The sequence below is a fragment of the Theropithecus gelada genome, chromosome 14, assembly GCF_003255815.1.
Source record: "Theropithecus gelada isolate Dixy chromosome 14, Tgel_1.0, whole genome shotgun sequence".
NCBI classification, from domain to species: Eukaryota; Metazoa; Chordata; class Mammalia; order Primates; family Cercopithecidae; genus Theropithecus; species Theropithecus gelada.
The window spans coordinates 32,359,396-32,431,484 of record NC_037682.1 but is presented as its reverse complement, the minus strand read 5'-3'; the positions used below and the strand labels follow the sequence as shown (position 1 = coordinate 32,431,484).

Genomic DNA, 72,089 nt, shown 5'->3' with positions numbered 1-72,089 from the left:
GGGCTCAAGCGATCCTCCCACCTCAGCCTCCCAAGTAGCTAGGACTACAGGTGTGTGCCACCATGCCTGGCTAAATTCGGGTTTGTTTTTGTTTTTGTTCATTATAGAGATGGGGTCTTGCTATTTTCTCAGGGTAGTCTCAAACTTCTGGGCTTAAGTGACCCTCCTGCCCGACCCTTCCAAAGTGCTGGGATTATCAACATGAGCCACTGCACCTGGCCAACAACACTTTTATAGAAAATTTCAAACCAAACAAATTTAGAGAGAAAAGTATAATGAACCCCTGAGTATCCATTACCCACCTTCAACAATTTTAGCACATGGTGGGTCTTTCATGTATATCCCTACATACTTTCTCTCCCTACTCCCATGTATCATTTCAAAGCAAATTTCAGGCTATGTACCTCTTTCAACCGTAGTATGAAAGAGAACTCTGAAAGATAAATACTTAATTTTTTTTTTTTTTTTTTTTTGAGACGGAGTGTTGCTCTGTTGCCCAGGCTGGAGTGCAATGGCACGATCTCGGCTCACTATAAGCTCCATCTCCCGGGTTCATGCCATTCTCCTGCCTCAGCCTCCTGAGTAGCTGGGACTACAGGCGCGCACCACCACGCCCGGCTGATTTTTGTTGTATTTTTTAGTAGAGACAGGGTTTCACCACGTTAGCCAGGATGGTCTCGATCTCCTGACCTCATGATCCGCCCGCCTTGATCCCCCAAAGTGCTGGGATTACAGGTGTGAGCCACTGCGCTCAGCCAGACTTAAATTTTTTTTGACATAACTACAATAGGTAGGATATTTTAAGGCAATCTGTACATATTTTATTGGTTTTAGTACTTGAAGTCAATCTTCTAATATTATAGTACAATTGAAATAGTATAAGTAGTATAGTACAGTTACAACAGGATAAAATACTACCGGTTTTATTATTAAGTCTTTGGCTTACAAATTTGTGGAATTTTCTTAGGAAAACAGAAGCATCAAACTTTTTAAGCTTCTAGATGATTTCAGATTACTTTTCTAAAAGTTTGTAAGGAAAGAACAGCCTATTGAGTATAAAATGAATAATGCAATTTTGGATTTTGGTTCACCTGAAAATACTCTTTTCTACCCTAAAATGTTATTAAATTCTTGTATTAAACCAAAGATGTGTAAACGTTTGTCTGTAAATCTAGTTCATATCCAGATGTGAATTGTGATAAATACATTTTTAGACAGATTTCCTTTATCTAATGCCAGAAATCATAGACTATGTTAATAATAATACATAAAATTGTGATGTAGTGAAAAATTGGCTCTACAAGTTTCTCAAACAAGGGAGAAAATTTAATTTGGTAAATGAAAGACTAAGCCACAAACAAAAGGATACATTGAAAAAGCTGAAAAAAAAATTTCATAGCACCCATACATTTGAATCATGGAAATATGAACTGTGTTACGTGTTGAGAAATAACCAGCTATATGTTAGTTCATTTTTATTCATTCCTTTGTAGCCAAAATAAGAGAGAACCATCCAGGCAAGGCCCATATAACCACTTTTGTCTATCTCTTAAATAAACATGCCTGGTATTTACAGGTAGTTAGTACATGCAAACACAAAATAATTTGCTTTGATGGATGTATTTCTTTTAAAAGAAAAGCATAGGCTGGGCATGGTGGCTCACGTCTGTAGTCCCAGCACTTTGGGAGGCCAAGGCAGGCATGGATCTCTTGAGCCCAGGAGTTTGAGACTAGCTTGGGCAATATAGGGAGACCCTCGTCTCTACAAAAAATATATAATTAGCTGAGCATGGTGGCATGCACCTGGAGTCCCAGCTACTCAGGTAGCTGAGGCAGGAGAATCACTTGAGCCCAGGAAGTCAAGGCTCCAGTGAACCATGATCACCACTTTACTCCAGCCTGGGCAGCAAAATGAGACACTTTCTCAAAAGAAAAGAAAAGCATTACAAAAAAATATTGAAATATTGGAAATGGGGAAAACTTGGGACCTAAAAATCTTATCTTTGTTCAGAAGAAAGATTGATAATGCAAATGATGACAGAAATAGAAAAGGAAGATGATGAAATGGAATTTTGGAGTTGTCCAATCCAGGCCTTGGTGGCTGTTATCATGGATGTAGCCAAGCATATGCCATATCACCATCACATTTCATTATTTCCCTGTGAAACAGCAGACAGAAATTCTTAGCTGCCTTGACTTTGCCAGTATTTTTCTTGCGCATGTGTTACAAATGCCAACATCTGTCTCTTTTTGTTGTGAATACTGTTTGGAACTGATATATAAGTTTTTTAACATACTCTGCCACCCCACTAGATAGGAAATTCCATACTACTAATTTGACCTTGCTTAGTGAAAACAAACATCTTCTGCTTAACCAAGTTGAGTGTATCATTTGTACAAAATAAAATAGGATTTTTGGTAAAGATCATTAATGATGTATATGGCCGAATAATATTTCATTGCATAGACACAGCACATTTTGTTTATCTGAACTCTTTTGATGGACATTTGGGTTGTTTCTACTTTTTGCTTATTGCAAATAATGCTGCTGTGGATATTTGCATGTAAGACTTTGTATGAACATGTTTCCTAGGTAGATATCTGGGAGTGGAACTGTTGCAAATTTATGTTTAACATTTTAAGGAATTGCCAAATTTCTCTCTCCTAAATTGGCTGTACCATTTTATATTCCCATCAGAAATATATGGGCCAGGCGCAGTGTCTCACGCCTGTAATCCCAGCACTTTGGGAGTCTGAGATGGGTGGATCACGTGAGGTCAGAAGTTCAAGACCAACCTGGCCAACAGAGCGAAACCTCATCTCTACAAAAAATATAAGAATTAGCTGGGCGTGGTGGTACACGCCTGTAGTCCCAGCTACTTGGGAGGCTGAGGCAGGGGAATCACTTGAACCCAGGAAGTGGAGGTTGAAGTGAGCTGAGATCGTGCCACTGCACTCCAGCCTGGGCAGCAGAGCAAGACTCCATCTCAAAAAATGAAAAGAAATACGTGGATGTTCCAATTTCCCCATGTCTGTGCCACACTTGTGATTGTCTTTTTTATTATTGCTCATTCATTTCTTGAAAAGTTTAGCATGTTTGACTCATCTGTCTCTTCTACCTCTATTTTCTCTAAAATTGGGTTCAAGGAAGGGAAGTATCTTTTATCAACAGCTTTATCGATTTGATGTGTTCACTGATTTTTTTTTAAACTAAAAGACGATGTGAGATTATTCAGCAGTTGGTAGCCAAGTTCATTAAACTCTAGGTCCTTTTCTTTGAGTCAGAGTTTTGTTCTTGTGGCCCAGGCTGGAGGGCAGTGGCACAGTCTTGGCTCACTGCAACCTCCGCCTCCTGGGTTCAAGCAGGTCTCCTGCCTCAGCATCCCAAGTAGCTGGGACTACAGACACACACCACCATGCCTGGCCAGTTTTTTTGTATTTTTAGTAGAGATGAGGTTGGTCAGGCTGGTCTTGAACTCCTGACCTCAGGTGATCCACCCACCTCGGCCTCCCAAAGTTCTGGGATTACAGGTGTGAGCCACTGCATCTGTCCTAACCTCTAGATCCTTTAACATTTATTTTAAAAGCAATTTCTCTTGAAACTTGGAGCTCCTTGGGTAGTCATGTGTATATGGGGGGGTGTGGTCATGACATTATAAGGTGTATTTTGATTTTAGGATTCCCTTGGTATTGATTTTAGTTTGGAAACTAAGGTAAGTTGTGTAGCGGGTAGCTATGTTTAAAAAATGTAATTTAGACACTCCCATGCTTAAAAATCCTTTGGTTTTCCATTGCAGTTGGAATGAAATCCAGACTCGTTGTGCCTACAAGGCTTTCCATGTCTGACCCTTAACTACTACCTTTCCACGGATCTCCTACTGCTCACCCACTTCCCTTAGTAGACTCACAATATGCTGGTGTTCTTTCAGCTTCTCTGTGTTCCAGACTCTTCCCAATTCAGGCCTTTTCCTAACTGTTATTTCTCTTCCTTTGGTTTGGGGCAGGGCTTGCTTAAGATCCCTTCTTCAGGAGGCATTGCTGATCACTGTGTCCTCTTTCTCCCATAACATCTGTATTTAGACTTTTTTCTTCTTTATTCATTTGATAGAGTTTATAATTGTTTTATTAGTTGGTTTCCTTTTATTTACCACCCTGCCTCACAACTAAACTGTAAGCTCTTCAAAGACTTATCCTGTCTTTTATTATATCCCCAGTGCCTTGCTTATTGCCTGGTACATAACATCTAGTATCTGTTGAATAAATTAATTTACCCTGCTCTGCCATATATTTGTTTTATTCTATTTTGTAAAATTGGCTGGACACTTGTATACTGTTTAATCCCCCATAGTTAGCAACAGGTCATGATGGCAGGAACTTTGTCATTGTGTATACCTTTCACTCATGCCTTTTGCATGCATATACTCAGTAAAGACATTTAGACTTAAGGTGAAATTTTCCCTTGAAAATAACATTGAGCATGTTGAAATGGATATGGTAGAAATGTTCTGCAGCTACACTGCCAATATAATGAGAAATTTTAAACAAAAACTTTAAGATCAAAGGTAAATAGAGTAAAACTCAGAATGGACATTTTAGATCTAGGCCATAAATTAGGATTTACAGGCACTTTCTTCTTCCTGTTCCCTGCCTTTTCCTACCTCCCTTATGCCACTGTTATAACTGCTTTCTTGTTCCAGTTGGCTTTTTCTGTTTTGGTCCTACCCTTCTGGTCCACAGAACTTCGTAGTGCAAGGGGTTGTGGGAGGAGATAGTACAATGTAATAATTGTACAGGTAATGTATATGTAATATGTGTGTCATAGCTATGCTTGATTTATTATTACTGTCTCCTCAAACAGTTTCTCTAACTGTCTAACCTTATTGCAGCAGTTAGTCCTCCTTTCTTGAAACTTAAGTTCCTTTAATTTTTGGAGACATTCCTGGTTTTCCTCTCAAGTTTTTAGTTAAACTTTCTTATGGTTTCCTCTTCCTCTACCTGTCCCTTAAATCTGCATCTCAGGTAATTGAGTTTAAAAGTACCAAGTTATAACACGGACACAGGGAAGGGAACAACACACACCAGGGCCTGTTGTGGGGGGTGGGGAAAGAGGGGAGGGTCTTTAGGTGGATGGGTCACCTATCCAAAGAGGATGGGTCAGTAGGTGCAGCAAACCACTATGGCATATGTATACCTATGTAACAAGCCTGTACGTTCTGCACATGTATCCCATTATTTTTTAGAAGAAATAAAAAAATTAAAAAGTACCAAGTTATGAATGATTACTCGTTGTCTTTAAATAAGATAGAATTGATCCCTATGATATGGTTTGGCTCTGTGTCCCCACCCAAATCTCATCTCAAATTGTAATCCCCATGTGTCGAGGGAGGGACCTGGTAGGAGGTGACTGGCCTATGGGGGTGGGGTTCTCCCATACTGTTCTCATGGTAGTGAGAGAGTTCTCCTGGGATCTGATGGTTTAAAAGTGGCAGTTTCCACTGTACTTGCTCTTTCTCTGCTGCTGCCTTGTGAAGACATGCCTTGCTTCCCCTTCCCCTTCTGCCATGATTGTAAGTTTCCTGAGGCCTCTTCAGCTATGTTGAACTGTGAGTCAGTTAAACCTCTCCTTTACAAATTACCCAGTCTCAGGTCGTTCTTTATAGCAGTGTGAAAATGGACCAACACAGACAGTTGATACCGGGAGTAGGGGACTGCTATAAAGATAACCTGAAAATGTGGAAGTGACTTTGGAATTGGGTACCGGGTAGATGTTGGAACAGTTTGGAGGGCTCAGAAGAAGACAGGAAGATGTGGGAAAGTTTGGAACTTCCTAGAGACTTGTTGAATGGTTTTGACCAAAATGTTGATATGGACAATGAAGTCCAGGCTGAGGTGGTCTCAGAGGGAGATAAGAAACTTACTGGGAACTGGAGCCAAGGTCACTATTGCTATACTTTAGCAAAGAGACTGGCAGCATTTTGCCCTGACCTAGAGATCTCTAGAACTTTGAACTTGAGAGAGATGATTTAGGGTATCTGGCGGAAGAAATTTCTAAGTAGCGAAACATTCAAGATGTGACCTGGCTGATCCTGAAGGTGTTCAGTCATTGCATTCACAAAGAGATTATCTGAAACTGGAACTTTTATTTAAAGGGAAGCAGAGCATAAAAGTTTGGAAAATTTGCAGCCTGACTGTGGTAGAAAAGAAAAACCCACTTTCTAACGAGAAATTCAAGCAAGCTACACAAATTTGCATGAGTAGTGAGGAGCTGAATGTTAATAGCCGAGACAATGGAGGAAAATGTCTCCAGGCCTTTTCAGAGATCTTCACGGCAGCCCCTCCCATCACAAGCCTGGAGGCCTAGGAGGAAAAAATGGTTTTGTGGGACCAGTCTGCTGCCCTGTTCAGCCTCAGGACACAGCACCCTGTGTCCCAGTTGCTCTAGCGCCAACCATGGCTAAAAGAAACCAAGGTACGGCTCAGGCCATTGCTTCAGAGGGTGCAAGCCCAAGCACTGGCAGCTTCCATGTGTCGTTGGGCCTGCGAGTGTTCAGAAGACAAGAGTTGAGGTTTGGGAACCTCCAGCTAGATTTCAGAGGATGTATGGAAATGCCTGGATGTTCAGGCAGAAGTCTGCTGCAGGAGCAGAGCTCTCAGAGAGAGAACCTGTGCCAAGGTGGTGCAGAAGGGAAATGTAAGGTTGGAGCCGTGACACAGAGTCCCTACTGGGACACTGCCTAGTGGAGCTGTGAGAAGAGGGTAACCGTCCTCTAGACCCCAGAAAGGTAGATCTTCTGAAAGCTTGCACCACACACTTGGGGAAGCCACAGGCACTTGATGCCAACCTGTGAAAGCTGCAGTGGCTGTACGCCACAGAGCCACAGTGGTGAAGCTGCCCAAGGCTGTAGGAGCCCACCCCTTGCATCATTGTGCCCTGGATGTGAGACATGGAGTCAAAGGAGATTTTGGAGCTTCACTATTTAATGACTGCCCTATTGGGTTTTGAACCTGCATAGGGGCTCTGGCCCCTTTGTTTTGGCTCATTTCTCCCATTTGGAATGGAAGCATTTACCTAATGCCTGTACCCCCATTGTATCTTGGAAGTAACTAACTAGCTTTGATTTTACAGGCTCGTAGTCAGAAGGGACTTACCTTGTCTCAGATGAGACTTTAGTCTTGGACTTTTGCGTTAATGCTGCAATGAGTTAAAACTTTGGGGGACTGTTGGGAAGGCGTGATTAGTTTTGAAATGTGAAAAGGGCATGAGATTTGGGAGGGGCCAGGGGCAGAATGGTATGGTTTGGATCTGTGTCCCACTCCCCAATCTCATCTCAAATTGTAATCCCCATGTGTCAAGGGAGACCTCATGGAAGGTGACTGGCTCGTGGGGTTTCCACCATGCTGTTCTCACGATAGTAAAGGAGTTCTCATGACATCTGACAATTTAAAAGTGGCAGTTTCCCTTGCGCTCACTCTCTCTCCTGCCACCTTGTGAAGACATGCCTGGCTTCCCCTTCACCTTCTGCCATGATTGTAAGTTTCCTGAGGCCTCTCCAGTCATGCTGAACTGTAAGTCGATTAAACCTTTTTTCTTTATAAATTACCTAGTTTCAGGTCATTCTTTATAGCAGTGTGAAAATGGACCAATACACCCTATATTAGTATTATTACTCATTTATTTCTGTGATATCTTAAGTGGAAGAGGGAAGAGTGGTACTTCAGTTGAGTTGCAAGGAATTTTGAGTTGCAGATAAATAACATCCTTGAGAAGCAGGAAATTAATATTACTGGTCATATGTGTAAAGCAGTGTCCCTATAATTTCTGTCCTTAGCCCACTTCTGATGTGACTCACTTTTGGACATTTTCATTCACTTCCATGACTTCAAAAAACACTCAATTTGTAATGATCCCCAATTTTTTATTTCCAGCTCAGATTTCTCTTCTGAGTCCGAAGTAGGAATATTCATTACCTCTCTTTCAATTATTTCTCACAGTATGTCTCTTTTTAACACCCCAAACTCAGTGCTTTCAAAATTGAAACCGTCTGTGTTTGTTCAGCCTTATGGGTGGCTCACTGTCATTCATGATTCCTCTTTCTTCCGTGCAAGTCTTCTCAATTGTGTTTTTTAAGAATTCCTAAGTATCTAACTATTGCCACTGTTTTGCCCTCATAATTTCTGCAATAGGATCTTGGCCTTCTCTCTTTAAGGTTTGCTCTGTTCTGCACAGTATTTATCAGACTAAGATAGTGATTCTTTTGAACTTTTCAGAGTGAACTTATAGGGTCCTATGTCACATGTCAGAACTACTAATCAATAATTTCTGAAAGGGAGATCTGGATGTATATAGTTTGAAAAAACTAACCAGGTGATGCTGATGAGCATGCCTGGTTACAAACCATTCTTTAGGCCAGGCAAGGTTTCCCATGCCTGTAATCCCAGCACGTTAGGAAGTGGAGCTGGAAGAATTGCTTGAGCCCAGGAGTTCAAGACCAGCCTGGGCAACACAGGGAGACCTTGTCTCTATAAAAAGATGTTTAAAAAACTGGCAAGGCATGGTGTCACACGTCTTTGGTCCCAGCTACTCAGGAGGCTGATGTGGGAGAATTGCTTGAGCCTGGAAGGTGACACCTAGGATGAGTTATGATCACACCACTGCACTCCAGCACAACAGAGCAAGACCCTGTCTCAAAAAAGTATAAATTTAACTCTTACTAAAATTCTTGAGAGGCTCTTGATTCCCTTGAAGATAAAATGTGAGATCCTTATTTTGGTATATAATATTCCATTGTTTGATTCCCGTCTACCTCATATCCCTATTCTCCAATACAACCATGCTGAATTACTACAGTTCTAATGTGCCATGTTAGGAATATTTCTAGGTCTTCGTATATGTGATTTTGTCTCCTTGAAACCTTCTTTTTCTTTCCTTGGATAATTTCTCCTCTTCCTTTGTTTTGTTTTGTTTTGTTTTGTTTTGAGATGAAGTCTCGCTTTATCACCCAGGCTGGAGTGCAGTGGCTCCATCTCAGCTCACTGCAAGCTCCGCCTCCCGGGTTCACAGCATTCTCCTGCCTCAGCCTCCTGAGTAGCTGGGACTACAGGGGCCCGCCACCACGCCCAGCTAAGTTTTTGAATTTTTTTTAGTAGAGACAGGGTTTCACCATGTTAGCCAGGATGGTTTCAATCTCCTGACCTTGTGATCTGCCCACCTCAGCCTCCCAAAGCGCTGGGATTACAGGCATGAGCCACTGCGCCCGGCCTCTCCTCTTCCTTTTAATACTCAGTTGTCATGTCCTAGAGGAAGTCTTCCCAGATTGTGTTATGTTTATTTACTTATGCTGTTTTATTTCTCTAGTCCCTAGCATAACACTTGGCAGTCAATAAATGTCATTTGTATAAATGCAGACCTCACCTTTAGATGCAATAATAATAGCATTGATTCAGCATTCATTATGTGCCAGTTGCTGGACTGTGCTAGTTGCTGCTGACCATATATGCTTTATTGTTTATTCTCACAACAACCTGATGAAGGTAGGTGTTACTATTACCCATATTTTACTGTTGAGGAAACGGAGACTTGGTTAAATCTAACTAATTATCTGTGTGGCTAGCCTCTAAGTCACAGAATTTATATAGAACTGGATTTGAATCCTGTAGCTTTGTTTGCAGAGCTGTGCTTTTATACAGCTGTTACACAGTTGTTTCAAAGTTCCCTAGTTTATTTTTTAAAATTCATGATAAATAATTTCTTAATAAGAGCTGATTATTCTTAGGCTACATGTTTTTACTTTTAACTTATCAAACTGGATTAACTAAAACAAAATAAAGATTTAAAAATATTTGGCATTTAGGTATGAATGGGATAGGTATATGCTAGAGTTCCGTGCAGACTTAATTCAGTGGACTTAGTGTTTATTTCTGTTCAGATTTTATACCAAAGAATACTGTGTGCTAAATGAAGTAAAAATATTAATCTTAACTGAGAATATTAGAACTACAAAGAACATTAGGCTTTATAAGTAGGAAAACAAGTATTCTACAAGAGTATGTATTTTGCTCAAAGTCTTGTAGCATTTATTTGGAGAAGCAGGACTGGAATTTGGGGCTCCTAACTTCCAATCCAGAATATTTATCTTTCTCACCTGTGAAAAGCTGATATACCTAAAACTGTAACAATATTTTCAAAGCTTGAAGAGAATTCTATTTTTATTATATTCTAGGCATTAGTGACCAAATTATTTAACACAAAAAGGACAAAGTGATATGACTCCTTAAGGCAAAATCATTTATTCAGTGTTTAAGTAACTTATTACTTGTGTGCAAGTACTGGTTTGTTTTCTCAGATTTAACGTATTTTATGAAACATTTGCTAATTGATTTTTAAACCTGGAATGTGTTTTATTTCTTAAGCATCAAGGAGTAGGTTTATATGTTATTCATATCTGGATATAAACCATAAGAGCACATATTTAAAAGCGTTTTATCTTACAGTCATATACTGTCTTCACTGCATGAGTGGACATTTTAGATGAATTTTTTTGCCTTGGCTATATCTGCTTTAGAAATTAATTTTCTTTGTTGGCCGGGCGCGGTGGCTCAAGCCTGTAATCCCAGCACTTTGGGAGGCCGAGACGGGCGGATCACGAGGTCAGGAGATCGAAACCATCCTGGCTAACACGGTGAAACCCCGTCTATACTAAAAAATACAAAAAACTAGCCGGGTGCGGTGGCCGGCGCCTGTAGTCCCAGCTACTCGGGAGGCTGAGGCAGGAGAATGGCGTGAACCCGGGAGGCGGAGCTTGCAGTGAGCCGAGATCCGGCCATTGCACTCCAACCTGGGCGGCAGAGTGAGACTCCGTCTCAAAAAAAAAAAAAAAAAAAAAAAAATTAATTTTCTTTGTTATAGTGAAGTTGACTAAAAAATGTTCACACTTAAACAGTATAGAAAGTGATAACCAGATAACTAATCTTTGCTGGTTTGTTTTAGTTATTTGTTGTTGTTTTTGTTTTTGAGATAGTCTCACTCTGTTGCCCAAGCTGAAGTGCAGCGGCCCAATCACAGCTAACTGTAGCCTTGACCTGCTGAGCTCAAGCCATCCTCCCACCCTAGCCCCCTGAGTAGCTGGGACCACAGGTGCCACTATGCCCAGCTAATTATTTTTTGTAGAGATGGAGTCTCACTATGTTGCCCAGGCTGATCTTGAATTACTGGACTCAAACAGTCCTCCAGCCTTGGCCTCCCAAAGTGCTGGGATTATAGGTGTGAGCCACTGCACCTGGCCTGTTTTGGTTTTTTGAGGAAATTATAAATTTTTTAAAAATGTGACAGTGACTGAAAGAAGATGATACTTCCCTTTGCAAAATTCTAACCTTCCTTGTCCTCAATTTCATACCTTATTCATGAGTGTGTGGGGAGGAGATGGAAGATTTGTTTTATGCTAGGCTGGGAATATAAAGATTGAGACTTCGTTCATTTGGTTCATTCTTCTCTAGGATTTAGATGAGGTAATACTTGGAGTATGTAAGGTGATGGTAAAAGTTTACTATTCTCTCCCTACCATGACTACCCAGGGCTTGGGGATTAAGAAGGGCTATGCTGGGCCACTATAGGTCCTATCTTACATAAACGTACATATATTCAAAGAAGAGTCTGTACTGGTCCAAACGTGGGAATTAGAAATCGAGACCATGTTTTGAGGCATGCTTTTTCCTTTTAGGATTACAAAAAAGAAATTCTGGCTTTTGTTTAAAAAATAAGCAATCTCAACAGACCAGTGACTATCAGATTATTATTCCTGGGATTAATACCTTCTGAAATGGATTTTAAAACCATAAAGCATACAGATTTTTAAAAAACATTATTATGTGGGATATGGAGATGGGCCAACCGTAAGAGATTGAACACATGCATGACAGCAAGGCTTATCTAGAAACCACCTTCTTATTTGGTAGTGTTGCATAGTTCATGAAAAATTAAAAATGATCACTAAGGTTGGATGAATATAATTTTTTTTTTGAGATGGAGTTTCACTCTTGTTGCCTAGGCTGGAGTGCAGTGGCATGATCTCTACCTCCCAGGTTCAAGCAGTTCTCCTGTCTCAGCCTCCCGAGTAGCTGGGATTACAGGCATGCGCCACCACACCTGGCTAATTTTGTATTTTCAGTAGAGACAGGGTTTCTCTATGTTGGTCAGGCTGGTCTCCAACTCCCGACCTCAGATGATCCACCCACCTCGGCCTCCCACAATGCTGGGATTACAGGCATGAGCCACTGCACTCGGCCAGATGAATATAATTTTTATTGATATAATTTACATGGATAAGTGACCATTTTAAAGCATACAATGCCATAATTTTTAGAATATTCACAAGGTTGTACAGCCATCACCATTATCTAATTTCTAAAACATTTTCATTACCTAATAAAGAAACACATACCCAGTAGCAGTCTTTTCTAGTATCCCCTCTCACCAGTCCTTAGCAAATACAGTAATCTGTCTCCATGGATTTGCTTATTTGGGACATTTCATATATAGCCATGCATCACTTGACAAAAGGGATATGTTCAGAGAAATGTGTCGTTAGGCAGTTATATCACTGTGCAAACATCTTAGGGTATACTTACACAAACCTAGATGGTGTAGCCTACTACACACCTAGGCTATATGGTATAGTCTGTCAATCCTAGGCTACAAACCTGTACAGCATCTTACTGCACTGAATACTCTAGGCAGTTGTAATACAATGGTAAGTATTTGTGTATCTAAACACACCTAAACATAGAAAAGGTACAGTAAAAATAAGGTATTGTAAGTTGTACATATAGTCTATTGATTGAAACATTGTTATGTTGGGCATGACGCTTTTTTTTTTTTTTTTTTTGAGACAGAGTCTCAGAGTCTGGCTCTGTTGCCCAGGCTGGAGTACAGTGGCGTGATCTCTGCTCACTGCAACCTCCGCCTCCCGGGTTCAAGCAATTCTCCTGCCTCAGCCTCCTGAGGAGCTGGCACATGCCATCATGCCTGGCTAATTTTTGTATTTTTAGTAGAGACGGGGTTTTGCCATGCTGGCCAGGTTGGTCTCAAACTCTTGACCTCAGGTGATCTACCACCTTGGCCTCCCAAAGTGCTGGGATTACAGGTGTGAGCCACCATGCCTGGCCAGGCATAACTCTAAATGGAATTATATGTGGTCTTTTGTGTTTGGCTTCTTTCATTTAGCATAGTTCTTTCTGATTCCTCCAGGTTGTAGCCTGTATCAGTATTTCATGCCTCTTCGTGGGTGAAAAATATTCCAGTGTTTGACTACATCACATTTTGTTTATTCATTTATTAGTTTTTGCACATTTGGATTGTTTCCACCTTTTGACTATTATGAATAATGTTGCTATGAACATTTATGTACAAGTTTTTGTGTGAACATGTTTCCATTCTCATGGGTATATACCTAGGAGTAGAGTTGCTGGGCCATGTGGTAATGATATTTAGCTGTTTGAGGGAGGCATGAGATTTTATTAATATTTTCTTAATTCAGTTAACTACTATTGCTTTATTCACAGCTAATTTTATGTCAAATGTAATCTTTATCCCATTGCACATAAGATACCAAAAAACCCTATTTTATGGCCAGGCGTGGTGGCTCATGTCTGTAATCCCAGCACTTTGGGAGGCTGAGGCGGACGAATCACTTGAGGTCAGGAGTTCAAGACCAGCCTAGCCAACATGGTGAAACCCCATCTCCACTAAAAATACAAAAATTAACTGGATGTGGTGGCACAGGCCTATAGTCCCACCTACTTGGGAGACTGAGGCAGGAGAATCACTTGAACCCCAGAGGCGGAGGTTGCAGTGAGCTGAGATCGTGCCACTGCACTCCAGCCTGAGTGACAGTGTAAGACTCTGTCTCCAAAAAAAAAAAAAAAAACCCACCATTTCTCTGTATTGCTCTTTGTGACTTATGATGTAGAGCTCTCTTGATTTGTGCTTCAATAATTAACATCATTAGATGGTAGCTCAAGTAGGTTTTGGCCTTATATGAAATCCTGATATAATGCCTAAAATTAATAATATTAAGTCTCAGATAATTCAGTTTTTAATTAGCATGGACTGACCTACTGGCTTAATCTTTCATTTCTGAGTCCCTAGTCCTTAGCAGAATGCCTGCCCAGTCAAGTAGGCACTCAGTAAAAGTTGGAGAGATGATTGAGCTCTAACTTGAAGGTTACTTCTCTTCCAAAACTGTACATGGGTTGTAATTATTTATGAGTACCTACTGTGTACCACATACTATTCTGGGTGCTTGGGATGTACCAGTGAATAAAGCAAAGGCTCTGTCCTGAAGGAGTTTACCTTTCAGTGCATACTGGGCAAACTAGCACACTATATATAGTAAATATATATAGTATGTTGAGTATTAATGCATGGAGAAAAATAAAGAGGGTTAGGGCATGTGGAGAGAGAGGACAGAGTAAGGATGTTGTTTTATATGAAGTAGTCAGGGAAATCTTGAGTGAGGTGAAATTTAAGCAGAGACCTAAGGGGAAATGAGGAGTGAGTTTGAGGGATGAGGCAAGAGACCTGTGTGGCTGGAGTAAAAAAATAGGAGCTAAAATCAGAAGTGTAAGGGAGCAGCAACTAGATCATGTAGTGCCTTGAGAACTTTGTAAGAAGTTGTGGCTCTTACTTGTGAGGTGGGAAGCCGTTGGAAAGTTTTTCGTGATTTGATTTTACCTTTCTAAGAGAATGACTCAGGCTGAGGAGGAGGGGAAGGAGGGGCAAGAGCAGAGGCAAGGAAACCACTTAGGTGTAATAATTCCTTGCCTGTTCAAGAAGTGACTGGAGTTAGCAAAGATTTGTAAGGAACACCCTCTTCGTCCCAAAAACCCTGATATTTATAAATTAGATCAATAATTATTCTAACTCTTAGGAAGTTGTGTTTAGGTTTAGCATGGCTTACATTTTTTTAAATGTAGACTTCATTTTTGGAAACTGCTTTAGATTTACAGAAAAATCAGGAACATATTATAGAGTTCCCATACCCGCCCCCCCCCCCGCCCCCCAGTTTTCCCTGTTATTGCCATCTTATATTGGTAGGGACATTTCTTACAATTAATGAACCAATATTAATACATTATTATTAACTGACACCTATAGTTTATTCAGATTTCCATAGATTTACTTAATGTCTTTTTCTGTCTCCTCTTATCTATAACAGTTTCTCCAGCTTAGTTTGTTGTTTTTCTTGTTGCAGGTTTTTTTTTTTTTTTTTTTTGGAGACAGAGTCTTGCTCTTTCATCCAGGCTAGAGTTAAGTGGCATGATCACCTATGAACTCCTGAGCCAAAATGTGTAGCTGGGACTACAGGCAAGCACCACTATGCCTGGCAAATTTTTAAGTTTTTTAGAGACTAAGTATCGCTGTGTTGCTCATTCTGCTATCAAGTACTCCTCCGGCCTCAACTTCTTTTTACTTTGCTTTTGATAACCTTCACAGTTTTCAGAAGTACTGGGCAAGTATTTTGTAGGACACCCCTCTTTTGGAATTTGCCTAATGTTTTTTCTTTTCATGTTTAGACTGGTGTTACCGGTTTTGAGGAGGGAGACCACGGGGGCAAAGTGTCACTTTCATCACATCATGTCAGTGGTATATACTATCAATGTGATTTATCACTAATGATATAGGCCTTTATCACCTCGTCGATTCTCATCAGGTTTCTACATTGTAAAGTTACTCTTTTTTTCCACCTTTCAATACTATACTCTTTGGAAAGGCATCACTGTGTGCAGTCCACACCTGCGTGGGGAGTAATGGTCTCCCTCCTTTAGGATAGAGAATCTACATAAATTAATTGGGAATTCCTCAAGGGAAATTTGTCTCTTCCTCTCTATTTATTCAATCATTTAATTATCAGTATGGACCCATGGATATATATTTTATACTTTGGGTTACAATCCAGTACTATTTTGTTGCTCAAAATGTTCCTGCTTTGGTCATTGGGAACTCTTTCAATTAGCTTGTGTGTTCCTTTGACATAAATGTCTTTTTTTCTCTTTTTTTCTCCCTTCTTTTCTGCCCCCTTTCTTTTTAGCACTTTCTTACTTTCTGGTACTACAAGATGCTCCAAACTCATCTTCTATATTTCCTGCCCCAGTACTAGAATCAGCGATTTCTCCAAGGAGCCTCGGTTCCTTTTTCTTGGAGAATGGTGTGAGAAACCCATCTGGGTACTGGGTATGTTCTTTGCTGCTGGAGCGTCATTGCTTCTGGGCTCTGTCCGCCAGAGTAAGGAAATACACATGTAGCCTGTTTTAATATAGAGAATGATTGCTATGATCATTTTAAAAGCATATAAAATTGTAAGAGTATTTTGAAAATAACAGTTGGGCATTTGGGTTTTTGTATTAAGGGATTTCTACATTGCGCTTTGAGTAGCAAAAGAATGAAGCTGGACTCCTATCTCACACCATATAAAATAATTAATTTGAAATGGATCAGTCATCCTAAATGTAAAAGCTAAAACTAAAAAGAGAAAACATGGGCATAAATCTTCATGACCTTGGATAACAAGTTATTTCTTAGATATGCTATCAAAAGCATGAGTGACAAAGGAAAAAATAAATTGGACTTCAAAATAAAAAATGTTTTGTGCTGTACCTGATACCATCAGAAAGTGAAAAGATAACCAATGAATGGAAAACAATGTTTAAAATAATAGATTTTTCAGGGACTTGTATGCAGCATATTTAAAGAACTCTTGTACTTTAATAATAAAAAGATAACCCAGTTAAAATATGAGCAAAGCATGTGAATAGACCCTTGTCCAAAGAAGATGCAAGTGGTCAATAAGCACATGCAGAGATGCTCTACATTATTAGTCATCATGAGGTAAATGCAAATCAGAACCACTCCACACCTGTTAGGATGTCTATTATAGATAATGAGAAATATAGATAATAAATATTAGTGAGAATGTTGAGAAATTATAGCTTACACTTTGCTGGTGGGAATGTAAAATGGTACAGCCACTTTGGAAAACAGTTTGGCCATTTCTCAAAATGTTAAACATGAAGTTTTCATTTGACCCAGCAAATTCATTCCTGGATATATATACCCAAGAGAAATTAAAAACATCCATCTATGCAAAAACTTGTACATGAATATTCATAGCATTGTTATGATAGCCCCAAAGTAGAAACAACCCAAATGTCCATCAGCTGATGAATGGATAAACAAAATGTGGTATATTCATACAACAGAATATTCAGCCCTAAAAAGGAATGAGGTACTGATATATCCATGTTGTAACAAGGTGAACCTTGAAAACATATTTAGTGAAAGAAGCCAGTTATAAAAGGCCACATGTAGTATGATTCAGTTTTTATGAACTGTTTTGAATAGGCAAATCCATAGAGACAGAAGGTAGATCAGTGATTGCCAGAGGCTGAGAAGAGGAGGCAAATAGGACCAAGTGCTCATGGATACATGTTTATTTGGGGGGTGATTAAAATATTCTAAAATTACATTGTGGTGACAGTTGCACAAGTCTGAATATTCTAAAAACCACTGATGAGCATACTTCAAAAGGGTGACCTTTATGGTATGAAAATTGTATTCCAAGTTTGTTTTTTTACAAAAACATTTAGAACAGAATAGCAAAAGATACTTAGGGATAAATTTAACAAAGTACATGTAAGAATTATACACTAAACACTACAAAAGATTGTTGAGAGAAATTAAAGACCAGAAGCAGCTATACTGTATTCATGGCTGAAAAGATTCAGTACTTTTAAGATGGTATAGTTTTTCCCAAATTGGTGTTTAGATTCAATGCAGTTTTTTTGTTGTCATAGAAATTGACAAGCTAACTCAAATGTATGTGGAAATACCTAGCACAACAAAACAGTTTTGGAAAAAGAACAAATTTGGAAGATTTGTGTTATTGAATTGAAGACACTATAAATACAATTGTATAAAAATATAGTTATTTGTGGATTGATTTATATGAACAGACATTGGTCAGTGTAATACTATAGTCAAGAAATAGAAACCCAAATATATGGTTTATTGATTTTTGACAGAGGTGCCAAGACAATTCAATAGGTAAAGAATAATCTTTTCCATATATAGTGTTGGAACCATTGCACATTGAAATTTTTAAAATGAGTATCAACACTTTACACCACATATAAAAAATTAACTCCGAATGGATTATAGCCCTGAATGGAAAAGTTGATAGTATAAAACTTCCAGAAGAAAACACAACAGAAAATCTTTGAGGTCTTAAACTTAGACAAAGATTTCTTAGGTACAGCACCAAAAGTACAATAGGTAAATTAAAAACTGATCAAAATTAAGAGCTTTTGCCCTTCTAAAGATACTGTTACAAGAATGAAAGCCACTGGGTGGGAGAAAATATTTGCAAAACATAACTGGCCAAGAATTTGCTCCAGAATATATAAGCAACTCTCAAAACGCAATAATAGAAAACAACCCAATAAAAATGGGCAGAATATTTCAGTAGTACTTTTACTAAAGATTTCTACGTGGCAGATGGTGAGATATTTATTGCACATCAATTAGAATGGGCTTTTTTTTTTTTTTTTTTTTTTTCAGCCAGAGTCTCACTCTGTCGCCCAGGCTGGAGTGCAGTGGTATGATTTCGGCTCATTGCAACTTCTGGCTTCCCAGGTTCAATCGGTTTTCATGCCTCAGCCTCCTGAGTAGCTGGAATTACAGATCTATGCCACCATGCCTAGCTAATTTTTGGATTTTTAGTAGAGATGGGGTTTTGCAATGTTGGCCAGGCTGGTCCTGAACTCCTGACTTCAAGCAATCCACCCAACCTCAGCCTCCCAAAGTGCTGGGATTGTGAGCCACCACACCCAGCCTAATTTTTTTTTTTTTTTTAAAGTAACAACTTACAAACTAACAATACCTAGGGCCCACATGGATGCAGTTACTAGACATACATTAGTGGTGGGAATGTAATATGTTATAGCCACTCTGGAAAACATACAGTTTATCTGAGTTAAACATACATTACTGTATAACTCAGTCATCTCCCTACTCAAGTGAAATTAAAACTTACGTTCACACAAAAACTTATGCACATGGGTATAGCAGCTATATTCATGATTGCCCCAGATGTCTCTCAACTGGTGAGAAGGTTTTAAAAAACAAACCAACCGGCCAGGCGCAGTGGCTCACGCCTGTAATCCCACACTTTGGGAGGCTGAGGCGGGCGGATCATGAGGTCAGGAGATCAAGACCATCCTGGCTAACATGGTGAAACCCCGTCTCTACTAAAAATACAAAAAATTAGCCGGGCATGGTGGTGGGCGCCTGTAGTCCCAGCTACTCGGGAGGCTGAGGCAGGAGAATGGCAGGAACCTGGGAGGCGGAGCTTGCAGTGAGCCAAAATTGCATCACTGCACTCCAGCCTGGGTGACAGAGCGAGACTCTGTCTCAAAGAAAAAACAAAAACAAACAAACAAAACCAACCTTTGGTGCATCCATGCAATGGAATACTGTTCAGCAATAAAAAGGAATGAATCACTGATAGAAATAACACATAGATGAATCTCAGAGGTGTTACACTAAGTGAAAAGTGAGACACAAAGACTACATATTAAATGATTCCATTTATGTGACATTTTGGAAAAGGCAAAATCACAGAAGCAGAAAACAGATCTGGGGACTTGGTGGTAGGATGGGCTTACTGCAGAGAGACGGGGAATCTTTGTGGTGATGGAGGTGTTCTCTCCCTTGGTTTTTGTGGTTTGTTTATGCAGGTATCAGAACACACACTAGAGGGCCAGGCGCAGTGGCTCACTCCTATAATCCCAGCGCTTTGGGAGGCTGAGGTGGGCAGATCACCTGAGGTCGGGAGTTCAAGACCACCCTGGCCAACATGGCAAAACCCTGTCTCTACTAAAAATACAAAAAAATTAGCCTGGTGCAGTGGTGCATGCCTGTAATCCCAGCTCCTCAGGAGGCTGGGGCAGGAGAATTGCTTAAACCTAGGAGGTGGAGGTTGTGGTGAGCCGAGATCGCACCACTGCGCTCCAGCCTGGGCGACAGAGTGAGACTCTTGTCTCAATAAAAAAGACCAGGCACGGTGGCTCACGCCTGTAATCCCAGCACTTTGGGAGGCCGAGGCGGGCGGATTACGAGATCAGGAGATCAAGACCATCCTGGCCAACACGGTGAAACCCCGTCTCTACTAAAATACAAAAAATTAGCCGAGTGTGATGTGGGTGCCTGTAGTCTCAGCTACTTGGGAGGCTGAGGCGGGGGAATCGCTTGAACCCGGGAAGTGGAGGTTGCAGTGAACTGAGATCGCACCACTGCACTCCAGTCTGGTGACAGAGCAAGATTTCATCTCAAGAAAAAAAGCCCCAGAAAAGGTGAATTCTACCCATGCAAATTATACCTAATTTTTAAAAAGTGAAAATATGAAAAATTTGAACCTTGAGCTTTACCTCACACCATACACACAAAAAAATCTCAAAATGAGTCATAGACCTAAACATAAAAGCAAAAACATTAAAACTTATAAAACATAGGAGAATATATTAGTTGACTTTGGGTTGGTGAAGATTTCTTAGGACACCAAAAGCACAAACTATAAAACAAAACATCTTGATAATTCACATTGAACAAAAATTAAAACTTCATTATTTAAAGACACTGGAGGCCAGATGTGCTGGCTCATGCCTGTAATCCCAGCACTTTGGGAGTCCAAGGCTGGTAGATTGCTTGCTTTAGTCCAGGAGTTCCAGAACAGCCTGGGCAATGTGGACAAGCCTTGTCTCTACAAAAAGTTAGCCGGTGGTGGTGGCGCATGCCTATAGTCCCAGCTACTCAGGAGACTGAGGAGAGAATCACCTGAGCCTAGGAAGTTGAGGCTGCAGTGAGCCATGATCATGCCACTGCACTCCAGGTTGGGCGACTGGAGTGAGACCCTGTCTCAAAAAAAGAGAAGAAGAAAAAAAAAAGGAATAAATAAATAAAGACACTGGAAAATGAAAGAGAATGAAAAGGCAAGCCAATAGACTGGGAGAAAATACTCCCAATACATATATTTGACAATGAATTTTGATCCAGGATATGTAAAGAACTCTTAAAACCCAATAAGAAGGGAAACAACCCAGGTTTGGTTTTTATTTTAGATTCAGGGGGTACATGTGCAGGTTTGTTACAGCATGATGCTGAAGTTTGTAATACAAATGATCCTGTTACTTGGGTACTCAGCATAGTAGCTGACAGTTTGATTTCCAGTCCTTACCCCACTTCTTCCCTCCTCTGGTAGCCCCCAGTTTCTATTATCGCCATCTTTATATCCGAGTACCCAATATTTAGCTCCCACTTATTAGTGAGAACATGTGGTATTTGGTTTTCTGTGCCTGCATTAATTTGATTAGGATTATAGCCTCCAGCAGCATCCATATTGCTTCAAAGGACATGATTTTGTTCTTTTTAATGGTTGTGTGGTATTCTAAGATGTTTCTGTACCACATTTTCTTTATCCAGTCAACTGCTGATGGCATCTGGGTTGACTCCATGTCTTTGCTATTGTGAAAATGCTGCAATGAACATGCGAGTAAATGTCTGTTTGGTAGAATGACTTGTTTCCTTTTGGATGTATACCCAGTAATGAAATTGATGACAACTTAGATCTTTTAAAAGGGCTGAAGATTTGAATAAACTTCACAAGAGAAGCTAAAAGAATAGCCTTACAAACATACAGAAAGATGCACCTCCTCGTATGTTATCAGAGAAATGCAAATTAAGCCACAGTGGTACTCCACTGTACCCACCTAGAATGGCTAAAATTAAGAAGACTGAAAAGATCAAGTATTGACGGATGTAAAACTACTGGAATGTTGATACTTCACTTTTTTTTTTTTCTTGGAGACAGAGTCTTGTTCTGTCACCCAGGCTGGAGTACAATGGTGCAATCTCAGCTCACTGCAACCTCTGCCTCCTGGGTTCAAGCGATTCTCGTGCCTCAACCTCCAGAGTAGCTGGAATTAGAGACCTATGCTAGCATACCCAGCTAATTTTTGTATTTCTAGTAAAGATGGGGTTCTGCCATGTTGGCCAGGCTAGTCTCGAACTGCTGACCTCAAGTGATCCACCTGCCTCACCCTCCCAAAGTGCTGGGATTACAGGCATGAGCCACCACACCAGGCTGTGTTGCAGACGTTAGTAAGGACACATTACCTTAACCACTTCAAGCTCAGAATCATCAGTAATGAGACAAACTGACATCGTGTGCCTTCTCATGTGATGCAATAAGAAGTACACAACAGGCCAGGTGTGGTGGCTCATACCTGTAGTCCCAGCTACGTGGGAGGCTGAGGCAGGAGGATTGCTTGAGCCCAGGAGTTGGAGGCTACAATGAGCTATGATCCTGCTGCTGCACTCTAGCCTGGGCGACAGAGACCCTGTCTCTTAAGACAAATCCAGAATTTGGGACATCTTATAATTTAGTTGCCCTGGATTCTTCAAAAGTTCAAGGGATTAGGGATTAGGGGGTGGGTGAAGGCACTGATACTAAGAGAAATAACCAAATGAAATCACTGAATTTTGATTGAATCCTAGTTAAAAAGAGCTTAAAACTTCTAGATGTTTGGCAACAATGGGGGAAACTGGAATATGACCTATATATTATATGATTATTGAATTAATGCTAAATGTGTTTAATAGTGATATCTGGTTATATAAGAATGTCCTTGTTCCTATGAGATGTACCTGATGATATCTCCCAAGTTATTTTCAAGTTGTTTAGCAAAAAAAAGTGTGTGTGTGTGTGTGTGTGTGTGTGTGTGTGTGTGTGTATACAGAAAAATAAATGATGTTACAAAATCTTAATAGTTGTTGAATCTTAAGGGACAGGTATATGGGTGTTCATTGAAGTTTCGATTTTTTCTATGGGTTTAAAATACTCAAAATAAAAACATAATCTTTCCTTTCCAAGGGGAGGGGGTAAAAAATCTTGTTTTGGACTACTCTGATAATGTTTGAGCTTGAAGTTTTCTCAGTGAGTTATTGGGAAATAGTATTAATTCTTTTTTTGAATTATCTGTTATTCCATAGAATACTATAATTGGGTTATGGAGGTTATTTCATCTGGTCCTTTTTTTATACAGATGAAATTAGTCCAACAATAATTGAGTCACTTATTTAAATTACACTGTAAGCCAGAAGTAGAGCCTGTACAATGAATTCAGCTCTCTGTTGTCCAGGATATTGCTTTTTCTGCTGTACCACATTACCTCTCCCAGTAAAAAGACTCTTGTTTGAGGTAGAGTTGAATTAAAGAAAATACTGTGTATTATTTTTCTCCTAATGCATCTTAAATATATTTTCTCCATTGTGATAGTATCGTCAGACTGTGTTTGATCCACTAATCTATAGGTTAGGAAGTTGGTCAAAGGTTTCTACTACTTTTATAGTTGCTCTTCTAGAAGTTTTTTTTATCAAATGGTTTGGACTGTATATTTTGTTCACTGATTTTTAATGTCCTCTAGTTTAAGCTATGAAGAAGGACATCCCTCACACTCTGAAACAGATCTCCTTCAGAGACAGAGTTTTGCAGCCTCTCATCAGCTTCCTGGATATGCTCCCACACCTCAACCTACTGGTAACAATTCTCTTGTGAAATATACTATGAGTCTGGGTACATTTAGTGAATAAGAAGGAAAACCAATTTTCATGTGTTGGGTTCTGAATGTGTAGGACATACTCATGCCATGGGAAATGAAATGAGAATATAAGCTTGTTTTTTATTTTTGTTTTTGACACTGCTCTGTTGGCTGGGCTGGAGTGCAATGGCGTGATCTTGGCTCACTGCAACCTCCACCTCCGGGGTTCAAGTGATTCTCCTGCTTCAGCCTCCCGAGTAGCTGGGACTACAGGCACCTGCCACCATGCCCGGCTAATTTTTGTACCTTTTAGTAGAGATGGAGTTTCACCATATTGGCCAGGCTGGTCTCAAACTCCTGACCTTGTGATCCTTCCACCTCGGCCTCCAGAAGTGCTGGGATTACAGGTGTGAGCTGCCGCACCCGGCCAAAGCTTTGGTTTTTACCAACAGGGAATATTTATATAATTAATAAATTAAAAGATCTTTTTTCATGTATCTTTGGAGATTTTAAATTATAAATATGCTTGGTCAAATTGATATGTTTACTATCAAAATAAAACTATTTGGGGTTGTAGAATGTTTTGGCCTCAATTTTCAGAAATTTTAAAATAGAGTCAGGAATATAATTTTATACAAGTACATATTTTTTTTTTTACTTTGGGATATATTTTATCTTCAAATGTAGGTCTTTCTGGAATATTTGATACTAGTGTGAACAGTGCCAGCAGTAACACTAAAGAGTCTTCAGTGATGAATTTTCTATCTACTGCTGAATCCCGAACTGCTCAGGCTGCTGCTTCAGGAACTACTCTCTTACCACAGTTCAGGGCTCCATCCTGGCAGACAGGTGATTCTCTGTTTTTAGAATTTTTAAGTCCTATAAAAATGTTGATGAAAAATATACATTTGATGGCCTTGTCATTGTAGCTGGGAGTTTTGTTACAATATTGATTTTCCACTGAACTCTTAAGACCTGGAATTTTTCAAAATTTTCAGGTGAATAAAATTCAAGAATTTATTACTGGCAGAAATTTAGTTTTAGCATTCGACAAAAACTAATAAGTTGACGTTGAGGGGTAGATAATGATTAAAGAAGGTCTGATATAAGGTTTATATCTAGTAATTACTTGTCTACTTGAAACAAGCAAATATTAAAATTTATTTTAGTGACTTCAAAATGGATAGGTGGTATAGTAAAAAAATTCTTGGGACTCATTTCATTGTTAGTGTTATATAAAGTTATCCTTAATTGGATAGATTAAATCATTAATAAGAGCCATTACAAGTTGATATTATGATGTGCCCATTTTCCAGCAATAATTACAAGGTCTATAATGTGCTTTTCTATTTCATTTTTCTTATTTTACTTTTCAGCCGTTTCTCATCAAAAGTTATATCTATATATTTCTGTTTTTTGTGGTATGACAGGAATTTTTTTTTGGAGATTTTTTTGAGTTTCGTTGTCTTAAAGAAGAAATGTCATAGTGTATTTGAGAATATGTTTTTAAGGGATAGCTATAGGAAATAGTATTTTAACATTCTCATGTAAATTCCACTAATAGAAGTTTCTCAGTATACCTTAGTGACATTTTTTTCCTGCTTCTAAGGAGATAATTAATGATTTGGTGAAATAAAATATTTTAAAACACAGCTTTATTTTTACTGCCTGAAATAATTTTATATTTCATGTATTTTCCTATTAGTATATTAGTTAGATTTTCCTATCTGTATATTAGTGCTGAAACTTGAGAGTTGAAGAAATTTTAAAACAAAAGAAAATCTGTTAATATTTCTGTAAAGTGTTTTTACTCTTGTGTAGTTTGTTTTTAAAGTTTTTTTGGCTTTTTAGGTTTCAATTTTGTTTTGTTTTGTTTTTTGAGACACAGTCTCACTCTGTCGTCCAGGCTGGGGTGCAGTGGCACAATCTTGGCTCACTGCAACCTCTGCGTCCTGGGTTCAAGTGATTCTTGTGCCTCAGCCGCCCGAGTAGCTGGGATTACAGGCATGCACCACCATGCTCAGCTAATTTTTATGTTTTTAGTAGAGATGGGGTTTCACCACATTGGCCAGGCTGGTCTCAAACTCCTGACCTCACGTGATCTGCCTGCCTCGGCCTCCCAAAAGCGCCCGGCCTAGGATTCAATTTTTAACAATTCATTTTTACAATTATTTGTTAAATTGCATTGAACAATTCATTTGTATCTGATCCGATAATTGAATTGCATTCAGAAGGGCTTGGACTCTCAGGTTAGTAGGTAGAAGTTTTTTTATTTTTATTTTTTCAGAGCACGACTGATATTACTATCATATGGACATTTAAAAGAAATTTAATGGATTTTTGAGCACATTAAACTGGACCTAAACTAATGTACTCTAAATGGGAAATAAAAATGAAATTGAGACAAAAACATACACAACATATAAATATACCATTAGTTGGAAGAAGGTATTAGTGTGTTAGGATAAGGAACATCTTCTTTTGACATGTTTGAGATTATAATATGAGCATTAGATGCATTTCAAAATAGCTTCTGTGGGCATACTGTGGTGAATTTGCTAGCCTCTGTGACTCCATCTAATAAATCATGCAAGTAAGTCAAGTAAGAAAGATCTTTTATCACTCTACTGGATAGAAGGATTTCAAGAAATAGAAGCTCCTTACCACCACTTTAAGCCCCAAATATTCTCTGTCCTTTCTAACTAGCCTCTTCCTCATTCTAGGCATAACTGTGATAGTGTCAGTCACCATGTAATTACAGTTGGTTCTTTAAATATGATTTGATATATGTGACATAAAACACTTACCTCATAATAACCATTAAAACTGAATCCATTATTTGTAACTTTACATTTACTTAAATGTCAGTTCTTTATTGCTGTTTACTTATTATGTTTTAACGCCCCCCCCCACCCCAGCACACACAAAAGAACGATAGGAGTTCTCTGGTAAAGAGCAGTAGAGTCAGTTGGTTGGAGTTTCATGAATATCACTTGACCCTCAGCAAGTTACATCACCAGTCAACCCCCGTTTCCTAATTGCTAGAACAAAGGAGTTGAACTATATTATCTCAAAAGACTACTCTAGTTCCTGTCAGTTTCAGTGTATTATTTTAAACATTTCTAAGTGTTATTTATTCTTTCAAGTGCCACTAGATATTTTCTATCTTTGTAGTAGTAATTCTTTTTGGATATTTAATGGAAAGTAGGAAAATATTTTTCAAAGAGCCAGAGAATTGTTTTCCCCATTTTTCCAAAAATGAAAAAAAAAAATTTAATGGAAGTTCACATAAAACATTTAAATAGTAAAAAGGTATATAAAGTGGAAAGTGATAGTTCCTAACTTTTCAAAAAGGAATTAACAGTTTGTTATTTATTTTTATTGGATATCCTTCTATGTCAAAACATATACATCCACCTTCATCAATGTTTATGGCAATAGTATTATTATTATGATATGCTATAATTATTTGATCCCTTGTTTATGGACTTTTTGTTGTTTCTACTTACTGTAAACAGTAACTATAATGAACATCTGGTACAAATATTTTTTGTATGCACTTATTTCTATAGAATAAATTTCTATAGAACTTTCAGATCACAAGGGTGTACCCATTTTTACTTTTGCTATATGTGGCTAAAATGCTGTCCTGAAATGTTAACAGTCTCTTTCTGATAGTACTTTATTAATTTCTGATCAACTTTTCATGATAAACATGCATCTGTTGTGATTGGGAAGTTGTTCATAGGAAGTCAAAGCTTGAAATGCAAGAGATTTTTAAAGTGAATATATTGTGGTAAAAGAAACTGCAGTTCACTGACTGGTTTTTTATATTTATTTATCATGTTAGATGTAGGCAAGTTAGTGTTTTTTTTTCCATTTTAATGTTATGTACATTTTAGTTTGTCCAGTGGTATTTTGCATTGGGACTTTGGGATAAATTAATCACTAGAGATAAGTACATTTTTACTGATTTCTTCATTTTCCTATGACTTTATCAAACTGCATATAAATTCTCTTATATAACAATTACAGATATGAATTGCTGATATCATTGTAACTTCATTTTTGCTCTATGAAAGCTAGCTAACCCAGGCGTGGTGGCTTGCACCTATAATCCCATCACTTTGGGAGACCAAGATAGGAGGATCACTTGTGCCCAGGAGTTCAAGATAGCCTGAGCAACATTGCAAGACCCCATATCTCTACAAAATTTAAAAATTAGCCAGGTTTGGGGGCATGACCTGTAGTCTCAGCTACTTGGGACACTGCGGCTGCAGTGAGCTATGATCACAACACTGCGCTCTAGCCTGGGCAACAGAGTAAGACCTTGTCTCTTTTTTTTCTTTTTTTTTTTGAGACGGAGTCTCGCTCTGTCGCCCAGGCTGGAGTGCAGTGGCCAGATCTCAGCTCACTGCAAGCTCCGCCTCCCGGGTTTACGCCATTCTCTTGCCTCAGCCTCCCGAGTAGCTGGGACTACAGGCGCCCGCCACCTCACCTGGCTAGTTTTTGTATATTTTAGGAGAGATGGGGTTTCACCGTGAAGACCTTGTCTCTTAAGAAAAAAAAAAAAGAGGATGGGAGTGGGAAGCTAGCTATTTTGAAATGTAATTTCAAAATTTACATGTAGAACTTACTGGTCAAGTTTTTCAGTCTTAAGACATTTTAATGGGTTATGTAAGTCACTACTATGAAAACATATATTAAAGTAATTGTTATCATAATTACATAAAAATCTTTGTGCCTTTTCTTTATAGGCATGCATTCTTCAGCAGCAACTGAGCTGTTTGCTACTGGACCTTTGCCAAGCACTGGAACACTTCCACCATCTCTCTCTGCTTATCAACATCCCACCACCTTCAGCAATAGAAACTTTGCTACCACTTCACCTTTGGTGCTTCAGGATTCAACTTTTAACACTACATCAAATGGAATTTTAAGTCATCATGACCCTTTGCTACAAATCAAGACTTCCCAGGGAACTGTTCCAACTGCTTTGGCATTTGAGCGCCTGGGCAGTTCTGTATTAAGTAACAGCATACCACCTCAGTCTTCAACATACCGCTCAGCTCAAGAGTCTGCACCCCATCTTTTACAACCTCAATTTAGTTTGTTGCCTTCAGCACTTGGGGGAGCCCAGCAGACTCCTCAAGCCTACAGTTCAACTCTCTTTACTAGTTCTACTGCTTCCATTGAAAGAGCTCTTCTTCGAGAATGTAGTGTTATCAAACACCATCAGCGGCCTTCAGGTACCCAGTCAATTCAGGCACAACTGACTGGTTCACAGCACTCCTTACATAGTTATCTATCAAATTCAAGTGTAGTTAATTTTCAGGAAACAACCAGGCAGTCTTTATCCTGTAGCCCAATTGGAGATTCCACTCAGGTGAGCAATGGAGGATTACAACAGAAGACCTCCCAGGTCTCAGTGGAACTTGCTCAGTCTTACTCATCTGCAATTCCATCATCAGGGTATCCTCCTTCTACTACAAAAGTAAAAAGCTGTTCTACAGAACAACCACTAACATCAACCAAGACCCCTAAACCTCAAAGTATAATTCCTCCTGTGCAAACACTAAGCTATTCCAAACCTTTACATAACCAGAGTTCTGTAATATCGGGCCAAGCACAAATTTATTCTACTGCGCAGCTACCAAGCCTTTTATCAGTCAGTCAGTCCCAAAATTATGGTTTAGTACAGCCACATAATGTGCCATCTATTGTTCATTCACAGGTTTATAGGTCCAGCAAGGTTGAAAAATTGCCACCCTTGTATAAAACATTGACTTTTTCTGGGTCATCTCAGACTATAACTCCTGAAAATCAGACGCTTAGTTATTCATCTAATCAGCAAGAGGTATTGTCTTCAGTTACAAATGAGAATTACCCTGCTCAAACAAGAGATCTGTCTTCAGTCAGTCAGTCTCAAAGTTACTCATCTGGTCACTCTCAGGGTTTATCACCAGTTAGCCAGACACAGGTTAGCTATTCATCTCAATCACAAGTTTTGTCAGTTGTTAGTCCTTCAGAAAGCTATGCTTCAGGGGAGTCCCTAACATTAACAGCCCCTTCTCTTTCTTATTCTTCTGCCTCTCGGGCTCAGAATTTGCCAGACTCTAGCCCGACCCAGAATTATATTTCTATGCATTCTTCTCAAAATGTTCAGACTCAAGAGTCATCTCCCCAGTCCCAGAAGTTTTTGCCTGGTGTCCAGTCATCATCTTTTGCATCCTCTACTCATTGTCAGACATTACAAAATAACATAACTTCCCCTGACCCAAAGTCTTATGCTGAAAGAAAGCTTGACTCAGATGTGTATACATCTTCAAAGCAAGAAGATGGTTTCCCAATGCAAGAGTTACAGGTATTGCAGCCACAAGCATCTCTTGAGTCGTCAACCCAAAGGCTATCTGATGGGGAAATTAATGCTCAAGAATCAACTTATAAGGTGTCAAAGGCAGATGACAGATATTCTCAGAGTGTAATCAGAAGTAATTCCCGTCTTGAAGATCAAGTTATTGGGGTTGCTCTACAAGCGTCAAAGAAAGAAGAAAGCGTTGTTAGTTCAGTGACACAGCTTAACCAACAAATTGGCCAAGTCAGTAATGCAGCTACCCTTGATCTTAAGAATGCAACTAATTTAATACAGACTCCACAAATAAGGTTGAATACTAAAGACTTAAAGCAGCAGCATCCTCTTGTACTTAAGGTGCATGAATCCAAGGTCCAGGAACAGCACAATCAAATAATTAATGCTTCATCTCAGATTCAAATTCCAAATCATGCTTTAGGGCATGGCCATCAGGCATCTCTTCCTAATACACAGGTCCTTTTAGATTCTGCCTGTGATTTACAGATTCTTCAACAGTCAATACTGCAGGCAGGTTTAGGTCAAGTAAAGGCATCTTTACAAGCACAGCGTGTTCAAAGCCCTCAACAAATAGTACATCCTTTCCTTCAGATGGAAGGTCATGTTATTCAAAGCAATGGCGATCATTCTCAGCAGCAACTCCATCCTCAAAATTCTGAAGTTATGAAAATGGACCTCTCTGAGTCTTCAAAACCGTTACAACAACATCTAACAACAAAGGGCCATTTTAGTGAAACAAATCAACATGACTCAAAGAATCAGTTTGTTTCTCTTGGATCGATGTGTTTCCCAGAGGCAGTGCTTCTTAGTGATGAAAGAAATATTTTATCAAATGTAGATGATATCTTAGCAGCTACAGCAGCAGCTTGTGGAGTTACACCTTCTGAATTTTCCAAGTCAACTTCAAATGAAACCATGCAGGCTGTTGAAGATGGTGATTCTAAATCTCATTTTCAGCAGTCGTTAGATGTCAGGCATGTGACTTCAGATTTTAACTCTATGACAGCTACAGTAGGAAAGCCACAGAATATAAATGATACTTCCTTAAATGGAAATCAGGTTACTGTGAACCTTTCACCAGTACCTGCCCTTCAGACAAAAATGACTCTTGATCAACAGCACATTGAAACACCTGGTCAAAATATACCAACTAAAGTAACTTCAGCAGTGGTTGGACCAAGTCATGAAGTCCAGGAGCAAAGTTCTGGCCCATTCAAGAAACAGTCTGCTACCAATCTTGAATCTGAAGAAGACAGTGAAATTCCTGTTGATAGTACATTAAATAATAACAGAAACCAAGAGTTTGTTTCTAGTAGTAGAAGTATAAGTGGAGAGAGTGCTACATCAGAGAGTGAATTTACCTTAGTGGGTGAGGACAGTGGTGTGTCAATGAACCCAGCTAGGAGTGCACTTGCACTGTTGGCCATGGCCCAATCTGGGGATGCAGTCAGTGTCAAGATTGAAGAAGAAAACCAAGATTTAATGCATTTTAACCTTCAAAAGAAAAGAACTAAAGGAAAAGGGCAAGTTAAAGAGGAAGACAATAGTAATCAGAAACAGCTGAAAAGACCTGCCCAAGGCAAACGCCAGAATCCAAGGGGAACAGATATATACTTACCATATACTCCTCCTTCCTCAGAAAGCTGCCATGATGGTTATCAGCATCAAGAAAAAATGAGACAGAAGATCAAAGAGGTGGAGGAGAAACAACCAGAAGTCAAAACAGGATTTATTGCGTCTTTCTTAGATTTCCTGAAATCTGGGCCCAAGCAGCAGTTTTCCACTCTTGCTGTACGAATGCCTAACAGGACTAGACGGCCAGGGACCCAGATGGTTCGTACATTTTGTCCCCCACCACTTCCCAAGCCTTCATCTACAACACCCACACCTTCAGTGTCTGAAACTGGCGGTAACAGTCCATCAGATAAAGTTGATAATGAACTTAAAAACTTGGAACATTTATCTTCATTTTCTTCTGATGAAGATGATCCTGGATGTAGTCAAGATGCTTATAAAAGCATCTCTACTCCCTTAACTACTTTGGATGCTACTTCTGATAAAAAGAAGAAAACAGGTAAAGTTTTAAAATTTAGATTCATAATTATTACTTTCTTCTTTTTCGGGCTATAGCTCACATTTTAAGCTTTTTTCACTTAAAGCAGGTCTGCAAGTATATTTTCAGGACAAAATGTATAGGTAGGTATCTTAAGGACTTTTTAAAAAAAATTTTCTTGCCTATAGGAAAGGTCTGGGTTTTAGGTTAAGTAGTTCTGATTTTTCTTGGCTTTTTGCCAAAGGCAGCATAATCTGTACAGTGTGCCATCCAGATTTCTCTAATCTGAGACATTGTGAGGTAATTGAGGCACTGTATCGTGGGTATTGCTGTAGTATAAACCTGATACATTTTCTTAGTTTGCCAATTTTATCTGAAGATTAACATTTTAGTATTAAATATGGTTATGTTTAAATATGTTGCAGTAGTCCAAGTGACAAATGATAGCTTTTTTCAGATGAGACAACAGGGATGTTACAGAGTTAAAATCTGAACCATTAAATATGGTTATATGCAGCATGCGTATAATAATTAAGATAAAATTTAAAAATTTTGTGCTGGCTCCAGATTATATACCCAAATCTTTGGGTATGTGTTTCACTTGACTCTGTGGCTAAGGGAGCTTTAGAGGAAATATTTTAAGAAGCATTGACTTTATATAAACAATTGGCAGTAAGTATGGAATTTTCTATTGTAAGAAACATGCCAAGGAAAAATTTATTTGTAACAATAATACAACTGCCACCTCTGTGCCAGGAACTAGTAGCAATGTTGTGAGATACACATTGTTATCTCCAATATACAGATGATATAACTGAGAATAAATGAATTATGTGGGCCCATACCCCTAGTAAGTGACAGAGCTGGAATCTGAACCCAGGTTTGTCTGGTTCTAGAGCCCACATTCTTTCTCAGCTCTTTAGGATAAATAGGGTGGTGCTTGAAGACTTAAACTTTGTTTTGTAACATACTTCCCAGCTTCTCTCTGGACTTGACTACCTTTAACTTCTAAAGTGTTACGTGACAACTGGTATCCAAATAATCTGTTAGCATAAATATCTGATAATACATTTCTAAAGAATTCTCATTTCATTACACAGGGAAATTAACATGATAGAAAGTCAGTCTTAGATTCAAAGACATTACTGCCATGGATGTGTCTAATCCTAGTACGGTTTTATAACGTCTCCCCCAATTCAGAGTGCTTTGCAATCACTATTATATTCCCTCTTACATTCCCAGAATAAACCTTTTGTAATCTCGATTCTAAAACATGAGTCTAAAACTAGTTTCTTCCAGACATATGTTATCTCATTTTTAGTTAAAATCATCACTATCAACCCAATCCTTACTATCATGTCTTCGAAGTTCTCTTATCACCATCCCTGTTGCCTCATCTGAAAAAAGCTATCATTTGTCACGTGGACTACTGTAACTGACTACTCATTACAAACATTTTTTCTTTTTTTATTATTTTAAGAGACAGAGTCTTGCTCTGTCACCCAGGCTGGAGTACAGTGGTGTGATATTGGCTCACTGAAGCCTCAAACTCCTGGGCCCAGGCAATCTTCCTTCCTCAGCCTCCTGAGCAACTGGGACTACAGGCACATGCCACCATGCCTGGCTAATTTTTTAAAAAATCTCTTGTAAAGATGGGATCTTGCTATGTTGCCCAGGCTGGTCTTGAACTCCTGGCCTCAAGCAGTCCTCCCGCCTTGGCCTTCCAAAGTGCTGGGATTATAGGCATGAACCACTGTGCCTGGCCTAGAATTTTTTCTCACCAGTCTGTATGCCAGTCCATCTTCCACATTATCAACAGATTCATCTTTATGAAAAAGGAAAGCTGATTGTTACTTCTGTTTCAAAACACCTCTATGCTTCATGGGAAAAATAAAGATTATATGTAAAAATTCATTTTTCCGTGTTTTACTCTTCTTTCCACCGTCCCTCTTCTGTGACAATTGAATTTTTCATTGTTTCTTGGATGTCTGTCCCCCTTCCACAGTTGTGAACCTTTGAACACATTTTTCTCTGTGTAGACTACTCTCTTCGCCAGTTTTTAGTCTAGAAGATACTTGCTGATCTTTAAAGACTATTTTCAAAGTCATGTTGTAGACATTTTTCCAGACAGAATTAGTGCTCCTATCCTTTCAATTCCCACAGCCCTTAAATGTCAATGAAAGCATTTACTTTTGTGTTTTAATGTGTTCATTTATATTTGCATATTTCATTAGAAAGTGAATTCCTTCAAGCTAGTGCAGGGTTATGGTTGAGAATTTAGGCTTTAGAGTTAAATCACCTTGGGTTCAACTTCTAGAATCATAGCTCTGTGACTTTAGGGCATGTTCCTCATCTGTAAAATGGGACATGGTGATACAGTCAGTATATATAGATATAGTCAGTATATAGTAACCTCTCGGGTTTTTGAAAGGACTCAGGGACATAAAGAACGTAATGCACAATCTGAGTCATTAATTGTAGTTATTATACTGTATTCATCTTTGTATTTGAAAGACCTGAAATGTAGCAGGTACTCGAATAATGAGTGAGGCTATGTAAAAGAAAAGTAGAACATTGAGGTGACTGTGAGTTAAAGTAGCCAGGTTTGGGTTTTAATTTTGTGAGTGGAATTCTGCGTTTTGCACATAGGTTGTACAGTCCCAAACAGTTAAAAATGAAGTCACAGAGATACGATGAGCCTGTGGTACTCCACATTTCACAGTTCCATGGTAAATAACTTAAAAGTGAGTATATCTTCCACTGATGCCAGTTTCCAAATACTTGTAATATTTTCTGTAACATAGGCTTGCTGTTAGTTTTTTTGTGGACTGCTGTAGCCATTCTAAGCATATGAAGATGTCTTTAGTTGCAGCTGTTTCCTCCTGTTTTTTGACTTTTAAATTATTTTTGACTTTAAATTATTCAGATGCCTAAAGGGCATATTCCTTGCTCTAAAATAATAAAGTTTTCTAGTTAAGTTTGTGATAAAATAATTATCTATAAAGTAAGACATTTACATATTTACTTTCATTATAGGAGTTGGATTAAGAAAAAAAGAAAAAACTAATGGAACTGTATCTTGTATCAACAACATAAACTAAATCCTGGGCTCTTTTAGGCAAGATGGTGCACAGTTGTCTAACACTCTGAATTCTGTATTTGCATTAAAAAGACCAGTGGAATATAAAAACCCACCCCTAGTTTTGAATCCTGAAACGAGGGATGGGTGCTGTTTTCACCATTCCTTACTCCTTTCAGATTGAATTAAAGTTCAGTATAAAACTAGTTTTTGCATTACTAAAATGTTTCTGAATCTGTATCAAGTAATTTACTATTATCAAGTCAGTGGAAGCAGAATGTTAGAGTTATACAGTCTAGTTACAACTTGATTTCATTCAAAGTGACTGGTACATTTTTTCAAAATGAAGGCAAAGCTGACGAACAGCACTCAGCCCCGACTTCTTAGGGGAGCCATGGGTATGCACAACAAACTGTTAAGGACACAAGTGACAGGCACCCAGATCTCAACAATGTAATGAAACCAAAATTGGTGTTTCCCTTCAGTTTTGTTTGCATCTCTGGATAAAATGGACTTGGCTGAAATGTGTTGAAAGCTTAAAAAAAAAATGTGTAATACCACTGTCAGTTTTCTGGGCTTCTTGAAGATCTTTTAAAACTTAAAATTTGGGGCCAGGCACGGTGGCTCACGCCTGTAATCCCAGCATTTTGGGAGGCCACGGTGGGCGGATCACGAGGTCAGGAGATCGAGACCATCCTAACTAACACAGTGAAACCCCGTCTCTACTAAAAATACAAAAAATTAGCTGGGCATGGTGGCAGGCACCTGTGGTCCCAGCTACTCGGGAGGCTGAGGCAGGAGAATGGCGTGAACCCGGGAGGCAGAGCTTGCAGTGAGGGCGAGATTGCGCCACTGCACTCCAGCCTGGGTGACAGAGCAAGACTCTGTCTCAAAAATAAAATAAATAAAATAAAATAAACTCAAAATTTGGGTTTTAATTTTGTTTTAAAGTCTGTTTTAGTTCTTTGTCTCTGAAATTTATTTGGCATTATGGGATATTCTGGGTCTTTGTATATTGCGTAATTTTGGATTGTATCTTGGACATTTTGAGTGCTGTATTATAAAACTCTAGGTTCTATTAACATCCTCTGGAGCATATTGATTTATTTTGTTCTGTTTTAGCAGGTGGTCAGACCATAAGTTCTGTCTTACTTTGTGTGAATGGTGTTTCCAGTATCAGTTCTGTTTTCAAGACTTTTGCTTTGCTGCTATGGGTCTGTTTCAGCAGTTAGCCTGGAACTTGGGTGTGTGGTAGACTGTGTTGTAGTTCAGATCTCAAAGGCTTTCTTTTGCTAGTTTTGGTCTGTCTTACACTTGTGCATCCTAGGTATGAAACTCTGATTTGTGTGGGTCCATACGTAGAATGAGAGGATCCCATTCTCCAGCTCCCTTTTCCCTGGGATTTTCCCCACACTGCCCAGATCCCAGAGTCCCCTTTCCTAGTCATTTGCCTAGAAGGCTGGGATTGTTTTTTTGTTTTTTTGAGATTTATCTGCCCATGCTTAGACATAATTCTCTGCAACTGGGACTGCCCTTGGGGCAATGCAGTGAGAGAAATGAAGGAACAGGGATTCTTCCTATTCTCTTAATGCCTTAGGGGCCTTGTTTCTAGCTTCCTTTTGCCAAAAAGACAAGATTTCTGTTAGGGTTTTAGATTTCTGGTTCCTTATTACTGCATTTCAGCTCTTTGACTTGGGCCCCTCTCTGGACAGAGTTGGGAGTGAAAAAGAGAAAAAAGAAAGATTTTCCCCTTACTGTTAGCCTTGCACAAGGCTTCTTTACCCATTCCTCATGCCAGAAAGAGGGTTTTTTTGTGAAGTTTCATTGCTTTGGAGTTGTATAGTTTTGCTTAGGGACTATCATGATCCCTGCTTGGTCATGACAGATGATTTTAATCTGTTGAAAGATTTAACTTGCTAGTATTTTATTTGAGAGTTTTACACTTAGATTCATAAGTGAGATTAGCTTATCGTATTTTCTGTCTTAATCTGACTCACTTTTGTATTCAGGATTATGTTGCTCTTACAAATTAAACTGGGAATATTTTTCTGTTCATCTAAGCTATGAAAGTTTATCATACATAATAGGGATTTGATAAAACTTTCTAAGAATAGATCTAATTAACCATCTTTCCAGTTTTTCTTGAGGTTGCTTGGTCTGTCTAGGTCAATTTAAGAAAGTTACATTTTCTAGGAAAAATCATTCATTTAGATTGTAAACTGTGGTTGAAAAGTTATCCATAGTAATCCCTAAGTTTTAGTCTCTTCTGCCTCTGTAGTTATTATACCCTCTTTCTTCCTCTAAATAATTATTTGCATTTTTTCCTTGTCAGTGAAAGGTTTTGCCTAATAAATGGTTTTTTTTAAAGAGCCAAATTATTTTTATTTTTTTGCTCCTGTTATTTTTTACTCTTTTTCTAAAGGTCTGTTTTTATCTTAATTCTTTTGCCCTGTATTCCTTGGGTATAATTTGATAATCTCTTTCTAGCTTCTTGAGTTTAATCCTTAGTTTATTTTTGTATTTTCTGTCTAATGGCATTTAAGCTGTAAGTTTTCTTCTTTGCACCATACTTTGACCATATCTAACGGTTTCAGTTTATAATGGTCTCACTTTCTTTTCAAACTGGTTTATTATTTCAGTTTTGATTTCATTTTTAGCCCAGGAGTTATGAAGAATGGTCAGGGGTTCTTTGTCTGTTTTCTAGTAGTTTTTGTTTTAATTATTAATTTGACTCTTTTGTATTGTGTTCAGGGAATATGTTCACATTTTGAAATTTATGGAAATGTTGTTAGTAGCTTGGTCAATGGTCCATTTTTATAGATAGTCCAATTTTTATAAATACTAAGTATTAATAGATTTTATTAATAGTGTTCAAATCCTTTATATCTTTTTTATTTAATAAATGATATTAGGTTATTTAAGAAAATGTTTACATATGAACCAAAATGTTTGTGCTTGTTACAGCTGGGTTGTAGTAGGGTTTGTATTCTCTACTTTTGTGTAGTCTAAAATTTCATAGTAATAAAAAGTTTTAAAACTCCTCTCTACCCTTATTTGTTTTTAGATTGCTTGATCTGTTGATTCCTGAGAAAGGTGTGTTAAAGTTTCCCATTATGTTATATTATTTTTCTAATACTGTTTACTTGATATTTTGAACCCATGTAATTCAGTGCATAAAATTTTACTACAGTTAAATTTCCTTTTATCATAATCTTTCTTTTTCCCACTTAATGATTTCTGTTTTTAATTTTGTCATACTAATTTTGTTATTAGCATTTTTTAGTATAGTTTCCATATCTATGTTTTCTTTTGGGATATTTTTTCTTGTGAAATACAACCCATATATGAAAATTAAACATGCATAAAGAAAAATACAAAACAAAACTTCCACAGATTTGAAAATGCAGACATTATTCAAGCTATATTCCCTGGGTACAGTGCAGCCATTTCTAGAAAGAAAAAAGAAAGGAACAAAGAAAAACTCACCCTTCTAAATAACTCTTGGCTTAAAAAGGAAACCAAAACTGGAATGACAAACTAATTGGAATGGACAGTGGAGCATTATATACTGAAACTAGTAGGATGTGGCTAGAGTTTGGTGTGAAGAAGCAGATTTATAGTGTTAAATGTCATTCATTGGAAAGCAAGAAAGTATCAAAATTAATTGAGTATTAAACCCACTGTTAACCTCTAGAGCAAATCACTAACTGACTTGGATGGTAATCACTTCCTTACTTTTCTTAATATAATTTTACCATGTATGTATGCATCTCTAAAGACTGTATTTTTTAGCTTGGGAAACATAGTGAGATGCTATCTCTACAAAAAACAAAAAAACAGCTGGGCATGTTGGCATGTGCCTGTCTTCCTAGCTAATGGGGAGCCTGAGGCAGGAGTATCGTATTAGCCCAGGAGTTTGAGGCTGCAGTGAGCTGGAATCACACCACTGCACTCCAGCCTGGGTGACAGAGATAGATGCTATCTCTTAAAAAAAGAAAAGACTATTGTTTGGTTTGTTTTAAAACTTCCTATAAAGGGCATATAAATAAAGTATTGATGAACTTTCCCTCTACTAGAAGTTATACATTCTTTTTTAAAAATTTTTTTTTTTGCTTTTTTCATAGAAATTTTCAAACATATACAAAAGCACAGAGATTGGCATAATGAAACCCAATTCTGGGGGCATCATCCATTTCAATAATCATTATGTGGTCAGTCTTGCTTTATTCATACCTTTATCTAGCTGCCCACCCCCTGATTATTTTGGTGAAATATTTCTGTTCTTCTCCTGGTTACAATAGAAATTACAACATGCACTTTTAGCTTCTCCAAATCTGTCAGTATCTTCCTTTTTCTGAATAATACAGATTTTTGAACAGTGGAACTCTATGTAATCCCCTCCTGACATAAATGTTATTGTTACATATATTTAATTCTATCATCATTAATAGTCTTTTAGTCATTTGTTTACATTTACTTATACATTTCCCAGTTTACCCTTCATTCATTCTTATACCTCATAGCTTCTCCTTGGGATTATTTTGCATCTGATTAAAGCAAACTAAATACTAAAATACCTTTAGTATTTCCTTTTCTCAGAGTCTGCTGCAGCATCTCTGTTTTTGTTCACAGATAGCTATGTGATTTGTTTTGCCATATAACTTAGAAAGTATTTGCAGAAGTCAGTGACCTTGCTATAACAAAGTCACTTTTATTCCTTAATTTGTCCATTATTTATATGAACATGGTTTCTCAGTTCTTATATCAATAAAAGTGAAGGACAAATAAAATTGGTTGTAAAATCTATCTCAATAAGTACTATCCATGGATCCATGTATGAATAATTTTAAGTGCCATGTCCAACAGAAGCATGATTTTTACATTTAATACTTGTCTAAAATGTGAAAAGATATTAATATGGATCAACTATACAATTGTATAATGTTAGAAATGTGTAATATTTTGAGCCTTCAGTTACAAATCAGTTTCCATTTACACACATATTTTTGTGACAGAAAAGTATGACAGTGTAACTATAGCATTATAGAAATATGTTAGGATAAAATAATATGGGCTCCTAACATGATTAGAATATTCATCTGTATTTCCTCAACAGGCCTTTTCCCTTGAGTGGGAAATGTGTAAATGTATGAGGATAGCTTTAATTTGGGACAGGAACAGGTAGGTTGGCTGGTAGCAATAAGGAGGTCTTTACTCTGTTTGTCAAGCACTTTAGTTCATGGATTTCCCCTGCCAGTCTGCATTTCCATTTTTTCTGTATTGGAAGTCTGGCTTTGCCTCAGGCCCTGCTTTGGTTTTCTCTCAGCTCCTCCACCATTCTAGGCAAGTAGAATTCACTTTCTTCAGAGTACAGCTTTTGCATTTTACCCTGTGGTCAAACACCCCTTCTGCCTATAGCTCAGTACAGTTAAAGGGATCACTGGCCTTCCCTTTTTTTTTCTTTTTTTGAGAGGGAGTCTTGCCCTGTCACCCAGACTGGAGTGCAGTTGTGCTCAGCTCACTGCAACCTCCGCCTCCCAGGTTCAAGCGATTCTCCTGCCTCAGCCTCCCGAGTAGCTGAGATTACAGGCACCTGCCATTATGCCTGGCTAATTTTTGTATTTTAGTAGACATGGTGTTTTACCATGCTGGCCAGGCTGGTCTTGAATGCCTGACCTCAAGTGATCTGCCTGCCTCAGCCTCCCAAAGTGCTGGGATTACAGGCATGAGCCACTGTGCCTGGCCTGGCCTTCCCATTTTTATTTACTTATTGTTGTATATGTGATTATTTTAGTTCATCAGTATTATTCAGACTTAACACTGGAATGCTACATGTTCTTTATATTTGTTCCTCAGCCCAGAGTTCCTCTGTCAGTTCTGGTATTTGAAGTATTTTTTAAGTTTTATTGAATTATAATTCATACACAATAACATCCACCCATTTAAAGTATACAATTCAGTGGTTCATAGACTTGTGCAGCATTTCCATCTTTCAAAAAGAAACCCTGTATCCATTAAGGAGTCCATTCCCATACCCACACCCAGCTATAGGCAACCACAAATCTTTCTCTCTCTGTAGATTTGCCTATTTGGGATGTTTCGTGTAGAGGGAATCCTATAATATGTGACCTTCTGTAACTGGCTTCTTTCATTTAGCATAATGTTTTCAGGGTTTATCTATGTTGTAGCATGTTTCAGTATCTAATTCCTTTTTATTCCCTAATATGGATATATCACATTTTGTATATCCAATTATCCATTGATAGAGTTTTTGGCTCTTATGAATAAATCTGTAAACATTAATGTACAAAGGTTTGTATGGATGTTTATTATCTCTAGGGTACACATCCAGAAGTGGAATTTCTCAATCATATATCTGCATGCTTAATAGAGGAATAGCCAAACTATTTTCCAATGTGGTTGTACCATTTTACATTTCATCAGTGATGTATAAGGACTCCATTCATTCCACTTTCTTGGTAACATTTGTTAATGTCTGTATTTTTAATTATAACCATCATAGTAGGATGGTTAACTATTCTTTCTCTATTGAATGGTTCTGGCACCTTTTTTGAAAATCATTTGCTCATAAGTATAGGAGTTTATTTCTGAACTTTCATTCTATTCCATTGATCTGTACCTATGTATGTCCGTGTCAGTTTCACAGTCTGTATTTCTATAGCTTTATAGTAAGTTTTGAAACTGAGAAATGTCAGTCTTCTAACTTTGCTTTTTCAAGATCGTTTTGGCTATTCTGGGTCCCTTTCATTTCCATATGAATTTAGGAACAATTTGTCAATTTTTGTAAAAAATGAAGCTCAGATTTTTATAGGAAGTGGGTTGATTCCATAGATCAGTTTGGGGAACACTGCCGTCTTAACAGTGTTGTTCTCATCCATGAACATGGGATGTTTTTCCAGTTATATAGATCTTCTATAATTTCTTTGAACAGTGTTTTTATAGTTTTTACAATGTAAGTTTTGCAGTTCTTTTGTTAAATTTATTCCTAAATGTTACTTTTGATGCTGTTATAAATGGAATTGTGTTCTTAATTTTATTTTTGGGTTGTTTACTGCAAATGTATAGAAATACATTTGATTTTTATATATTGGTATTATACCCTACAATCTTGCTGAACTCATTTTTTAGTTCTGATAGTTTTTCAGTATATTCCTTGGGATTTTTTTTTTTTTTTCTTTTTTGAGATGGAGTTCTCGCTCTTGTTGCCCAGGATGGAGTGTAGTGGTGAGATCTTGGCTCACTGCAACCTCTGCCTCCCAGGTTCAAGCAGTTCTCCTGCCTCAGCCTCTCAAGTTGCTGGGATTGCAGGTGTGTGCCACCATGCCTGGCTAATTGTTTTGTATTCTTAGTAGAGACAGGATTTCACCGTGTTGGCCAGGCTGGTCTCGAACTCCTGACCTCAGGTGATCCGCCCACCACGGCCTCCCAAAGTGCTGGGATTACAGGAGTGAGCCACTGCCCCCAGGCCTTGGGATTTTCTATATACAGGATCATGTAATCTGCAAATATAGCTTTGCTTCTTCAGATATCTTTCTTAGGGAGAAAGTTTACAGTTTTAACCACTAAGTATGATGTTAGTTACTGATTTTTTTCTAAATGTCCTCTGTAAAGTTGAGGAAGTTCCCAGGTAGTTGAATGTTTTTATCATAAAAGGGCATTACATTTTGTCAGATGCTTTTTCTTCACCTATTGAGATGATCCTGTGCTCCTATGCTGTTTTCTATTAACATAGTGTATTACATTGATTTTCAGGTGTTAAACTAACTTTGCATTCCTAAGATAAATCCCATGTGGTCACATTGTATGATTCTTTTTGTATGTTGGTGGATTTGCTAGTATTTCATTGTGGGTTTTTGTATTTATATACTAAGGGATATTAGTCTATAGTTTTCTCATGCTGTTTTTGTCAGGTTTTGGTATTGGCATAATACTAGCTTCACAGAATGAGTTGGGAAGTGTTTCCTCCTATTGTTTAGAGTTTATAAAAGATTGATATCTTCTTTAATTATTGATAGAATCATCCAGTGAAGCCATATGGGCCTGCGCTTTTCTTTGTGGGATGTTTTGAAATTACTTTTATTTTCTTTACTTTGTATTGGGGTGTTCAGATTTTCTATTTCTTCCCGAGTCTTTTTTTTTTTTTTTTTTTTTCTTGAGACAGAGTCTCTGTTGCCCAGGCTGGAGTGCAGTGGCACAATCTTGGCTCACTGCAACCTCCGCCTCCCGGGTTCAAGCAATTCTCCTGCCTCACCCTCCTGAGTTGCTGGGATTACAGGCACACACCACCATGGCTGGCTAATTTTTGTATTTTTATTAGAGACAGGGTTTCACCATGTTGGTCAGGCTGGTCTCCAACTCCTGACCTCGTGATCCGCCCGCTTTGGCCTCTAAAATGGTGGGATTACAGGCATGAGCCACCGCGCCCGGCCCCAATCTTTGTTAGTAGTTTGTGTCTTTCTAGGAATTTGTTCATTTCATCTAATTTATTTAATTTGTTGGCATACAGTTTTTCATAGTACTACTTTATAATCATTTTAATTTTGATAGCCTCTAGTGCTGTTTCAGAATGTTTTGGGTTTTTTTCCCCACATGTATTTGGTTTTTCATCTTCTATGAAGAGTCACAGTTTTGGCTGGCCGACCCTTCCTTATCTTTTATCACTTTCATGTCTTTATTTTTATTATTTTTTTAGGTAGGGTCTTGTTCTGTCACCCACACTGGAGTGCAGTGGCACCATCATAGCTCACTGTAACCCTCAAACTCCTGGGCCCAAGCAATTTTTGCATCTCATCCTCCTGATTAGCTGAGACTACAGGCACACAACACTATGCTCGGCTAATTTTTTTGTTTTTTTTAATAGGGCTGGGACTACAGATGTGAGTCACTACACCCAGCCTCTTTTAAAAATAGTTTTGCTCTACTTACATGGAATTGGCAGCGGGAGGGTAGGTAGATAGTTGCAGGTTTGCAGTCTACTTGTCATTCAGACTTAATTCTCACATCTTTGATTCTTGGAAATTAACATCTATTGTCTAATTTCTTCCTGTGGTTTTGTTTCAACCAATTTTATTACAAAATAATCAAGTCTTTCTTTTTAAGCTGTTTAAGTTTTACACAAAACAAGTAAGTGTTTAAATATTTGTAATACTGATTTCCATTTGCTTGGTTTCGTTTCAGAAGCCTTACAGGTGGCAACTACTAGCCCAACTGCCAATACTACTGGTACGGCTACTACTTCCTCCACCACTGTGGGTGCAGTTAAGCAAGAACCTCTCCACTCTACTTCATATGCAGTAAATATTCTGGAAAATATAAGCTCTTCAGAATCCTCAAAGCCCATTGAACTTGATGGTCTTCCTTCAGACCAGTTTGCAAAAGGACAGGACACTGTTGCCATAGAAGGTTGTACAGATGAGGAGAACACAGAAAGCGGAGGAGAAGGCCAATACAGAGAGCGTGACGAATTTGTGGTAAAGATAGAAGACATAGAGACTTTTAAGGTGATGTCAGTGTTTACCAGTGTAAAGGTCATAGTTTAGCCGGTGTGCCTGTGATAGTCTTTATTATGACTTTAATAGCATGCATCTACTTTGAATTATAGAAAGTTTTATCCTGTTATAAGTGTTTGATAAAATCAAAATATTAAGAGTAGATGTCAGATATCATTGAAGATAATTTTAACTTTAACTTAGTTGTATGTATATCTGTACAAATGTAGTCAGTTGCATTTCAGTATTAGTAATTACAGTAGTTTAAAAATGTTGACTTTTTTCAAGGTTCCCAACTCATTATTAGTAGTTTGGAGAAAATCGTTATTTATATAATTTAAAAGTTTAAACAAAAATAACAGAGGACTATCACATAAAACTAGAATTAAATTTAATTTCATAATTTCAAGTTGTATAACCATGAAAAGAATGTAATAATTTTATGTAAGAAAGTTGTAGCTGTGTTTAAAATAACATATTTTGGGGTTTCTGTTTGCTTGCTTTGCTTTTGCCTTTTTATGTATTTTTTTAAATAGAGATGGGATCTTGCTATGTTGACCAGGCTGGTCTCAAACTTTTGGCCTCAAACAGTCCTCCCATCTTGGCCTCCCAAAGTGCTGGGATTACAGGTGTGAGCCACTGCATCCAGCCACTTTTGCCTTTTTAAAAAACATTGGAATGACATTAAAAAGTGCAGTGAAGGCTGGGCACGGTGGCTCACTCCTGTAATCCTAACACTTTGGGAGGCCAGGGCGGGCAGATCATGAGGTCAGGAGATCGAGACCATCCTGACTAATACAGTGAAACCCTGTCTCTACTAAAAATACAAAAAATTAGCCAAGTGTGGTGCGGGCGCCTGTAGTCCCAGCTACTCGGGAGGCTGAGGCAGGAGAATGGCGTGAACCTGGGAGGTGGAGCTTGCAGTGAGCTGAGATCACGCCACTGGGCAACACAGCGAGACTCTAGCCTGGGCGACAGAGAGAGACTCCGTCTCAAAAAAAAAAAAAAAGAAAAAAGAAAAAAAGTGCAGTGAAGAATATAACATTCTATATTCTCATTATTCACAATTAACTACTTTTAATATTTTAACGTGTTTGTTTAGGGTCTTTTAAGATATGTATATATACATGGTTATAAAATTGCATATGTAACATAGGACAGTGTCATTAGAAGAAAACTTTCCAGTAGTTTAAGCTGCACAAATGGGTAATGGGCTACTTTGTGTGTTAATGAACTCCCTATTTCTGGAATAATTTAAGCAGAGACTGAATAACCTAATCAGCTTATAAGAATTATTGCAGAATATCAGATAGAGAGGTAAGATAAAAGGTTGAGCTAGGGTAGGCCTTTCAGATTCTTTTCATCTCTAACATTCTAAGATCTAAAATATGTTGCTGTGTTTTATAAAGTATCATTAATTCTGGTTATTACAGGAGGCTTTAAAAACAGGAAAAGAACCTCCAGCTATTTGGAAAGTACAAAAAGCTTTATTACAGAAATTTGTTCCTGAAATTCGAGATGGTCAAAGAGAATTTGCTGCTACAAATAGTGTAAGTAAAATGCATGTTTATATTAGCCTTATTTTGACAATGGTCCTGAAAAAAACAGAATGATTTAAATTTAGAAGTATTTTATATTGAATATTTTTGATATAAAATAGCATATAATTTGAACTAGAATATTGATGCTCTTTGATAGTCTAATATAAAAATAAAGTCATTTGTTAAATATCAGCTATTTAAAATTAAATGACCTTGTACTATTTAACTTTTTTTTTTAATAAAGGAAAGGGATTAATGTTAGCGTATGAAGAGTTCAGATGAACTCAGAGGCTCCTTTATATTAATTATTCTACTAGTCAAATATCCTGATATACCAGAAGACTGATGGAAGTTATTCTGTCATACTTATGTAACTGGAAGTAAGAATATGCCTAATGAGATTGCTTGTACATATGGGCTTGTACATATGAAATCAATAATGAGCCTGGGATCAGTTTTTTAGAGGGTAAAATTAGCCCGGCCAGAGCTGCATTTTAAAAACTTGAAGGTTGGCTATGTGATAGTCAATCAAACCAACAAAGTAGCATTTATATGTAGATTGAACAATTATGTAACTCAAAGTATTTCTTTCCTCAGTATCTTGGATATTTTGGAGATGCAAAGAGTAAATACAAAAGAATATATGTGAAGTTCATTGAAAATGCAAACAAGAAGGAATATGTCAGAGTGTGTTCTAAAAAGCCAAGAAATAAACCTTCACAAGCTATCAGGTATGTGTTTTCTTAGGTGATATATTTGTGCATATATATTGGTGTATTATTAATGATACCAATGTACAAAGGAGCATATCAATTAAAGAGATTTTTTTTTTTATTATACACAAGTCAAAAAATTTCAGAGCCTGATGAAATAAGTGATTCTTTTGAAGGCATGAGATGGGCACTGCAAAGCTCATGGCTTTCTGTGGTGGGTGGGTGCCCTTTTCTTTTCCCTGAGTCCTTTTGGTGTCACCCTAGTATTGTGAAAAAAAATTGTAGAGGCAAAAAGTTTGAGTCCATCTTTATGTGACCTAAAGAAGACAACTTCCCTGATGCTCCCTTTTTCATCTATAAAATGTAAATAACAAATAAATTAAATTTAAAATAATTTTTGAGAAAAAAACTATGAGAACTCTACATTACTGGACAAGTGTACACAGTAGAATTATGATTGTGTATTAATGTGACTCTGGGTTGTCTGGAGCATGAATCTGGAAGATAACTGACTTGACCCTGTGGTCTATATGAGAAAGCAGATATGACCCTAGATATTCTTAATCTAGTGCCAAGTAGGTCCAGTTTCATTAACATTCCCACCTACTGGAAGCAGCTTACCTTATTTTTATGATGGAATTTTATCCACTCAAATCTTCAGACCTGGCAGAGAGCAAATCTTTTTTATTTGAGACAGGGTCTCACCCTGTCACTAAGGCTGCAGTGTAGTGGTGTGATCACAGCACTGCAGCCTCAACCTCCCAGGCTCAGGTGATCCTCCTGCCTCAACCTCCCAAGTAGCTGGGACTACAGGTGCGCACCACTGTGCCCAGCTAATTTTTGTAGGAATGGGATTTTACCATGTTGCTCAGGTTGGTCTTGAACTCTTGGGCTCAAGCACTTTGCCCGCCTCAGCCTCCCAAAGTGCTGGAATTACAGACGTGAACCACCGTACCCAGATGGCATAGAGCAAATCTTGAGGGACTCTAGGACAGATGCATTTGGGCCCCTCCCCTCCCCTCCCCTTCAATGGAGTTTTGCTCTTGTTGCCCAGGCTTGAGTGCCGTGGCGTGATCTTGGCTCACTGCAACCCCCACCTCCCAGGTTCAAGCGATTCTCCTGCCTCAGCCTCCCAAGTAGTTGAGACTACAGGCGCATGCCACCACTCCCAGCCGATTTTTGTATTTTTAGTAGAGATGGGGTTTCACTGTGTTGGCCAGGCTGGTCTCGAACTCCCGACCTCAGGTGATCCACCCGCCTCGGCCTCCCAAAGTGCTAGGATTACAGGCATGAGCCACCGCTCCTGGCCACATTTGGGTTTCTACATCAAAACCTGACACCACCAGAGACTGTGAGAGTTTCTTAGGGTCAGAGCTAGATGTGGCAATTATGGTTATATCATTCATTACCTTCCTAAGCCCACTGATCATCTGTTGTACAGCCTCATAGTCTCTGGGAAATAAGTCCATAAATCAAGGAGGGGAATGAGGAAGTAGAAATAAGGACTGAACTAAAAGTCCCTTAGTAACTGAATATTGAATGCTACTGATGAAAAGAATGTATTTTAAGAAAATTTTATGGGAATCACCATTGAGAGGTATAGGACTTGGACTGTATATTTTGGAGGTATTGGTGAGGGTAATTAGATAATCTCCTGTGATTCTTTTGTATTTTTCTATTTTATTTTAGTTTAACAAGATTTCAGTGTGTTAATGAAGTTTGTTTATAACATTGCAGAACTGTTCAAGCTAAGCCAAGTAGTAGTAGTAAAGCTTCTGATCCTCCAGCATCAAAAACTACAACTACAAAAACCCCTTCTGTGAAACCCAAAGTTAAACAGCTAAAAGTAAAGGCTGAGCCACCACCAAAGAAACGGAAAAAATGGAAAGAAGAATTTTCATCATCCCAATCTGACTCATCTCCTGAGATCCATACTAGTAGTAGTGATGATGAGGGTGAGTTTTCCGTGAAATGGCTATCCTGATAACTTTAGATTATCTACATGAGTGGCGAGGAGCGGTGATGCTGACAATTAGCAAAATGTATGTATTTTTCAGGGAATTTATCTACCTAATAAATTCTGTTTAGGTTTTTATGAAAGTAAGTTCACATTCCCTGAACATACCAACTGAAGCACAGTTGACCCACACATGCAGCCTTGTAAATAGAAAAGGCAGAACTTACCTTAGTAATGCCAGTTATCTCAACTCTGGATAAGATGGAGGTTAGATCAGATGATTACTAAGAATCACCTAGTTCTAAACTTTTTTTTTTTGAGACAAGGTTTCATTCTGTCACCCAGGCTGAAGTGCAATGGCATGATCCTAGCTCACTGCAGCGTCGAACACCTGGGCTCAAGTGACTCTCCTACCTCAGCTTCCAAAGTAGCTGGGACTACAGGTGTGTACCACCAAGCCCAGCTAATGTTTTTTTTAAGGGATGGGCTCTTGCTTTGTCACTCAGGACAGTCTCAAACTCCTGCGCTTAAGCAGTCCTTCTGCCTTAACCTCCCAAAGTGCTGGGATTACGGGCATGAGCCTCTACGTCCCGCCTAGTTCTAAACATTTGAGTCTAAGTTTATGCTAGAAGAAAAGAATAATTAAGCCTAGGAAAGAGGAACTCAAATTATAACATAGTAATATATTTAATAACGTATACCGCTACATTATTTAATAAATGCTTACTACTGTATATCTGCCACTAGCTAATCATGTACCTGTGACGAAGGTAGGATATCCTCTGTCTTAGTTTTTTCCTTTTTTTTTTTTTTTTTTTTTTTTTTTTTTTTTTTTTNGTGGTCAGGTGTAAATGAGATAATGTATGAAAAGAACTTAGTATAGTTTCTGGTATAGAGGAAGGTCAGCTGCTGTCATTATTATTTAGAAAAGTTGCACCATCCCCACTTTCATTTTCTGGCTATAAAGTATCACTGTCTAGTTTCCTCAGAAGTGACTATAAAAACAGGCTTAATCTCAGAGCACAGCTGTTTGTTGTTCCGTTAGTCCATAATTATTTTTTAATTGTTATTTTATTTTATTTTATTTTATTTTTTTTGAGACAGAGTCTTGCTCTGTCGCCCAGGCTGGGGTGCAGTGGCCGGATCTCAGCTCACTGCAAGCTCCGCCTCCCGGGTTTAGACCATTCTCCTGCCTCAGCCTCCCGAGTAGCTGGGACTACAGGCACCCGCCACCTCGCCCGGCTAGTTTTTTGTATTTTTTTTTAGTAGAGACGGGGTTTCACCGTGTTAGCCAGGATGGTCTCGATCTCCTGACCTCGTGATCCCTCCGTCTCGGCCTCCCAAAGTGCTGGGATTACAGGCTTGAGCCACCGCGCCCGGCCTAGTTTTTTCTTTTTTTATAAAATGGAAAGGTTGAAATAATCTGTTATCAAACTTCTTGACCTTAGAACCATTTTACATTCTTAAAAATTACTGAAGATCCTAAAATGCATTTATGTAGGTATATCTATTGATATTTACTGTATTAGAAATTAAAATGGAGATAGTTGTAATATATAAGATTATACCAGCACACAAATCATGGTGTGTGATATATGTAAGAAATTTCAAGTGGTTCAGTAGTCTAGTACAGAGGTTGCCAAATGGCTTGCAGACTGAATCTGACCCTCAGCCTGTTTTTATAGTTTTATTGGAACACAGCTGCATACATTCATTTGCGTATTTCCATACAGTTGCTTTCCCACTACAGTGGCAGATTTGAGTAGTTCTACAGAGACCATATGGCAAAACCTAAAATATTTACCTATAGCCCTTTACAGAAAAAGGTTGCTGGCCCCTGTTTTTCTAGAACATAAAATTGAATATAAGAAAAGAGTAAGGGATGATGAAAGACCTTGTATGCCATAATAAAGCTAAGAAGCTTGGGATCTTGTAAACAAATGAGAGTCCTTAGAGGGATTTATAAAGGGGAAACAATATGGTGAAACTGAATTTGAATTACAGGACATAATTCAGGCATAAATTGAGTCTGCACCTAAATAGTGGCAGCAGGGATGGAGATGAGGGGACAGTTTTGAGAAATTCAGGATGTAATCTTGGCAGAATTTGAATGGTGAATTAGTTGTTGGGGCTATGGTTGAAGTTGATGTCCAAGATGGTTTCTGACATTACAAGTATCATTGCTTGAGAGATTATCTTAGAAATTATCTGATTAGAAATAGAACCATAATTTAAAAAATTCTTCAGTGCTGAAGTCTACTTTAAATTTACTGTTTTTATTTTTTATTTTTTTATTTTTTGAGTCAAGGTCTACTCCATTGTCTAGGCTAGACTACAGTGGTTCTGTCATGACTCACTGTAGCCTCAACCTCCCAGGCTCAAGTGATCTTCCCACCTCAGCCTCCCAAGTAGCTGGGACTACAGGTGGGCACCACCACACCCAGCTAATTTTTAAATTTTTATAATTGTAGACACAGGGTCTCACTATGTTGCCCAGGCTGATCTCAAATTCCTGGGCTCAAGCAATCCTCCCACTTTGGCCTCCCAAAGTGCTGGGATTATAGGTATAAGCCACTGTGCCCAGTCTAAATGTACTGTTTTTAAATGCTATTTGTGGGCAAGTGCAGTGGTGCACATCTGTACTCCTAGCTACTTGGGAGGCTCAGGAGAAAGGATTACTTGATCCCAGGAGTTTAAGACCAACCTAGACAGACAACATAGTGAGACTCCATCTCTTAAAAAAAAATAATAAAAAAATAAAGCTATTTGTAAATGGTTGTTTAGAAATATATACATCAGGCTGGGCGCGGTGGCTGATGCCTGTAATCCCAGCACATTTGGGAGGCCAAGGAGGGTGGATCGCCTGATATCAGGAGTTCGAGACCAGACTGGCCAACACGGTGAAACCTTGTCTCTACTAAAAATACAAAAAATTAGCCAGGTGTGGTGGCAGGCATCTGTAATCCCAGCTACTCGCGAGGCTGAGGCAGGAGAATCATTTGAACCCAGGAGGTGGAGGTTGCAGTGAGCCAAGTTTGCGCTATTGCACTCCAGCCTTGGGCAACTAGAGCGAAACTCCATCTCAAAAAAAAAAAAAAAAAAAAAAGGAAAAAAAGAAAAATATATACATCAGAAAATAAGGAAATTCAATGCCTTGAATATGCATAGAAGGCATTATACATAATTTTTGCAGTTAGCAGTCTTGCTTACTGCTTAGAATCAAAACGTTTGGTTCTGAATTTGCTCTCAATTATAGTTTCTTCAAATGACAAGATAACATTTTCTTCCCTTGGTAATTTGAGTGACCACTAGGTGTCACTAATAGTTAAGCAAACACTTTTAGTGCCTTTTTTGTTCCTTGTTTTACATTCTCAGGCTAACGAATGGATTTAGTTCTCTTAAGAAGTCAAATATTGATAATAAACATATATTCATAGGCTGGTGATTTTCAGACTCTTTGTTTCAGGACTCCAATGAAGTCTTCGAACACACTGAGGATTCTAGATACTTTGGTTTATGTGTGCTAAATCTATTGATATTTACTAAATACCAATTCAAAGTTTTAAAATATTTATTTAAAATGAACCCATTACTTATTAATGTGAGGTGTGTTTTTTAAAACAAAATTAACAGTATTTAGTGAGATGAGTACATATCTGCTTCTACATTCAGTTCGTTATTATATGTTATTTTGGCTAAAGTATCAAGAATATCCATACTTAACTGAGAAAGCAATTGAAATATTCCTTCTGTATGTAGTTAGGAAAAGGAGGAGGATTTCAGTTGCCTTCTCAGATACTTATAGATGCTCCTGATACTGACAAGTAGTAGTTTCTTGAGTTTTCATGCTATTACATTAAAATCTATTGGTTTGTCTTAACTTTTACATATCTCTCATCCATGTATGGATTTATAACATTGTTAATTGGTCATGTGAAAATATTAGTTAGCTTGGTGATATAGATTTTCCAATATTTTATTTCACACTTTAAAACACTGTGGTTAAATATAAATTTGCCTTTTTAACCATTTTTAAGTGTACAATTTATTAGCATTATTTATATTCAAACTGTTGTATAACCCTCACCTCTATTTCCAAAACTTTTATCATCCCAAACAGAAACTGTAACCATTAAGCAACAACTACTTACTCTCTTTTTCCTCCAGCTACTGGTAACCTCTAATCTATTTTTTGTATGTTGATTTTGTCCATTCTAAATGTCTCATATAAGTGGAATTATATAATATTTTTCCGTTTGTGTCTGGCTTCTTTCACTTAGCAGAATATTTTCAAGGTTCATCCATGTAAAAGCATATATTAGAACTTCATTACTTTTTATGGCTAAATAATATTCCATTGTATGTTTATACCACGTTTTATTGATGGACATTTGGTTTATTTCTTCCTTTTGGCTAACTGAATAATTGGTGTAATAAACATTGGCATACAAGTATCTAAGTTCCTATTTTCAATTTTGGAGGCATATACCTGAAGCAGAATTGTTATTGTTGTCACATATAATCCTGTGTTTAGCCTTTAGAGGAACCACCAAACTGTTTTCCACATGGTTACACCATTTTATATTCCCACCAGGAAAGCATGATGGTTCCAATTTTTCCACATCTTTTGCTAACACTTGTTGTTTTCTGTGTGTGTGTGCATTTTTTAAAAGTCATCCTAGCAAGTGTGAAGTGGTATCTCATTGTGGTTTCAATTTGAATTTTTCTAGTGACTAATGATGTTGAGCATTTTTTCCATGTCCTTATTGGCCATTTGTGTATCTTCTTTGGAGAAATGTCTATTCAGATCCATTGCCCATTCTTAAACTGGGTTATTTGTCTTTTTGTTGTTAAGTTGTAGGAGTTTTTAAATATATTTTGGATATTAAACCGTTAATCAGATATATAATTTGAAAATGTTTCCTCCCATTTCATAGGTTGTTTTTACTTTCTTGATAATGTCCTTTGATGCACAAAAGTTTTAAATTTAGATGAAGCCCAATTTACTTATTTTTTCTTTTGTTGCTCAGCTTTTGTTCACATAGAATCCATTGCCAAATCCAAGGACATAAAGATTTACTCCTACATTTTCTTCTAAGAGTTTTATGGTTCTTGCTCTTAAGGTCAGATATTTCATTTTACACTATAAAAAAATAGCACTCATCAATTCTACGAATGATCTCATTAATGAAGTCTTAATTGGGAAGCTCTCAAATTCACAGTAGGGATAGAAGATGTCCAGAATTCTAATTTTCACTTGAAATCTCAAATTTTATCATTGGCAGCAAATACTGTCAGTTGTTTTCCTTGAATGAACAGATTCTCTTAATTTACTTTTAAGAAAATGTCTGCCAAATACCCAAGTCTGGATAGCCATAGTGTACCTGTCAGTCATTCTTTCAAATAAAAATGGTGTTTTGTTGGGGGAAAGAATAGCTAGTTCATCTTGTAACTCACACAACTGTATGGGTGCTCCTCCTGGTCATACCCATTATACTTACACAGAAGGGCTTTATGTGTACCTGCTATTTCATCACACAGAATATTAAAAGACATCTATTCAAGAGTAGAAATTTCATAAAAGTAGTAATTTTTACTCCTTCATCAAGGACTATTATTTTTTGTTATCTTTTTTTGAGACAAGGTCTCACTCTTACCCAGGCTGGAGTGCAGTGGTGCAATCACGGGTCACTGCAACGTCAATCTCCCAGGCTCAGGTGATCCTCCCACCTCAGCCTCCTGGGTATCTGGGACTACAGGCGCATGTGTGCCACCATAGCTGGCTATTTTTTTGTATTTTTTAGTAGAGACGAGGTTTTTCCATGTTGCCTAGGCTCTTTTTGCTTGTGTTTGTATTTTGTTTGTTTCTTTGAGATAGAGTCTCGCACTATCATCCAAGCTGGAGTGCAGGGGTGCGATCTCGGCTCACTGCACCACCTCCCAGGTTCAAGCGATTCTCCTGCCTCAGCCTCCTGAGTAGCTGGGACTACAGGCGCCCGCCATCACGCCTGGCTAATTTTTTGTATTCTTAGTAGAGACAGGGTTTCTCTATGTTGGCCAGGCTGGTCTTGAATGCTTGACCTCGTGATCCATCTGCCTTGGCCCCCCAAAATGCTGGGATTACATGCATGAGCCACCGCATCTGGCCTTGCCCAGGCTCTTTTTTAATTTTGTATTTTTAGAGACAGGTCTCACTCTGTCACCCAGGCTGGAGCGCATGGTGCAATCATAATTCACTGTAACCTCAAACTTCTGGCACAAGCAATCTTCTCACCTCAGTCCCCCAAGTAGCTAGGACTACAGGTATGCACCACCACACCCAGCTAATTTTAAAGTTTTTTGTAGAGACTGGGTCTCACTCTGTTGCCCAGGCTAGTATTAAACTCCTGGCCTCAAGCCATTGTCCTGCTTCAGCCTTCCAGAGTGCTGGGATTACAGGCGTGAGTCACCGCACCTGGCCCTAAGACTACTCTGGTTGTTAATTAAGAGATGGGGTCTTATTCTGTCACAGGAGAGGAGTGGTACCTTTTTAGCTCACTGCAGCCTCGAACTCCTGGGCTCAAACAATCCTCCTACCTCAGGCTGCCAAGCAGCTAGTACTACAGGTGCATGCCACCACACCTAGCTAACTTAAAAATTTTTTTGTAGAGATGGTATCTCGCTAGATTGCCTGGGCTGGCCTTGAACTCCTGACCTCAAGCAATCTTCCCGCTTTGGCCTCCCAAAGTGCTGGTATTATAGGTGTGAGCCACCATGCCCAGCCCCTAGGACTATTCCTAAGTGAAACTGACTTTTTCCCCCTCCGAATACATGGTAGTGACATGACAAAGTCATGCAAAGTATATTACTACTAGTAGAGTTTGTTGTCATTGCCTTCATTTGTGGTGAGTAAGGCACCATCAATTTTACCCAATATTGGTTTTGCAAATGGCAATGCAGTGAAGAAAGTACATAATATCTTAATATTATCATGAATACAGTTTTGGTATCAGAGACCACTGAAAGGGTTTTGGGGTCCCCCCTGGGGTCCATGGACTGTACTTTAAGAACTGCTGTTTAAAATACATACACCTACTATAGGCAAGGCACGGTGGCTTACAGCTAATCTCAGCACTTTCAGAGGCTGAGACAGAAGGATCACTTGAGACTGAGAGTTCAAGACCAGCCTGGGCAACACAGTGACCCCATCTCTAAGAAAAAAAAAAAAAATATATATATATATATATATACACACACACACACACACACACACATATGCACACTATATACCCACATTAACAATATTTTTAAACCTGCTATTTAAGGGTGTGACTTGATTATATATTTGAATACAAAAAGTCAAAATTGAAACAAACTTTTTTTTTTAGATGGAGTCTTGCTATATTGACCAGGCTGGTCTTGAACTCCCGGGCTCAAACAATCCTCCCACCTCAGCCTCCCAAGTAGCTGGGACTACAGGTGTGCACCAGCGCACCCAACAAGTTAATCTCCTAGTTCTTCCCATTGGATTTGAATGAAATTTCCTCTGTGCACAGGCTGTGTTTACATTAAAATGATTTTTTTCTTTTTTTCTTTTTCTTTATGAGACAGGGTCTTTACTCTGTTTGCCAGGCTTGAGTGCAGTGGTGCAATCACAGCTCTCTGCAGTCTCAACCTCCTAGACTCAAGCAGTCCTCTTGCCTCAGCCTCTTGAATAGCTGGGAATACTGGTACATGCCACCACACGTGGCTAATTTATTATTTTTTAAATTGAAATGATGTCCCACTATGTTGCCCTAGCTGGTCTTGAACTCCTAGGCTCAAGCAGTCCTCCCACCTTGGCCTCCCAAAGTGTTGGGATTACAGGCATGTGCTACTGCACCTGGCATACTTCTAAAAATTTTAATACATCCTAGGCAAGAATTTTATAGCAATTTATGTGTAGGAATAAAATGGAAATCTATGTATTACTCATACATTGGATGTCATACGATTTCTTTACTACTAAACATAGAGAAACCATCAAGACTAGAGTAGCACCACCTGGCACCAGATGTCTGTGGTGGGATCCAGCGGAAGACAAATAGTTTCTTACCCAGTCTACTTTTTCTGGTGTTGGGCTTCAGAATCACCTAGGAAGGGCCAGGCGTGGTGGCTCACGCGTGTAATCCCAACACTGGGAGGCTGAGGCGGGCGGATCACCTGAGGTCAGGAGTTTAAGACCAGCCTGGCCAACATGGTGAAACCCCGTCTCTACTAAAAATACAAAAAAATTAGCCAGGCATGGTGCTGTGTACCTATAATCCCAGCTACTCTGGAGGTTGAGGTGGAAGAATTGCTTGAACCGGGGAGGCGGAGGTTGCAGTGAGCCAAGATCACGCCATTGCACTCCAGCCTGGGCAACAAGAGCAAAACTCTGTCTTAAAACACACACACACACACACACACACACACACCACAAAAGAATCACCTAGGAAGCTTTTTAAGAACATAATACTTAAGCTTCGTCACCACTACCACGACCACCACCACTACCAAAGATTCTGTTTCAGGAAGTCCAGCAGTCTGGTTTTTTGTTCTATTGTTAACAAAGCTCTGCAGTCATTGTGATGTGCATACCAGCTTTGAGAACCTCAGACCTTTTAAAGGTAAGGTGAGAAGTCTTGAATTTGAAGAAATTGTATCTGCAATCTGCTTCTAGGGTCTCGTTATAGAGAAGTGTTTTTAAAATTGTCAGGAAGGAAAATTTAATATTTAATCCTTTCTCCCTCCCAGAATTTGATCCTCCCGCTCCCTTTGTCACTCGCTTTTTGAACACAAGAGCAATGAAGGAAACCTTTAAGAGCTACATGGAATTGCTTGTTAGTATTGCCTTGGACCCTGACACAATGCAAGCCTTAGAGAAGAGCAATGGTACAGTCTTCTAAGCAGTACTTTCTTGGTAGTAATTCCTGGAATTAAAAAAAGAAATCTTGTCCGTTAGTTATATGTTTATATGTAGTTACATGTTTATAGGTGGCTTGTGTAATATATACCTATAAATTGTCAGTTAAATACATAGCATCTTAATTCTATAAAATGGTCATATCTTTTCATGCATTCTCTGAATATTTGAACTTTTATTGCTTTCTACTTGTGGGAAAATTGTATAGCTACTAACCAGTTTCTTCCAACTCTAGAATCTAATCATCTTCATAAATAGTTTACTAAGTTTTGGTATTACATGGAAGGTCTGTATGTCAGTATATATTTTATTTTCCAATAATTGAAAAGATGAACCAGATAAAAGTGGCATAAAGATTAAAATCATATACTTGTATATTTAGTAAAAGATACATCATAACAATTATTTTCTGATCAATTAGTATTAAACCAGTAAATGCACTGGGTTATACCAATTAATATTATTCCTTTTAGTTATTTGAGAAATCTCCATACTGTTTTCCATAGCAGTTGTACTAATTTACATTCTCACCAGCAGTCCCACTACTGAGTATCTACATAAAGGAAAATAAATCATACCAAAGAGACACCTGCACACGTATGTTTATTGCAGCACAGTTCACAACTGTAAAGATATGGAAAGTGACCATCAGCCGATGAGTGGATAAAGAAAATATAGTGAATTCTATTCAGCCATAAAAAAGAGTGAAATAATGTCTTTTGCAGCAACTTGGGTGGAACTGGAGGTCATTATTCTAACTGAAGTAACTCAGGAATGGAGAACCAAGTATCACATGTTCTCACTTATAAGTGAGAGCTAAGCTATGGGTACACAAAGGCAGTGTGGTATAATGGACATTGGAGACTCAGACGGGGAGAGGGTGAGAAAGGGGTAAGGGATGAAAAACTACCTATGGGGTACAATGTACACTACTTGGGTGATGGATGCACTGAAATCTCAGACTTCACCACTATACAGCTCATCCATGAAACCAAAACCACCTGTACCCCTAAAGCTATTGAAATTTTTTAAAAGTTGTTGTTAAAGAAGAAAATAAAAGGTACAGGAAGAATATGGCATTATAGTCTTATGGAACCACCACTGTATATGTGGTCTGTCATTGCCAAAAATGTCATTATGCAGTGCATGACTATATACTGTTTTATTATGTTCACATACTTAGGCACATATTCTAGTTTAACCTTAAAACAACTTAGCCATTTTGTGGATTAAGACAGGTTCAGAGAGGTTAAGTGACTTGCTTAAGGGCCCACAAACTGGAAAGTGGCAGAGAAAGGATTAAAATAAAAAGTCCTCTAATTTCTGGTCCAGTTCTTCTTACCACGTAATCAGAGACAGTAACCTATATATCAGTCATTTTCGAGTAATGTGGAGCTGGAAGGGACTTTAGATATTAACTAGTCTAAAACATTTATTTTGTAAACTAAAGTTCAAAAGAGATTAAAGTTAGATAACAAGTTAGAGGTTGAAGAACCATGATTAGAACTCAGTTAATCCCAGGTCAGCATTTTTGCTATTAAATGTTATATTCCTTGCATCATAAAATATGCTTCTCTTTGTGGTAGTCATTTCTGTGTAGTTGTATTTTGAAAGATTTTTAAAAATTGCTTATCAGTGTTTTCTGATTTTTCTCTAATACAAGGGGAGAAAAATTTTTAAGGTTATTATTTTTAAATCACAAGTGTTTAAAACTTGTTTTTGTAGAATGTAAATACAGTATTAGAACAGATTTAATCACTAACAGAAAGACTATATAAACAATCATTTTACTTAGCTGTGAAACTTGTGACCTGGATTCTGGGGATTTTTTTTTCCGGAAAGGTTATTAGAAGCAGTTAGTATTATAAAATATAATAAATTACTATGCTGATAAATTAAGAGTCTAATAATCTAAAATGTTTAATGCTATACCAAAACTAATTATATTCTAAAAGTGCTTTTCTTAATGGAACTTAAAGTTCAGAGTGTTGACATTGAAAGCCAAAAGCTTTGAATAGGAATCTTTGTCATAATTTTACTCTCCCCTCTTTTTCTAAAATAACTATTTTGATTCATATTTTTCGTACTGGGTTTTGATCATTTTTCTTCCCCTACTTTTTCTTTGCTTCAAATTAAAGTGACTTAATATCCCTTGGTCATACTCAGTGTTTTGTTAGATCAGTTTGTATTTTGTAATACTACGATTGTTCAGATTGTTCAGAGGGTAAATGAGGTCTGAAGAAATTAGGCAGCTTGCCCATTGGTCACATAGCTGCCACATATCAGTTCTATTCAGTTAAAAGCCAGTTCTAGTTTATCCAGCAGTTCTAGTTCAGCTAAAATTTAGGACTTTGGATCCTCATATAGTGCTCATCCCATCATCATACTGAGCTGCCTCTTTCTCACTTGCTATTATAAACCTACTTTTCAAGTTAACCTTTGTTCAGAAAGCTTCATGTCCAGTTTTTTGCAATCAATATTTTATATATGCCAATGAATTTAGTGTATTTTAATACATGTTTTGAGAAAAAGTTGGAATTTTTATTAAGTATTTATTGATAGTTTATCCTGTTAAATTATAATGTTTCAGATGAGCTACTTTTACCTCATATGAAAAAAATAGATGGCATGCTAAATGATAACCGAAAGAGACTTCTTTTGAATCTTCATTTGGATCAATCATTCAAGGTATTTCCTTCTGATGACTTATTAGCAAAACTCAATGGCAATCATAGTCTTCAGTATAATAGGAAGGAAATTTATGAAAATCATTCACTTACAAAATTTTTCACCTAACAAAAATTTGGTTTTTATTCATTGTAAGTCTATTTAGTTTGTCTTTTTTAGTGTTAATCATTTGCTTTTCTCCACTTAAATTTATTTTTTAGGCATTTATAGTTATCTATTTTGTATCTTCTATAAAATAATTTCCAAATGTCTCCGAAAGTATTTCCTTTAAACTACTGTATTCTAATTTTTTCTTTTAACATTTCAAAATTTTTACGTTTTGTCTGTAATTGAAATTAGCTTTTCCTTAGCACAGTTGTCAAAATTCCCCTTACGTGCCTCATTTATTCAATATCAGAGGAAACACTGATTTTTATAAGGGTAGGAAATGTATATAATTCTATCTGTTAATATATCTTGGCAATATAAGTTGGTTTTGGTGTTATCAGAAATATAGAAAAGAGCTAATCTAAACTCAGATAATTTATCATAGAAGCTACTTAGTAATTTAAAAATTTCTAGCTTTTTTTTTTTTTTTTTTGAGACAGAGTCTCGCTCTGGTACCCAGGCTGCATTGCAGTGGCACAACCTTGGCTTGCTGCAACCTCTGCCTCCTGAGTTGAAGCGGTTCTTGTGCCTCAGCCTCCTGAGTAGCTGGGATTACAAGTGCCCACCACTACACCCGACCAATTTTGATATTTTTAGTAGAGACAGGATTTCACCATGCTGGCCAGTCTGGTCTTGAACTCCTGACCTCAGATGATCCCCCAACCTTGGCCTCCCAAAGTGTTGGGATTACAGGCGTAAGCCACTGCACCCGGCCGAGCTTTTTATTTCAATTGGAGAAGAGGCACGCAAATTTATTAACGTGCACATGGGAGAGAATCACAGAGTGATTACTCCCTAGCCTTTCTTATTCAAAGTATAATATCACATTGAGAATCATTTGGTTATATCTACTTTGGGGAACATTTTTTAATTGATGGTAACAATATTATACATTTGAATAACTTGTTCACATCCCTATTTATGTGAACTCCATGTAAAAGTGAATATTGACTTCATTTCAATTAGGTGAAAACTGAGGCTATTAGATTGCGTTTAGAACTAAATGACACTAAACTATCATAGTAGTCATGTATTCTTCACTGCCGTGTACTCGCAGCAGGAAAAAAAGTTAGAAGCTAGTAAGAAATCCAGTACTAAGAATTTGGTCTCCTGACTCATAGTCCAGTTTGTGTTTTTTTGTTTTTGTTTTTGAGATGGAGTCTTGTTCTTTTGCCGAGGCTGGAGTCCAGTGGCGTGATCTCAGCTCACTACCATCTCCACCTCCTGAGTTCTAGAGATTCTCCTGCCTCAGCCTCTCCTACTCAGACTGGATGTAGCTGGGACCACAAGCATGTCCCACGACATCCGGCTAATTTTTGTGTTTTCAGTAGAGATGGGATTTCACGATGTTAGTCAGGCTGGTCTCGAACTCCTGACTTCAAGTGATCCGCCTGCTTCGGCCTCCCAAAGTGCTGGATTATAGGCATGAGCCATGGCACTCGGCTCTAGCCCAGTGTTTCCTACTTAACTGCTGCCTTCAAATAAATGAAATATTCTTTTGTGAAATACTATATTTTGTGGAGACAAGGGAACATTTTTAGATAGGTGTTTTCTAAAGATTTACTAAATTTTAAAAATTACCAGGTTTGGCTAATCACTGTAGAAACGTCAAACCAGTTCTTTAACAAGATTTCTAATTCTGTTATTAGTTATTAATTTTGATAATTGTCATATAAAGCAATTTGCATTTCTTTTTCTTTTCTTTTTTTTTTTTTTGAGACAGAGTCTCACTCTGTCTCCCAGGCTGAAGTGCAGTGGCGCTATCTCCGCCCACTGTAACCTCCTCCTCTCCTGCCTCAGTCTCTGGAGTGGCTGGGATTATAGGCGCCCACCACCACACCTGGCTAATTTTTGTATTCTTTTTTTTTTTTTTGAGGCGGAGTCTCGCTCTGTCGCCCAGGCTGGAGTGCAGTGGCGCGATCTCCGCTCACTGCAAGCTCCGCCTCCCGGGTTCCCGCCATTCTCGTGCCTCAGCCTTCCGAGTAGCTGGGACTACAGGCGCCCGCCACCACGCCCGGCTAATTTTTTGTATTTTTAGTAGAGACAGGGTTTCACCGTGGTCTCGATCTCCTGGCCTTGTGATCCGCCCGCCTCGGCCTCCCAAAGTGCTGGGATTACAGGCGTGAGCCACCGCGCCCGGCAATTTTTGTATTCTTAGTAGAGATGGGGTTTCACCGTGTTGGCCAGGCTGGTCTTGAACTCCGGGCTTCAAGTGATCTGCCCGCCTCCGCCTCCTAAAGTGCTGGGATTACAGGTGTAATCCATGCCCAGCCTTAGCAATTTGCATTTCAAAGCCAAATTACATAATATTAAGAGTTATAATGATTTGAAGTAAAATATTACAAATAGTAGATGAAGAAAGGTTTTTCTGTTCTTTAGAAATAATTAGTGTGCTTTCCTATGTTGATCTTCGTGATGTTAGGAGTCCTGAAGCCTTTTCAAGGTAATGATGTTCTGCCTTTTTCTGAAATCTGCGTACTTCGGATCATCTTAGGCATCTTGTGGTCATTGGAAAGATTTAAATTTTCTTCTTTCATCTCCACTGACTTAGTGTGTGTTGTTTCCAAATTTAGAATGTTTAGACTTTACATTCTATTTGTTGCAAATAGTAATTCTGGATCCAAAAATTGTCAAGGTGCATGTTTTAAATGGAAAACACCAGAGTACATGATAAGAGCACAAATAATCTGAGAAAGGAACAAAGCTAGAACGTGATGGTAGCTCACTCTGGTAGAAAATGCCAAAAGTGTTATTGTTTCTATCAAATGAAATTGAGTTCCTTAATACACTTATACTAAGAAAAATTTAGGTTGCCTGTTTTTAAAAAGGTACCATTTTCAGGGCCCCAATACCAGGTGCTTGGAAACAATAGATGAGTTTGGAGAAGAGTGGCCTTAAAGGTTGTAACTGTTCATAAAACGTGCTTATCGAATGAGGACTGCATTCTGAATAATAAATATTATAGGAGAACATCAACATTTTTAGTGTCAAAATAATAAATGATGGTAGGAGCTTGATTTAATTTTTATAAAGTCATAATCGAACTAGTTAAATGTCACTACAAGTATCATTCAGTTATTGTTTGTAGCTTTTCAGTCAGGCAGGATGATTTGCCAAGTAGGTAAGGGCATAAATAGGCCAGTGGCTTATTTATTTATTTATTTAGAGACAGAGTCTCTCTCTGTCACCCTGACTAGAGTGCAGTGACGTGATATTGGCTCATTGCAACCTCTGCCTCCCAAGTTCAAGTGATTCTCTTACCTCAGCCTCCTGAGTAGTTGGGATTACAGGTGTGCACCACCACACCCAGCTAATTTTTGTATTTTTAGTAGAGACAAGGTTTTGCCATGTTGGTCAGGCTGGTCTCGAACTCTTGGCCTCAAGTTATTTGCCCACCTTGGCCTCCCAGAGTGCTGGGATTACAGACATGGGCCACCTTGCCTGGCCACCAGTGCCTTTTAAAGGATGGAGTGGAACTGGTTTTACCACATGACCACTGTCAAAAAACCCATCATACTCTGTTTTAGGATCTTATCTTACAGGTACTTGTCTCGCATTCAAAATAAGCAAGAGAAGAGTGAAGTCAGGGAAGCACTACAGTGCTGCTTCTCCTCTGTCCTCATCTTCACCAGAGGCAGATGACTTCTTTGTAGCAAGGTCCAGCCACATTTCACGGGGCGAGCAGTGGTTTAAGTGGTAGGGCTTTACTGAAACATATATGTGTCTCTTTCTCCTGCCTTGAAGCCAGAGACATTACTAGAAATTAGACACTACTAGGATTCCCAGTGTGGTGTGCTGTTGCTTAAATAAGCAGGTCATAGAGTTGGCTCAGATTCAAGGGATGGGGAAATAAATTACATATCCAATAGGAAGAGCTGCAAAGAACTTGTGACCATGTTTAAACCCCAGCCTGTGTATGTATATGTATGCATATGTGTATATATTTACCACATCCCATCAGTACCCACACACCTCTCTGCAGACAGGTGTTTGTGTGCACACACACTTCTAAATTTTAGATAGCTAGAAGTAGTTTAGGTTAGTTTTCTTCTGGTGTCAGTTATTTTACTTCATTGTTTTCCAGAATGCTTTGGAAAGTTTTCCTGAACTAACAATAATTACTCGAGACTCTAAAGCAAAGAGTGGAGGAACTGCTATTTCTAAAATCAAAATGAATGGCAAAGCTTATAATAAGAAAACTCTAAGGACCTCTAAAACAACCGCTAAATCTGCACAAGTAAGTGTAATTGATTATTAATGCAACTGTACCTTTTCCAATTGTTACTATAATTCCTACTTAAAACATTGAAACAAGCAAATATTTTACTGTTGTCATTAAGTGTGAAGGTTTTTCAGGTAGGTATAAGCAGCACTGGCCTAAGGAAGAGGGATGCATGGTTGTTTATTTTTTTTCTATAGCACAGTATCAGGCATATAATATGTGCTCACAAATTTCTTAAATTGACTAATATGGAATAAATTATCTCACGTTCGTGTTGATATATTCGTAGGTAGTTTTTTATTTTCTTAATTGCATATATTATGTACAAAATGTTATGTTTTGAAATGTGTATACATTGTGAGATGGCCAATTCGAACTCATTAACATATGCATTACCTGTATTATAGGTATATTTTTAATTGGGTATGCATGCACATAGATAAGTGAGTGTGCACAACACATTCCATAAAAAGATGAAATGTTTATTTCATATCTGCAAAGTCATTAAAATTGGAATTTGCTCATCTTTAAACATAGTATAAATTGTTATAACCTTTTCAGAAAACAGTTTGGCAACATATCAGCTTCACAGCAAAAATGTATTCAGGGCTAAGCACAATGGCTCAAGCCTATAATCCCAGCACTTTGGGAGGCTGAGGCAGGAGGATCACTTGAGTCCAGGTGTTCAAGACCAGCCTTGGCAACAAAGCAAGACCCCATGTGCCCTGCGGGGAGAAAAAAAAATTAGCCAGGCATGGTGCCGTGCACCTGTAGTCCTAGCTACTTGAGAAGCTGAGTGGGAAGATCGCTTGAGCTCAGGGAATTGAGACTGCAGTGAGCTGTGATCACATCCCTGCACTCCAGCCTGGGTGACAGAATGAGACACTGTCTCAAAAAAAAAAAAAAAAAAGAAAAAAGTATTCTGTAGAAACAGATTCAGAAATGCATAAAAATACATACCTTTGCTCGTTGTAGAATTGTTTGTAAGAGCAATCCAATTATGTACCACCAGTGTGAAGTTAGATAAATGAAGAGCCACCTAATGTCATACTACGTGCTTTTTATAAAGAGATAGATTTGTTCATTCTTTCAAAAAAAATTTTTTGAGTGCCTATAGCATGCCAAGTACAGTTCTAAGTACTAAAGATACAACAGTGAAAACTGGTTAAAAGTCCTCACCCTCATATAGGGACAGCTATATGTACTAAATGAAAAGATAACCAATTTTTAGTTAGGTCAAAAAACAAGTTGGAAGAAAGAAAAGTTGCTGGACAATATGTATAGTGTGATTCCCTTCTCAATACAGAATTAGTGTTAACATCCATGTTATACCTAGGGGAAAAACATTAAAAAATATACAACATGCCATCAGCTTTGTTTAGCTCTGAAGCAGGAGATTATAGGGAGCTTTTATTTTATAAATCATCTCATATGTTTATTATTTAAATTTTCCTATAATGCTTAAGTTTTTTCAATAATGCATATTTATATTCAGGATAAAGAATAAGATTTTAAAATATAATTTAAATTCTTATTTTGAATAAGTCTCTCCATATTAACACAACTGAATACCTACCCATATATGTCATTTTCGACATTGCCATTGAGACTTTTGATCCAGTATTTTCCTCAAAGTGTTCTTAGCTCAGATACTCCATGAAATATATCTATAAACTTTTTTCTTTTTATAGGAGTTTGCTGTCGATCCAGAGAAAATACAGTTGTATTCTTTGTATCATTCACTCCATCATTATAAATATCATGTTTATCTGATATGTAAGGATGAGGTAATTTCTTCTCATTTATTTAAAAAAGAAATGTTTTTCAGAACATTAAGGAGACTCTAGCTATGGTATTTTGGAATGTTTTAAAGAGAATTGTGAAACACCTGTGTGTATATATTTTGCCTATGTGTTCTATAAATAATGATTCGATTTATTGTTGAGTCTCTCTGCTATGTTTTGTGCTCAGATTTACCCTAGCCTCACCACCTCTTGTAGCAGCTATAATTGGTAATGTTTTAAAGCTGTCAATGCTTGCTTTACATCGCCATAATAAATGATGTTTTATTGCGTTTTGTTCTCTCACAGTGTATGATGATCTGCTTTAATTCACTTCAGTCACTGCTTTGACATCTCGCTGCTTTACTTATTACTTAGAAAGGCCTTATCCCACTTAATTGCAGAGAAATGGGGTTTTGTGCCTTGGCATGAAAAACTAAAAGTTAAAATTTAATTGTAGCTTTTCAGTTGTTCAGAAATTATACATGACAAAATATTACCTCATGGATGGGATATAAGCATTAATTTCCACAGACAGGTTAAATGGTTGTAGACAATACTACCTATTTAACCAGCACTATCACTTCTGTTAATTAAAAAGGGTTAAGTTGGTCCAAGGCTATATCTAATGTGTTTGACAGTAGTCTGGTATGGAAAGATGCTCATAAATCTAACCTTTATATAGCAAAAGACAAAGCAAAGATGGTGATGCAAAATAGGTTGACTACTTTTACAATGCTTTAAAATGCAGAATCGACTCCAAAATTTGTCATTTGGCTTTTAACGTAATTGGAAGAAATGGAGGAAGTTTGAAGTACGTTTTTTAGCCTTCCTTTCTGCCCCCTTGGAGCCAAAGATGAGAGGATTAGATCTCACCCAAATTTATCTGAAATAATAATTCTCCATGGATAGAATGAAGAAAAAAATTAAATACCAGTACTTGTAGTTGAACTTAAGTATGACGTGATAAGTATAAGCTAATTTGGCAATTTTCTTTTTTTAGATTTCTTCCGTGCAGAAAAAAAATGAAGATTTAGGACAGGAGGAAATTGTTCAACTTTGTATGAAAAATGTAAAATGGGTGGAGGACCTCTTTGAAAAATTTGGAGAACTTCTAAATCATGTACAGCAGAAATGTTCCTAACTTTTCCACAAAAATCCCATCTTTCTGTAGCACTAATGAAATGGCAGATATGGGGCGGTCAAAGATAATCAGATGTCAAGTAGTGGTCTGCAGGCCGGCCGCTTCCATCACGGACCTGTCATCACCACCTCTGCTGAAGGACAGTGGTGCGCCTTTAGGAAGGAAGTTAGTCCTCTGGAAATGGACCTAAATCCCACCACATTTTTACCCTAATGAATGATTTTTCTATTTTGTAAACCATTGGGTAACTTGAGTTATATTTTCAGAAACATTTTTTGACAAATGATGAAGCATGCACTAAGTATAATTTTTCTTTATTGCTAGAGAAATAACACTTAAAGTAATGAGTTTTTTTTCTGACTCTGGCTAAACACCAGAATGACAGAGAAGTGGCAGAAACCATACGTTTGTACTCACATCTGGCCACAAAACCAGAAATATTGTACATTATGTAAAGAGGTCTGGTGTGGTGTGACATCCTGTATGAGAATATCATCAATTTAAAATATAAAATTTGGAAACTGTTCTGCTTTACAGACTCCTTTTACTCTTAACATGTTCAGGAAACTGGATGTGGAATTGGTGCAATTCTCTGACTGCTTTTTGTGTCAAATTATATTGTGACAAAAAAACAATGACATACTATTTTCCCTATCACAAAGAAAAGTATTTTCGTTTATACTGTGTTTTTTCCTTTGGAAAATTTTCAATTGTACATTTTATTTCACTAATAGTTGTATTTTTCACAAGGAAAATGTTGTGGTTATGATTATGTTTGATATATCTCTACAACACCTTTTGTTATTTTCAGTAAATCTTATTTAGTTATATGTTGAATTTTTATCGTGAATTCTATCTTGAGGTAACCATTTTTGTTCATACAAATTTGCTTCAGTGTTATCCAGAATATGCATTCAGTACTAGAATTAGTTTAGCTTTATAAATAGGGCTGTGTTAGACACTGCAGTAATTTTCTAATTCATAAAATAAACTTCTTACTAAACTAGCACTTGATTAACTTGTCGAGGTAAAAATCTAACTACATTTACATTTTGAAGAATAAAACTGATAATTAGACTATTTGCAGTGTTAAACACAGCTTCCTTAACTCTTAGAACTGGAAGTTGTAGAGCTCTCCTTTTGGTGCCTTTCCAGCCTTTATACACACTATTGTAGCTTTCTTAGGTTTGATAGGTAGCGTTTCAAGTAGTTTAGCTGAGACAGTGAATGTATTAGGTTCAACATGACCTTGTGTTTTATTTGTGTTTGCCAACAGGATGCCTTATTTGTTTGAGAAAAAGATTTACTAGTGTCATTCTAAACTATCTCCTTTTTTAGGATTCTAAAGAAGTTAATCATCATCCTTTTGTTTATTTTACCACCGTTTAGTGCCTTAAATCCTATCAAGAAAGCAGTGTTACTGCTCAATGCCCAAATAAGACACGTGGATATTGCTATTGTCTTGCTTTTGAGTTAACAGGCCAACTTTTTATACTTAAAACCTCAGTAAACTGGCAAAGAATTGAAGGTAACGTGATTTGATTTGAGAAGAAAACATTGTAGCATTGGGTGAAAAATGAGTATTTGAGTTAAGCTTACATATTTATTTCTGATGGTTATCTTATTAAAAGCAATAATCCTTAACACTGTACTTGCCATTAGACTAGGTACTCAGTAATGGAAGTTTCTCTCAAGGGTTAAATGTTCCATTTTTGAAAGTTTTAAAAAACCTGTTTGGGTGGTTTATTTTGAAAACAAAAGTAACCTATTAGATTCATTTTGCCTAACTCATATGAGAGTCACAGAGTATCAATGGTGAGAGCATCATAAAATGAATTTTCCAAGTGAAGAAGAGTAGGAAGCAGCCATATTTCTTTCTGCTATTATTGACTCTGGACAGAATTGATGTCTTTCATTTCCAAAATGCAGAGTAGGGAACTACATCTCCTAAAGTAGCATTATAAATATACATCTTTATATTACTCTTCCAGCTTATGTTCCTAAATCATTGATAATTTAAACATTTTTAAAAGCCACCTTAATTTAGGTGGCTCTTGGAGTCGATGTTTGAATTCACTAGCCACATTTTCTTCATGATATGCCTCGTGGCAAACAAAGATGTTTCCTTAAGATGAATTTTATGTTTCCCATAGAAAATAACTCATTTCCTTTGGCACTGCAGTTGCCCTCAAACTGCTTGCAGTTGTATTCATTTTAGCACAACAAAGGTTTTCATAATACGGGAGGCCAAGTCTATGATACTGCCTCAAAGAGACCCTATTGTTTAGATGCATCATCTTCTCTCATTTGATCCATAGAGCATAGGCAAAGACATCAACCTCAGGCCTTAGAGAAAAGTGGAAATGTTATTATGACAACCATCCATGAGTTATCGCTTTTTATGAAGTTAAATACAGTCATGTGTTGCCTAACAGCAGGGATACATTCTGAGAAATGCATTGTTAGGCAATTCCGTTGTGTGAACATCATAGTGTACTTACACAAACCTAGGTGGCACAGCCCACAACATACCCAGGCTATATGGTAAACCTGTACAGCATGTTGCTGTACTGAATACTGTAGGCAGTTGTAACACAATGGTATTTGTGTATCTAGACATAGAAAAGATACAGTAAGAATATGGTATTACAATCTTACGGGACCACTGTCAGATATGCGGTCTGTCTTTGAAAAGTTGTTACGCGGCGCATGACTATAAATACCTAGCTGGTTAGCATTTACATTCCTTGCCAGGGAGTTTGAAATTTATAATATAGAAATAACTTTAGGTTTTAGGTAGAGTTAAAGAGGTAAAGCACATGTTGCCACAACCCAGGAAAGTATTTTTAAGAAAGACTGGATTTTCCTACCTTTAGAGATCTAAAAAAAATTTAATATAAAAAATCAGTTTGTGTTGGTGTTTATTACTAGTTCAGATGAGTGCCTGCTGAAGGGCCCCCTTGTCATTTTCATTATAACCCAGTTTCCACTTACTTGACCTCTCAGTCATAAATGTGTAATGATTTATGAATTAGCACAGTAAGTTGACACTAGAAACTGCCCATTTCTGTATTACACTATCAAATAGGAAGCATTGGAAAGATGGGGAAAAAAGTCTTATTTTAAAATGGCTTAGAAAGTTTTCAGATTACTTTGAAAATTCTAAATTTCTTTGTTTCTAAAACTTGAAAATATGTAGATGGACTCATGCATTAAGATTGTTTTCAAAGCTTTCTTCACATTTTTAAAGTGTAATTTTCCTTTTAATATACATATTTATTTTCTTTAAAGCAGCTATATCCCAACCCATGACTTTGGAGATATACCTGTAAAACCAATATAACAGCAGGGTTATTGAAGCAGCTCTCTCAAATGTTGCTTCAGATGTGCAAGTTGCAAATTTTATTGTATTTGTAGAATACAATTTTTGTTTTAAACTGTATTTCAATCTATTTCTCCAAGATGCTTTTCATATAGAGTAAAATATCCCAGGATAACTGCTTCTGTGTCAGTTGCATTTGACGCATAACTGCACAAATGAACAGTGTGTACTCTTGGTTGTGCGTTAACTTACATGTATAATTTTTGGCATCTGTGTTCACAAATGCATGTGTTAGCAAATCACCTTTATTTATAAGTGACAATATTTGAAGTTAATGATATAAAGAAACCTGCATTTGTAGTCCAGCATTTTCATTTGGTCCATAACACAATGTATGGAAATGTGAAAGACAATTTTGTACATTTGTTTGTTACTAACTCAGATCATTAAAATGAAAACAATTTTTTTAAACAAGAAAATCAAAATGTTTGAGGGTTTTTTTGTTGTTTGTTTTTTTAAGAATTGAAAACAGGTATCATATAGCCAAAATCATCATCATGTTACAGATTCCTCACACAAACTAAACAGTTATTAGTTACAAATGGTATAGGGCCCAGCCATTATTTTCTCAGATTATTTTAAGTTAGTATTTGATGAACTTTGCATCTTTAGCTAACAATAGCAGACCATATTTAAGAGTTTCTATTTTAAGATATAACTCTTTTAGTCCTTTTCTACCTATAAAGAGTTAAAAATCTGCCGGGCACAGTGGTTCACACCTGTAATTCCAGCACTTAGGAGGCCAAGGAGATCGAGACTGTTCTGGCCAACATGGTGAAACCCCATCTTTACTAAAAATACAAAAATTAGCTGGGCGTGGTGGCGCGTGCCTGTAATCCCAGCTACGCAGGAGGCTGAGGCAGGAGAATCATTTGAACCAGGGAGTCAGAGGTTGCAGTAAGCCAAGATCGCGCCACTACACTCCTGCCTGGTG

At 37.8% G+C, this 72,089-nt stretch overlaps 1 protein-coding gene across 1 annotated transcript; it reads left to right on the top strand.

Annotated features, from left to right (window-relative positions):
* The first annotated feature begins 23,089 nt into the window (after positions 1 to 23,089).
* QSER1 (glutamine and serine rich 1) lies at positions 23,090 to 71,574 on the top strand. Its single transcript, XM_025357581.1, has 12 exons — positions 23,090 to 23,645; positions 24,334 to 24,495; positions 28,404 to 32,090; positions 44,347 to 44,669; positions 46,091 to 46,207; positions 46,796 to 46,929; positions 48,649 to 48,866; positions 57,623 to 57,760; positions 60,382 to 60,479; positions 64,711 to 64,863; positions 66,540 to 66,635; positions 67,633 to 71,574. The coding sequence occupies exons 1-12, from the start codon at positions 23,522 to 23,524 to the stop codon at positions 67,771 to 67,773; spliced, it is 5,391 nt and encodes a 1,796-aa protein (XP_025213366.1). The 5' UTR covers positions 23,090 to 23,521; the 3' UTR covers positions 67,774 to 71,574.
* The last annotated feature ends 515 nt before the right edge of the window (positions 71,575 to 72,089 follow it).

Coding starts and splice junctions, on each gene's coding strand:
- QSER1 (XM_025357581.1), top strand. CDS start 23,522: ATGTCCTCTAGTTTAAGCTATGAAGAAGGACATCCCTCACACTCTGAA. Junction 46,930..48,648: donor AAACCTTCACAAGCTATCAG/GTATGTGTTTTC, acceptor ATAACATTGCAG/AACTGTTCAAGCTAAGCCAA. Junction 66,636..67,632: donor ATCTGATATGTAAGGATGAG/GTAATTTCTTCT, acceptor TTCTTTTTTTAG/ATTTCTTCCGTGCAGAAAAA.